Consider the following 72,089-nt stretch of genomic DNA (forward strand, 5'->3'; position numbering starts at 1 on the left):
AACCATTTCCTTTTGTATGAAATGCAACATCTGTCTCCACATCTGTAACTTCAGACTGAGTGGAGAGGCATACACTTCTTTAGCATGTCTCTGACTGTTTCTGACATCTATTTTACGTTTAATGCAATGTTGTCTGCACTCTATATGTTTATAAAAAAAGAAAACAATAGATAATCTGTTAATATTTTGACCATTGTCTCCTGACAAAATCAATCATTATCCTCTTGTATGTAAATGTTGCAACATCATCCCCTATTGTCCTATTATAGCAGCTGCTGTGTAATGATGATCCCATTCCAGTCTAATGATGATCACAGTATTAGTGCTTCAATATGCTTTTTAATAATCCCTGGCATCCATTCAGGAATGAAACACCATCTTTAAAACATGCTTGTGTCAATACAACATGGAACAGTTCTTCTCAATATTATTTTCTTACTACATTGTTAGTATTTTTTAGAGTTTTATAAATGTTTTCAGTTGAAGCAAATATGTTTGTTAGATCCTCCTTGAAATCATGTGGATGTTCATGTGGATCTTGTTGGGTTCTTTCTTCTTTTTTACTATGGACTTTATATTTTGTTCAGCATTTTGAGATGACTTTGTTGTATTTTGCTCTATATGAATAAAGTTGAATTGAATTGAAGTTGAATGTTTAATATCAAAATGCCAAATATAAAAATAGAGGTTATTTTGTACACATGTGTAAAATGTCTTGTGTGATTGCAGAGATCAGATGGTCCCAGATGTTTGTCACCACAGCAGAGAATGAGACAGCAGTAGTCTAGTCTACATGGACTGCTTTGATTTAAACTATATTAAATAAAATCATAAAAACTTGAACTTGGTGAAATGCTTTGTGTGCTTAATAAACTAACTTTCCATTAGAACCTGAGCTCATCTTCATCACAGGATGTTTCTTCATCAGTTCTTCTAACAGACTGAGTTAGCTCACACATAGACATTATTTATGTAATATGACATTTAGAATCATTTTTCTGACACAGAAAGATTAGCTTAATCTAAGGTTTTAATAATGAAAACAAAGTGATCTAACATTATTATGCATACATTCCAAATCTGTTTTTTTGCCTAACTTGAAGCAATTATTATTTCTAGAACGTCAGAGGTATGTATTCAATAAACATCTCATGAATAAACTTTAAAAAAAAAGGGAACTAAATCTTGCACAATTACAACTTGATTTATCTTTCTACAAAGACATCTGCATAAAATAAGAGTCAAAATGAAATAAAATAAAACCAATGAATACAAGTTTAAAGAATAAAAATGTATCAGGCTCTAAGTATAGCTACAATTATGAACTGTAAAACAGTGTCATACCAAATGTGCCATGTGGGTAACAACATAAAACAACAATAGGTAGAAACTTTAACTTGCACTGAAGAAAGTGGCTGGTCGTAACAGTTGGGTGTAGAAATGTAATGAATAGCTTTACTTCTTTGAAAATGTACTTATAAACAGATTTAGAAACATAATCACAAAAGTATAAATACCCATAAAAGCAACTCAATTACAGTAACATGAGTAATTGTAATCCATTACTTTCACCTCTGCTTACTGTATATTAATTCCAGTAGAACGTGCACCAGTAGAGGTGCAGGTGTTGAAAACTCTGACTCTTTTTAACCCAGCACATAGAGCTTCTTGTTGTGAGGCACAAGCCATAACCACTCTATCATAAAATGTTAAAAATGCTCTAAAATGCTGTGGAATTTCCAATTTTCATTTCAATATTCAAACACCACAGCAGCAGGACAAAGAATTCACTATTTTCCACAAACTAAAGTCAATGCAGTGTTTCCCTGATGTTAGGCTGATCATATTTTGATTTCCAGAGAACACTTGGTACTCAAGGTTTTCTTCAATATGCTTTGTAATACAAATATGTATTACAGTAGGTAAGTAGTGATCTTCTGTAAAGTTTTTTTTTTTTTTTTTTCAAATTAAATAAAGAAAAAAAACCAAATTACATTCTCTTCATAACTAAAAAAATAAATAGATACATAGAGTTGCTGGTCATAGAATTAGAATATCATGAAAAAGTTGATTTATTTCAGTAATTCCATTCAAAAAGTGAACCTTGTATAATGTATACTTTCATTTCACACAGACTGACACATTTCAAGTATTTATTTTTTTTAATGTTGATGATTATAACTGACAACAAATGAAAACCCAAAATTGAGTATCTCAGACAATTAGAATATTGTGGAGAGGTTTAATATTGAAGGCAAGGCAAATTTAATTGTATAATGCATTTCATACACAAGACAACTCAATGTGCTTTACATGATAAAACATTCAATTGTTTAAAATCAATAAGAACATTTAAAATCATCAGTAAAATCAATTAAAATCATCAGTAAAAATCAATTAAAATCATCAGTAAAATCAATTAAAATCATCAGTAAAATCAATTAAAATCATCAACAAACACATTACATCAACAACATGACCAAAATCTTTCTCTCAATCATACACAGTAGAGAAAAAACTTTAACTTTGATTTAAAAATGTTCACATTAGATACTGACTTCAGCTCTGCAGGCAGTTTGTTCCACTTCTTTGCAGCATAACAACTAAAAGCAGCATCACCATGTTTACTGTGAGCTCTGGGCTCCACTATCTGACCTGTGTCCATAGATCTGAGAGACCTGCTGGGTTCATACCTGACTAACATGTCACTGATGTATTCTGGACCAAACCCATTCACAGATTTATACACCAGCAGCAGAACTTTAAAGTCTATTCTGAGGCTGACTGGGAGCCAGTGGAAAGACTTTAAAACTGGAGTAATGTGTTCTGACCTCTTTGTTCTGGTTAAGACCTGAGCTGAAGACACCTGGTGCCCCACTCTAATCAGCTAATGAACTAAAAACACCTGCAAAGGCCTTTAAATGGTCTCCAGTCTAGTTCTGTAAGCTACACCAGAGCCGTATAGAGAGAGAGTTGTGACAACTCCGTTCACGCCAATGGTTCGGTTTTTTCCAGCAATGGAGGCTCATGGAGCCTCACAATAGTTCCTGGAAGTGATCAGTTTATTATTGTAGCCAATGGAGATAGAGCTGATTAGACGGTTTGTGATGCACTTTTGAACAGGAAGATGTTATATTATCAGCATTTCTAAACACATTAATGTGTGAATTAAAGCAGTGATTCTCAACTGGTGGGTCGGGACCCAAAAGTGGGTCACAGACCTGTACTGGTTGGGTCACAGACAGCTGGTCAAAAATAAATTCATACTTAATATCTCACATGTTGGACTTGTCTTTTATTTTGAAATAAACTTTACTTTTGACAGGCATGCTGTGAAATGCATGTTACACAGGAAAATACAGAGATTTATGTTTTAAAAAAGATTATATACGTGTGTTTTCAACAGCCTAGTTGAAAAAAAATTAATTTTTGGTTGAATTCTAAAAAAAACTGGGTCACAATTTAATGAGCGTGGTAATATGTGGGTCCCAGGATGAGACCAGTTGAGAACCCCTGCATTAAAGCATGTTAGTGGATTATCTCCTGCTAAACTACTACATTTTTATTTTTTTTGTATTTTCATTTTTTATTACTATTATTATCACTTTTTTAAATTGTGAGATACACTGCTGTTGTTTTCATGTTAAAAAAAAAAAATCAAGAGATTAGAAAATTAAGAGATCATTAGCAGATACACAGCATTTACTTAGCACAGTTTTATACCCACATAGGCTACATATCTTTTTATCAAATAAGCTTAATAAGCTAAGTGTTTAAATATGATCGCTTACAGATTTTTTATTATAATACTTTTTTTCTTTTAATTTGCTCTTGCTGACTCTGCATAACTATTTTTCTCCTCTCTGGTTCGGTTGGGAAGCCAAACATTTTCACTCCTTTTTCGGAACAAGTGGAGCATTATCATACAGCACAGCAAACTGTATGAGTTATTAATGTTTCTGACTTTGTCAGGCATTTATTTAATGAATTTATCTTGGTACATAAGCGCATAGTAAAAAATCAAATGTCTATTTTTATATATGTATGAACACAATAAATATGTTTTCAATGTGTCCTGTCTGGATGTGATAGCAATACATCCTGTATACAAAACATATTAACACATTTTTTAACCAAATTAATGTTGGCCTTAACTCCGTCAAAAAAAGCAGATAAGCTGTTTACACTATTATTAATACAAATTTATGTTTGGAAAAAAAAATTGTGAAACTACCTAAACATATTGTATATACACATACATATGACTACGTACTGTATAATGATCGTCAATCAATGCAGTTATTGATGACAAATTACCAAAAATCCAAGTTATGTCACAAGGAATCAATGGATTTGAATGGCCCACCACTAACTTCCGGGAACAAATTCAGTCTTACATGAATCACGTGACAGTCAAGCATTTTGGACTTTGTTGTCGCAACTCTCTCTCTATACGACTCTGGGCTACACAATCATGGAGAAGACTGCTGACCTGACAGTTTGTCCAAAAGACCACCATTGACACCTTGTTCAAGGAGGGCAAGACACAAAAGGTCATGGCTAAAGAGGCTGTCTGTTCACAGAGCTCTGTGTCCAAGCACATTAATAGAGAGGCCAAGGGAAGGAAAAGATGTGGTAGAAAAAAGTGTACAAACAATAGAGATAACCAGGCCCTGGAGAGGATTGTGAAACAAAACCCATCACAAATGTGGGGGAGATTCACTAAGAGTGGACTGCAGCTGGAGTCAGTGCTTCAAGAACCACCACACACAGACGTATGCAAGACATGAGTTTCAGCTGTTACATTCCATGTGTCAAACCACTCTTGAACAAGAGACAGCGTCAGAAGCGTCTCACCTGGGCTAAAGACAAAAAGGTCTGGACTGCATTTTGCATGTCCTTTGGAAATCAAGGTCCCAGAGTCTGGAGGAAGAGAGGAGAGGCACAGAATCCATGTTGCTGGAGGTCGAGTGTAAGGTTTCCACAGTCAGTGATGGTTTGGGGTGACATGCCATGTGCTGGTGTTGTTCCACTGTGTTTCCTTAGGTCCAAGGTCAACGCAGCTGTTTACCAGGAAGATTTAGAGCACTTTATGCTTCCTGCTGCTGACCAACTTTATGGAGATGCAGATTTCATTTTCCAACTGGACTTGGCACCTGCACACAGTGCCAAAGCTACCAGTACCTGGTTTAAGGACCATGGTATTCCTGTTTTTGATTGGTCAGCAAACTCACCTGAATTTTACCCAATAGAAAATCTATGGGGGATTGTGAAGAGGAAGATGTGAGACGTCAGACCAACAATGCAGAAGAGCTGAAGGCCACTACTATTCATGTTCATACTTTTCAGTATCGGTCTTAAGTGATATTCTAATTTTCTGAGAATCTGAATTTGGGATTTTTGTTAGTTGTCAATTATAATCATCAAAATTAAAAGAAATAAACATTTGAAATATATTAGTCTGTATGTAATGAATGAATATAATATACAAGTTATTCAGTCATTTCATAGTTTTCTAATGAACTGAATGTGTTCCAGTCTTGTGGATGGACTTGTACATTGTCCATGTACTTGAAGAAAACATGTCATTTCATAAAACAAAAGGTCCTTGGTGTTTACAAGTTCTTAGATCAGTGATCCCCACACTGTGAGAAAAAAATTGTCAAATTTACGGTAAAATACTGGCAGCTGTGGTTGCCAGTATTTTACCGTTAAAAAATACAGTATAATACATGAGGAACATAAATGGATTTAGCGTACATTTTACAATAGCAACCACTAAATCTAGAACAATCTAAAGATTCTCATATATAACCAAGGTAGTGAATATTACTAATAAACAATAAGAAAATTGACATTTCATCTATAAAACAGACTGAACAGGTCATGTGTTGTGTTTCTATACTCGCAAAGCAGCATAGATCTTGAGTATACAGCATGTGTCCATATTTATATGGCTGGTAATCCATGAAGGAATGAATAAGCATAAAACAAAAAGTCACTTGCCCCTGACCGATCAAGAGTAATGAGTCACTGGGTCCTGCCTTGGTTAAGGAAAACACTCAAACGTGTAGTGGAGTTTCTAATGCACATGATGTTGAAGATAGAAGCTCTGCTGGAGTACTGAGATGTCCATCAGGAGTTCACTATGGACTGGCAGGATCTCCTCTGTAGAAAAACATGGACACAAAGTTTCAAAAGTTTGATCAGTGCTTGAGCAAAATGTACAGTAATGAACAAAACCTGTTGTCAAAAACAGGTCCAATGATAAATTATTTAAGTAGTAAGTTTGCAGTTCTTAAATCTATTTATGTAAAAGTGATACACAGCACAGCCCTAATTATAATCATTATTTGTGTTACAGTGTATTTAAGTTTCCCATTGATTTATTATAGAACTTGAAGTTAATGACTCAATGTGACGGTGACTTATTTTATAGTGTCAGTTTCCTTCATTGTATGAAACTACTCACCTGGACAATGAACCTGACCTAGACTGATTAAGATTTGTGTTTTCTGTCCATCTTTCTTTAGTTAAATTGATCAATACCCTTGCGTACCTCTTATTGAATCTTTAGGTGCAGACTTAATTGAAGATGGTGAGAGCCTCGTACAGACAGGCTGTGATGTTTAGGGAAACCAAAGAATTCATACAGGTGTCATCATTTCTGCCAGAAGACTCACAGCAACGTTGGCAATGAAGCTTTGATTGTGGACTGGTTAGATCCCTTCTGCATTCAGAAAGAAAACAACAAAAAGGGCATACACCATAAATAATAACAATGACAAGAAATTAAAATAAAATAAGTGCAAAACAAGTTTCCCAATATTGACACTGTGCAAGTTTGTGCTGCTTTCCATATGAGTGATGACCAATACATCGGCCAGCTGATATTATTGGCCGATGTGGGCTGGTGCGTTCGCCGATCCGCATTATATACAAAGAGCAGAAATATTTTTTACTTCATCTTGTTCTACGTCACCTGTTTTTAATATTTGTTAAATATTTTTTACTTGTCGTTCTACCTGACCTTTATTAATTTCAATAAACGTTTGTTCTTTTAAAATTGAGACTCGTACCATTTGTGATCATCATTGTGTAATTTTCATGATGTAAATCCCTATTCCATACTAGGGATAGACCGATATCGGTTTTTAGGGCCGATACAGATTTTTTTTCCATCAGCCTTAGCCGATGACCGATACAGACGGCTGATTTTCTTGAGCCGATATTTGAAGCCGATACTACTTTTGCTCCCTCAATTTACATCATAAAAACTACACAACGATGATAACAAATGGTATGAGTCTCAATTAAAAAAAAGAAAATTTATTGAAATTAATGTCACGGCAAATTTACGGTTGACCTCATTTGGAGACATGATTTATTGCTCTGGTTGAGTGATGGAGTCCAGGCGAGGCATTGATGATTTTATAAAAAAGGTTTATTATAAAACTAAGTAAAAAAGAGTACAAAGATGGACAAAAATTGGTGACCGCCCGGCCAGGCGATCCGAAGACAGAGACCCGCTCTGTCAAACAGTTTCACAGCTTAAGCTTTTATACAGATAACATAAGAAGTTCCACCCTGAGGTAAGGAGAAGGGGGAGTCAGATTCCCAACAGTGGAAACATTTGAGGATGATGAAGATGTGTATATTATGAGGAAGATTGGGCGCCACTCTTCTCTATCCCTGATAGTGTGTGTGTTCGTGTATATCTGCATGTGAGTTTGAGTTTTGGCCTTCAGCAGAGACTCTGTGTTGCACTGAGTACAATACGATCTGTACTGTTTAATCTAACATGATTCAGCTGTTCAAAAGTGCAAAGAGTAATGGAGTCATCATGTATTAAAACCTGACAAATTGTACACATGAACATACATTTGACGATATGATGATGAATATAAAAATTGCCATAACATTAACAAAGGTGAGTTAGAACGACACCAAGTAAAAAATATTTAACAAATAATAAAAACAGACGATGTAGAACAAGAAGTAAAAATAATTTCTGCTCTCTGTAAATAATACGGATCGGCGAACGCAGCAGCCAACATCGGCCAATGTCGATACACGTAAAAAACGCAAAAATCGGCCGATGTATCGGTTCAGTAATAGGCTAAATTACTTCTCAAGTATCATTATTTAGACGTTAAGTTTTATACAATGACATAAGTAGTTGTTTGCTTTGGGCTGAGGTTTATCCAAACTACTTAAATGTTTTTGTTTTTTTTACTTCCTGGTATAAGTTAATTTAAAAAATGTGCTTAAATGTATTATAATAAAACATTGAACCAAAGATACATTAGTTGGTTGTGGTAATTTTAGCTGAATGTTTTTCAACAATTTGATTTAAACTACGGTGTAACAGTTAGGCAAGTGTCAAAAGGGTAAAACTAAAAATCTACCTAATGCTACAAATAAAGTAACCTCGAACCTTGTATGTATGAAATGAATAGTTGAATTTTTTTTCTCAACTTTACTTTGGCAGTGACCCAATTCTAGATTTTTGGGGGCACACAACCAAGCTAGAAAATGGTGAAGATTTCTAATGTATACTTAATTTGGATTTTAGATAAATGAGCAAAAATCCTTGCAGCCTGTGAATCTATTGAAAAATACAGCAGTTTAAAGGGGACATATCATGGTTTTAAATCCTTCCTTTTTAGATATAAATCATACAGTTGTGGTCGATATAAAGCGGAACTGCACTGCTTGGGTCTGAATTCCTCATTATTATAGCTCCCCAGACCCCTTTTCTGATGTGCTTCTAAGAGCAACTCATTTTGGTGCGGTCTCTTTAAATGCAAATGAGACACTTCATACCCCGCCCCCTCTCCAGGTTTAACTCCACCCTGCTCGACCATTTTTGTAGTTTGATAGAAGAGATATGGCCATGTAGCGGCGCAGAAAAAGTTTATTCACACGTTATTTACACAATGTCAACAACGGAATACTTGTCCATCCAGCCTTACATGTTTGAGCCAGAGTCTGACCCGGCGGAGCGAGATGAAAATGAAGATAAGGAACCTGCAGAACCCTAACAAGTGAGCTAACACAAGCACCGAGCTAACGCTAGCGCCAAGCTAACGTCACAAAATGCATTTTAATAGTCTTTTCGGAGAGAAAAACGGCAAAATGAAATGACTAATGAAAACTTCAGACTTAAATTAAACCACGTAGGCCATATCATCAAGGATCTAAAACGAGCACACAGCGCTAACAAAACAATGACAGGGACGTCTTATAACACTTTTTAGCGTTATTTACAGCTTACCGAAGTGCTCTGTTCGTCGTCTCCAAAGATAGAAGGAATTGAACCCTCAATCAGACAAAGTCTTTCGGCAAATCCTTCTTTATACTGGCGGAGGTTGCAGAAGCAGTCATCCTTGAAGTGCTGCGCGCGCACAAAAATGACCTTACCCACAGATGTGGGTACATTTCCGTGAAAAATAAAACTCAACCAGGCACTTTGAAAAGGTTCTGATGCTGGGAGACAGTGTAATGAAGCGTGTGGGTTACTACATCCAACAACCAAACATTTTGATTTTTCCTCTCATAACTTCCGCATCCTGGAGCTTGGACTACAAAATAAAAGCGAGAAATAAAAATGGCGGATTGCTCGAAGTGTTGGGCCTGGAGTCGATGTCCTAATTTGGCAGTTCCGCTGACATTATTGTTCAAAAAACGTAATAGCTAATCGAAAAATCGAAACAGATTGAAAAATATGACCAAAACAGAATAAAAAGATATCAACGGAGCACCTGAAGAGACTAATTTGAACTTTTCTGTACTTCTAAACAATCTAAATATACATCAAAATGCATTTAAGGGCTAAAAAAGTGGATTTAGCATGATATGTCCCCTTTAAGACATAACCACAGAGCCTAAAATGCACAGACTACATATTACAATCAAATGACTAAATACACAGTCAGTAACATTAAGAGTTAGACCATCCAAGTAGTCAAAATGGTAAAATACTGTACATACCAAATATTTCCAACCAAGGTTTTATTATATCTTCAGCATGTTTTTCTCGCTGTTGTCTTGACACTGTTTCACCTGTCACTCTCTTCTGATGCTCTTCACAAAAACAAAACAGTAATATTGTAAAAAGAAAGGAAAAAATAATTAGAAAATTTGCCTTAAACGTGCCATACTTGGTACATGTCTGCTAGCAGTCGGCTTCATTACACCTAAATAAATGTGGTTCATTCCGATGCAGTTTACAATGAACAATTACAATGATGACTAAACTACTTTACCACATAAATTACAGGTTAACATGTCTTCAGGTACTTTGGTAATTCATCCCTAACAAATTAAGCATATCAAACACAGAAATTAATCACGGGCAATGCTTTCCTCACCACAGTAATGCTAACTTAATAAACACATCTATCATAGCTGTGCTGGTGGGTTTTTATGACAGATATAACTTGAAGTCACATGTACTCACCTCACGAGTTCATTTAAAGCTGCCAGGATGTCTAAAAAGTCCAAAGATGCTGTGGTCCAAGCACCTAAAATGGCGCTGGTACGAATTCAAAACTGCGTCCATTAACGAGGTCACCAGGTGTCCAGGTAAAAAGAGCGGTCTGTACACATCTCAGCAGCGAGCCACGCTATTGGTCTTTCTCAGATGACGTGTTCTTCTTCTTCTTCGTTTTGTTTTTTGGCGAGTGACACCTGGTGTTGCAGGTGCACTACCGCCACCTACTGTATTGGAGAGTACCTTTAACTGAGAGGACCCATTTAACTTTAAATTAAAACACTTAAGGTGGTCTGATAATATGGCGTGAGACATAACAGAACATGAAGTTGTTTTTAAATATATAATTAAAAAGATTATTTAAATCAATTTTATTCAGCAACCTTAAACTTTATTTTATACATATGTTTTTGCTGTTGATTTTTTTTTTATGAAAAGGTTAACAATGTTATACTGCAGACCAAACTATTAATGTGCATATCAGTATCTGAATTAAAAAATAAATAAATAAAAAAAGATAAAATTTTATTGTCTTTTGCTGCTGATATTTGCCTTTTTTAATAGTATTTACTGGTTGTATTTTTACAGTGGACCCTATTTTTAACATTTTGCTTCTGTAAAAATGAAGGTTTTTGTTTGCTTAGCAATCAACAGATTTATATTGTAAATTCTAATGTGCACAACCCCATAAGATGTAGTTTTGGCCGAATAATGCCGTAAAATCTAAGGTTTTCAAACATTTTTTTTCATTACGATATTTACTTTTAAAATGTATGTATGTTTATTTGTTTCTACAGAAAGTCTTTATCATTTCAACATTTTATTACAGTAAAAGTTGAAGTTTTGTCCAGTTTCACAATTAACTGTTATTCGATGTATTTATTACAGTAAAAGGACGTTTTGGGTTTTACGCTACTTTACTGTTGGAATTTGACAGTCTTTTGCTGTGTATTTTACGGACTTTTTTTTACAGTGCAGCCACCGGCCTGTGCAACAAATAAATAATAATGGTTAACACTTTACTTGAAGTTTTAAACTTAACGCAGACATTTTATGCTGTAATTATTATAACATGAGACCTGTCATTATGAATGTGGTGTTATGAAGGCTGTCATTAGGTTTTGTTTGTTACCCATAACTCTACTAAACCACATTAGATCCTCCACTTAACCCAAAAAATGACAACATAGCTCCAAAGATGTCATCATTTAGCAAATTGTCATAATTTAGCAAACATACTTAATAACAGCCTTCATGACACTTTATTTATGTTAATGACAGATAATGACAGCGTAAAAAGATTTGTATTTTATTTCCGTGGTTGGTTTTGAAAAATTCCTACTTACGCTTTAACGCTTATCACTCTGATGTAGCATGCCTCAATAGCCTTAATGCACTTAGCCACACACACACACACACACACACACACACACACACACACACACACACACACACACACACACACACACACACACACACACACACACACACACACACACACACACACACACACACACTTTAAACTAACAAACTTTATACACTGTTCTAAAACTCTGACCACACACTACAAGCATATTTTACAGTACACATTAATAATGTACACAAAGTAAAAATGAGCTGCTGAAAGACATTTATTCATCCAGACATTGAACTCATCTTACATTAACTTCCTATAAATCACCTGCTTCAATTTCTCCACACTTGTCACCAGACTGGCTTAACTGATTACACAACATAAGCACAATATGCACAACTATAACATCACATTTCACTCTCACCTTAAAACAATCGACTCTTCACCACCCCTTCCATGTTCCTACCCTGACTCCCTCTTCCCTGTTCCCTTCCCCCTCAGATAGGTGTAACACTGCCCTCTCTTTTTATATTCTCCCTTTAATAAAGTGTTTCTTACCCTTCCTTAGGGAGGGCTGGTGATGGTCACAATTATGCAATAAAATAATATCATTTATTTAATTGCAATAACAAAACATGCATTGTTGTCAATAAGAGATTGCACTACATGGCTCCTTTATTCTCAAATCCCTCAGTAAACAATGAACATCAATGAGAATTTATTGTACAACAGGGTCTTTTTGCTGACATTATTTAATTAAAATCAGGAGTTATTTGGTGCTTTTCATCCTACTTGCTCTCTCTCTATCTGCCCCTCTGATCATTGGCCTCTTTAATAGACTTCGTCACACGTGTCAATAAAAATCAGGTGTCAAGTCATGACACATTGGCTGTAAAGATCAATTTATTAGCTTTCAGACAATGTTAGAATTTATTCAATAGATCAATTATTGGCGGAGTTATGACAGTTTAAAGCAGCCTAATGTGATTTCGGTGCTACGTTCAGGGTCCGTGGGACACCAGGAATACCCAGAATATTACGCACCGGACAGGACTTTATAAGTGGTAATGAGCTGGTAAAACAAACGTATAGTCACCCCATGTAAATATTTTATTTTTATAGGTCATAAAATGTTTAAATATCCCACAATAATGCTCACAAATAAAAAATAAAAAAAATGGGCCGTGTAACTTGTTCAGTTTTGTACGCGTGTCCGTGAACTGACGTCAGAGCCATGGCAACGAGGAGGTTGCGACTTTTAAAGTCACCTGTTAACGTCCAACGTTCACTGTGAGCAGCGAGACGAGAGAGGAGAGCTGTGAGCAACTTTGAGCTGAGAAACATTTACAAAACACACAGAAAGTCTTTACGAGACTTGTACCAGACCAGAGGAAGACTTGAGACCAGGACCAGAGAAATACTTTATACCAGGACCAGAAGAAGACGTTAGACCAGGAGGAGAAGAAGACGTTAGACCAGTAGGTGACCATGGCCCCGCGCATGGCCCAAGGTAAGACATGTTTTTATTATTATCTGATATTCATACTTTAATTATTTAAGCATCAAACGTGTTATGATTTAAAATAGTCATTATTCTAGGTCTGAATCAGGTTTAAGGCGTTTATATTTATATTAAAGACCTACAGAAAATGGTTGATAGTTTCCATTTTTCATGTGTTTAACGTTTGTTTCTGTGATAATTTGACTCTGATGTGATACTTGTAGTGAGCGTTTGGGCTGCTGAGACTGTTTTACAGAGTTTTATTTACTATTTACTTAAGTCCTGTTCTGAGGTAGCTTTGATGGAAATGTGTATTTTATTTCCTGCATTATTTTCGGTCCATTTTTAACATTTTCTAGCAAAAATCAAAACATCCAATAATTTTTTTTCTTACTATTGTGAACCATAGTGCAGCCCCGTACCCGTGAGACCAGCCAGGCAGGTGGCCACCAATCACAAATCTTGAAATATCACTGTTTATTAACCAATTTTTTCTCTTTTCTTTATTTCAGATTTAGTCCATGAGTGGTCCTCACCTGGGGGTTCGGTTCCAGCCTGGGTCGAGGCTTCGGCTTCGGCCCTGGACTGGGCCGACCCCCTGAGTTTGGACCCAGTGTGGACCGACCCCCCGGGTTTGGACCCAGAGTGGGCCGACCTTCTGGGTTTAGACTCAGAGTTGGCCGACCCCCTGAGTTTGGACCCAGTGTGGACCGACCCCCCGGGTTCGGACCCAGAGTGGGCCGACCCCCTGGGTTTAGACTCAGAGTGGGCCGACCCCCCGGGTTCGGACCCAGAGTGGGCCGACCCCCTGGGTTTAGACTCAGAGTTGGCCGACCTTCTGGGTTTAGACCCAGAGTTGGCCGACCCCCTGAGTTTGGACCCAGTGTGGACCGACCCCCCGGGTTTGGACCCAGAGTGGGCTGACCCTCTGGGTTTAGACCCAGAGTGGGCCGACCTTCTGGGTTTAGACTCAGAGTTGGCCGACCCCCTGAGTTTGGACCCAGTGTGGTCCGACCCCCCGGGTTCGGACCCATAGTGGGCCGACCTTCTGGGTTTAGACTCAGAGTTGGCCGACCTTCTGGGTTTAGACTCAGAGTTGGCCGACCCCCTGAGTTTGGACCCAGTGTGGACCGACCCCCCGGGTTCGGACCCAGAGTGGGCCGACCTTCTGGGTTTAGACTCAGAGTTGGCCGACCTTCTGGGTTTAGACTCAGAGTTGGCCGACCTTCTGGGTTTAGACTCAGAGTTGGCCGACCCCCTGAGTTTGGACCCAGTGTGGACCGACCCCCCGGGTTCGGACCCAGAGTGGGCCGACCTTCTGGGTTTAGACTCAGAGTTGGCCGACCCCCTGAGTTTGGACCCAGTGTGGACCGACCCCCCGGGTTCGGACCCAGAGTGGGCCGACCCCCTGGGTTTAGACTCAGAGTGGGCCGACCCCCCGGGTTTAGACTCAGAGTGGGCCGACCCCCCGGGTTCGGACCCAGAGTGGGACGACCTCCTGGGTTTAGACTCAGAGTTGGCCGACCTTCTGGGTTTAGACCCAGAGTTGGCCGACCCCCTGAGTTTGGACCCAGTGTGGACCGACCCCCTGGGTTCGGACCCATAGTGGGCCGACCTTCTGGGTTTAGACTCAGAGTTGGCCGACCTTCTGGGTTTAGACTCAGAGTTGGCCGACCCCCTGAGTTTGGACCCAGTGTGGACCGACCCCCCGGGTTCGGACCCAGAGTGGGCCGACCTTCTGGGTTTAGACTCAGAGTTGGCCGACCCCCTGAGTTTGGACCCAGTGTGGACCGACCCCCCGGGTTCGGACCCAGAGTGGGCCGACCCCCTGGGTTTAGACTCAGAGTGGGCCGACCCCCCGGGTTCGGACCCAGAGTGGGACGACCTCCTGGGTTTAGACTCAGAGTTGGCCGACCTTCTGGGTTTAGACCCAGAGTTGGCCGACCCCCTGAGTTTGGACCCAGTGTGGACCGACCCCCTGGGTTCGGACCCATAGTGGGCCGACCTTCTGGGTTTAGACTCAGAGTTGGCCGACCTTCTGGGTTTAGACTCAGAGTTGGCCGACCCCCTGAGTTTGGACCCAGTGTGGACCGACCCCCCGGGTTCGGACCCACAGTGGGCCTAACTTCCTGTCCTAATAGAGGCAGCTGAGTTTGACATGTTTGCTTGTAATATTTCTGAGTTCTTTGTTTACAGTGACCCTGACAGTGAAGGTGTGGATCTGCACTTGGACGTGGAACGCTGATGAGTTGGGTTAAGGTTATGAGTATGTTAGGTTAAGTTAGGTTGTTAAGAGTTAGAGATAAACTTTTTATTCCCAGCATGTGAGATGAACGAGGGAAGAAAAGATGGAGGACAGGAGGAGACATCAACAGAGGACGGAGATGAAGAAAGACTTCTATCAATGTAAGCAAAGCCTCCCATTTACACAGAAAGACACTGAACACGTTTATTGTAAAAATGGACGTTACTTTAAAATAATGCCTGTAAAGTGTCAGACAGGAGTGCCAGCATCTACTGATGGAGGTGTAGAAGAAGAACGATGGAGGATGAGAGCACCAGCATCCACAACAGCCCACTGAAGTGTCCCACACTCAGCCTCAGGAGGAGACATCAGAGGACAGAAAGACTTTTATTAACTAAAACAATGTAAGCAAAGCCTCTTATTTACACAGAAAGACACTGAACACGTTTATTGTAAAAATGGACGTTACTGTAAAATAATGCCTGTAAAGTGTCAGACAGGAGTGCCAGCATCTACTGATGGAGGTGTAGAAGAAGAACGATGGAGGATGAGAGCACCAGCATCCACAACAGCCCACTGAAGTGTCCCACACTCAGCCTCAGGAGGAGACATCAGAGGACAGAAAGACTTCTATTCACTAAAACAATGTAAGCAAAACCTCCCATTTACACAGAAAGACAATAAACACATGGATTTTTTTTTAATATATATACATATATTATTTTTTATTTTTTATTTTTTTTCCTGCAGTCTGTGCCTTCTCCTCACCCTCCACTCTCTTTTCTGTTTCAGGTGTCTTGATGCTGGAGATGGCGGTTCCTGATCGATGGCTCACGGCTCAACTAGTCTAGGACACATGGATGGACTATTCTTCTATCCTATTCTGTTTGTCCCTCTGTTCACTAACCCCAACCAGTTGAAGCGGATGGCTGCCACCTCTGAACCTGGTTCCGCTGGAGATTTCTTCCTATAAAAAAGAGGGAGTTTTTTCTTCCCACTGTCGCTAAATGCTTGTTCATGTGGATCTTGTTGGGTTCTTTCTTCTTTTTTACTATCGCTTTTATATTTTTTATAGCGCTTTGAGATGACTTCGTTATATTTTGCTCTGTATAAATAAAGTTGAATTGAATTGAAGTTGAATGTTTAATATCAAAATGCCAAATATAAAAATAGAGGTTATTTTGTACACGTGTAAAATGTCTTGTGTGATTGCAGAGATCAGACGGTCCCAGATGTTTGTCACCACAGCAGAGAATGAGACAGCAGTAGTCTAGTCTACATGGACTGCTTTGATATAAACTATATTAAATAAAATCATAAAAACTTGAACTTGGTGAAATGCTTTGTGTGCTTAATAAACTAACTTTCCATTAGAACCTGAGCTCATCTTCATCACAGGATGTTTCTTCATCAGTTCTTCTTACAGACTGAGTTAGCTCACACATAGACATTATTTATGTAATATGGCATTTAGAATCATTTTTCTGACACAGAAAGATTAGCTTAATCTAAGGTTTTAATAATGAAAACAGAGTGATCTAACATTATTATGCATACATTCCAAATCTGTTTTTTTGGAGAGTGTTGATGTCTGAATGCAGATTAAAAAAAAATAAATAAAAATATTAATTCATTTATGTTTTGCTTAAATTGAGCCAATTTTTTTTTTTTTTTTTTTTTTTTTACACCAAGTGGTTTAATAGGAACAAATTATCACTGAATTTAAGTAGGTCTTACTAAAAACTAAATTAATTTTGTTTGGTATTTGCAAAAACAATGCTCCTGCACAGTTATTGATAGATGGTGTAAATATTGACATAGATCATGAAAATAAGTTTCTGCGCATAATATTTGATGAAATGGAAAAGGACAACGTGACTAAACCAGGTTCCATCAAAGTAAACACACAAAAAGGCTCCAAAAACAGCTAAAATGACAGATGACTACAAAAATACACTAACAGAAAAACACACAAAATGAGAGAAGATTATACTATATATGAAACAAAAACACAAATACACAAACTGACTCCAAAAACAAATGTACACATTGTTCTATAACACATTGTTGGCGATGTAAACATGTTTGTCATACAAATAAAGCTGTTTTTAATTGAAATGAGAGAGAGAGAGAGAGAGCAGGTATCCTGAACACATTGTAAAAACCACTGAAATGATGGCAGTTTTTATTTTTTAGGAACTTTAGTATTTCATGCTGTATTCTATGTTGAATGTTCAGTTGTCCCCAGTAGAGGGAACCATTTCCTTTTGTATGAAATGCAACATCTGTCTCCACATCTGTAACTTCAGACTGAGTGGAGAGGCATACACTTCTTTAGCATGTCTCTGACTGTTTCTGACATCTATTTTACGTTTAATGCAATGTTGTCTGCACTCTATATGTTCATAAAAAAAGAAAACAATAGATAATCTGTTAATATTTTGACCATTGTCTCCTGACAAAATCAATCATTATCCTCTTGTATGTAAATGTTGCAACATCATCCCCTATTGTCCTATTATAGCAGCTGCTGTGTAATGATGATCCCATTCCAGTCTAATGATGATCACAGTATTAGTGCTTCAATATGCTTTTTAATAATCCCTGGCATCCATTCAGGAATGAAACACCATCTTTAAAACATGCTTGTGTCAATACAACATGGAACAGTTCTTCTCAATATTATTTTCTTACTACATTGTTAGTATTTTTTAGAGTTTTATAAATGTTTTCAGTTGAAGCAAATATGTTTGTTAGATCCTCCTTGAAATCATGTGGATGTTCATGTGGATCTTGTTGGGTTCTTTCTTCTTTTTTACTATGGACTTTATATTTTGTTCAGCATTTTGAGATGACTTTGTTGTATTTTGCTCTATATGAATAAAGTTGAATTGAATTGAAGTTGAATGTTTAATATCAAAATGCCAAATATAAAAATAGAGGTTATTTTGTACACATGTGTAAAATGTCTTGTGTGATTGCAGAGATCAGATGGTCCCAGATGTTTGTCACCACAGCAGAGAATGAGACAGCAGTAGTCTAGTCTACATGGACTGCTTTGATTTAAACTATATTAAATAAAATCATAAAAACTTGAACTTGGTGAAATGCTTTGTGTGCTTAATAAACTAACTTTCCATTAGAACCTGAGCTCATCTTCATCACAGGATGTTTCTTCATCAGTTCTTCTTACAGACTGAGTTAGCTCACACATAGACATTATTTATGTAATATGACATTTAGAATCATTTTTCTGACACAGAAAGATTAGCTTAATCTAAGGTTTTAATAATGAAAACAAAGTGATCTAACATTATTATGCATACATTCCAAATCTGTTTTTTTGCCTAACTTGAAGCAATTATTATTATTTCTAGAACGTCAGAGGTATGTATTCAATAAACATCTCATGAATAAACTTTAAAAAAAAAGGGAACTAAATCTTGCACAATTACAACTTGATTTATCTTTCTACAAAGACATCTGCATAAAATAAGAGTCAAAATGAAATAAAATAAAACCAATGAATACAAGTTTAAAGAATAAAAATGTATCAGGCTCTAAGTATAGCTACAATTATGAACTGTAAACAGTGTCATACCAAATGTGCCATGTGGGTAACAACATAAAACAACAATAGGTAGAAACTTTAACTTGCACTGAAGAAAGTGGCTGGTCGTAACAGTTGGGTGTAGAAATGTAATGAATAGCTTTACTTCTTTGAAAATGTACTTATAAACAGATTTAGAAACATAATCACAAAAGTATAAATACCCATAAAAGCAACTCAATTACAGTAACATGAGTAATTGTAATCCATTACTTTCACCTCTGCTTACTGTATATTAATTCCAGTAGAACGTGCACCAGTAGAGGTGCAGGTGTTGAAAACTCTGACTCTTTTTAACCCAGCACATAGAGCTTCTTGTTGTGAGGCACAAGCCATAACCACTCTATCATAAAATGTTAAAAATGCTCTAAAATGCTGTGGAATTTCCAATTTTCATTTCAATATTCAAACACCACAGCAGCAGGACAAAGAATTCACTATTTTCCACAAACTAAAGTCAATGCAGTGTTTTCCCTGATGTTAGGCTGATCATATTTTGATTTCCAGAGAACACTTGGTACTCAAGGTTTTCTTCAATATGCTTTGTAATACAAATATGTATTACAGTAGGTAAGTAGTGATCTTCTGTAAAGTTTTTTTTTTTTTTTTTTCAAATTAAATAAAGAAAAAAAACCAAATTACATTCTCTTCATAACTAAAAAAATAAATAGATACATAGAGTTGCTGGTCATAGAATTAGAATATCATGAAAAAGTTGATTTATTTCAGTAATTCCATTCAAAAAGTGAACCTTGTATAATGTATACTTTCATTTCACACAGACTGACACATTTCAAGTATTTATTTTTTTTAATGTTGATGATTATAACTGACAACAAATGAAAACCCAAAATTGAGTATCTCAGACAATTAGAATATTGTGGAGAGGTTTAATATTGAAGGCAAGGCAAATTTAATTGTATAATGCATTTCATACACAAGACAACTCAATGTGCTTTACATGATAAAACATTCAATTGTTTAAAATCAATAAGAACATTTAAAATCATCAGTAAAATCAATTAAAATCATCAGTAAAAATCAATTAAAATCATCAGTAAAATCAATTAAAATCATCAGTAAAATCAATTAAAATCATCAACAAACACATTACATCAACAACATGACCAAAATCTTTCTCTCAATCATACACAGTAGAGAAAAAACTTTAACTTTGATTTAAAAATGTTCACATTAGATACTGACTTCAGCTCTGCAGGCAGTTTGTTCCACTTCTTTGCAGCATAACAACTAAAAGCAGCATCACCATGTTTACTGTGAGCTCTGGGCTCCACTATCTGACCTGTGTCCATAGATCTGAGAGACCTGCTGGGTTCATACCTGACTAACATGTCACTGATGTATTCTGGACCAAACCCATTCACAGATTTATACACCAGCAGCAGAACTTTAAAGTCTATTCTGAGGCTGACTGGGAGCCAGTGGAAAGACTTTAAAACTGGAGTAATGTGTTCTGACCTCTTTGTTCTGGTTAAGACCTGAGCTGAAGACACCTGGTGCCCCACTCTAATCAGCTAATGAACTAAAAACACCTGCAAAGGCCTTTAAATGGTCTCCAGTCTAGTTCTGTAAGCTACACCAGAGCCGTATAGAGAGAGAGTTGTGACAACTCCGTTCACGCCAATGGTTCGGTTTTTTCCAGCAATGGAGGCTCATGGAGCCTCACAATAGTTCCTGGAAGTGATCAGTTTATTATTGTAGCCAATGGAGATAGAGCTGATTAGACGGTTTGTGATGCACTTTTGAACAGGAAGATGTTATATTATCAGCATTTCTAAACACATTAATGTGTGAATTAAAGCAGTGATTCTCAACTGGTGGGTCGGGACCCAAAAGTGGGTCACAGACCTGTACTGGTTGGGTCACAGACAGCTGGTCAAAAATAAATTCATACTTAATATCTCACATGTTGGACTTGTCTTTTATTTTGAAATAAACTTTACTTTTGACAGGCATGCTGTGAAATGCATGTTACACAGGAAAATACAGAGATTTATGTTTTAAAAAAGATTATATACGTGTGTTTTCAACAGCCTAGTTGAAAAAAAATTAATTTTTGGTTGAATTCTAAAAAAAACTGGGTCACAATTTAATGAGCGTGGTAATATGTGGGTCCCAGGATGAGACCAGTTGAGAACCCCTGCATTAAAGCATGTTAGTGGATTATCTCCTGCTAAACTACTACATTTTTATTTTTTTTGTATTTTCATTTTTTATTACTATTATTATCACTTTTTTAAATTGTGAGATACACTGCTGTTGTTTTCATGTTAAAAAAAAAAAAATCAAGAGATTAGAAAATTAAGAGATCATTAGCAGATACACAGCATTTACTTAGCACAGTTTTATACCCACATAGGCTACATATCTTTTTATCAAATAAGCTTAATAAGCTAAGTGTTTAAATATGATCGCTTACAGATTTTTTATTATAATACTTTTTTTCTTTTAATTTGCTCTTGCTGACTCTGCATAACTATTTTTCTCCTCTCTGGTTCGGTTGGGAAGCCAAACATTTCACTCCTTTTTCGGAACAAGTGGAGCATTATCATACAGCACAGCAAACTGTATGAGTTATTAATGTTTCTGACTTTGTCAGGCATTTATTTAATGAATTTATCTTGGTACATAAGCGCATAGTAAAAAATCAAATGTCTATTTTTATATATGTATGAACACAATAAATATGTTTTCAATGTGTCCTGTCTGGATGTGATAGCAATACATCCTGTATACAAAACATATTAACACATTTTTTAACCAATTAATGTTGGCCTTAACTCCGTCAAAAAAAGCAGATAAGCTGTTTACACTATTATTAATACAAATTTATGTTTGGAAAAAAAAATTGTGAAACTACCTAAACATATTGTATATACACATACATATGACTACGTACTGTATAATGATCGTCAATCAATGCAGTTATTGATGACAAATTACCAAAAATCCAAGTTATGTCACAAGGAATCAATGGATTGAATGGCCCACCACTAACTTCCGGGAACAAATTCAGTCTTACATGAATCACGTGACAGTCAAGCATTTTGGACTTTGTTGTCGCAACTCTCTCTCTATACGACTCTGGGCTACACAATCATGGAGAAGACTGCTGACCTGACAGTTTGTCCAAAAGACCACCATTGACACCTTGTTCAAGGAGGGCAAGACACAAAAGGTCATGGCTAAAGAGGCTGTCTGTTCACAGAGCTCTGTGTCCAAGCACATTAATAGAGAGGCCAAGGGAAGGAAAAGATGTGGTAGAAAAAAGTGTACAAACAATAGAGATAACCAGGCCCTGGAGAGGATTGTGAAACAAAACCCATCACAAATGTGGGGGAGATTCACTAAGAGTGGACTGCAGCTGGAGTCAGTGCTTCAAGAACCACCACACACAGACGTATGCAAGACATGAGTTTCAGCTGTTACATTCCATGTGTCAAACCACTCTTGAACAAGAGACAGCGTCAGAAGCGTCTCACCTGGGCTAAAGACAAAAAGGTCTGGACTGCATTTTGCATGTCCTTTGGAAATCAAGGTCCCAGAGTCTGGAGGAAGAGAGGAGAGGCACAGAATCCATGTTGCTGGAGGTCGAGTGTAAGGTTTCCACAGTCAGTGATGGTTTGGGGTGACATGCCATGTGCTGGTGTTGTTCCACTGTGTTTCCTTAGGTCCAAGGTCAACGCAGCTGTTTACCAGGAAGATTTAGAGCACTTTATGCTTCCTGCTGCTGACCAACTTTATGGAGATGCAGATTTCATTTTCCAACTGGACTTGGCACCTGCACACAGTGCCAAAGCTACCAGTACCTGGTTTAAGGACCATGGTATTCCTGTTTTTGATTGGTCAGCAAACTCACCTGAATTTTACCCAATAGAAAATCTATGGGGGATTGTGAAGAGGAAGATGTGAGACGTCAGACCAACAATGCAGAAGAGCTGAAGGCCACTACTATTCATGTTCATACTTTTCAGTATCGGTCTTAAGTGATATTCTAATTTTCTGAGAATCTGAATTTGGGATTTTTGTTAGTTGTCAATTATAATCATCAAAATTAAAAGAAATAAACATTTGAAATATATTAGTCTGTATGTAATGAATGAATATAATATACAAGTTATTCAGTCATTTCATAGTTTTCTAATGAACTGAATGTGTTCCAGTCTTGTGGATGGACTTGTACATTGTCCATGTACTTGAAGAAAACATGTCATTTCATAAAACAAAAGGTCCTTGGTGTTTACAAGTTCTTAGATCAGTGATCCCCACACTGTGAGAAAAAAATTGTCAAATTTACGGTAAAATACTGGCAGCTGTGGTTGCCAGTATTTTACCGTTAAAAAATACAGTATAATACATGAGGAACATAAATGGATTTAGCGTACATTTTACAATAGCAACCACTAAATCTAGAACAATCTAAAGATTCTCATATATAACCAAGGTAGTGAATATTACTAATAAACAATAAGAAAATTGACATTTCATCTATAAAACAGACTGAACAGGTCATGTGTTGTGTTTCTATACTCGCAAAGCAGCATAGATCTTGAGTATACAGCATGTGTCCATATTTATATGGCTGGTAATCCATGAAGGAATGAATAAGCATAAAACAAAAAGTCACTTGCCCCTGACCGATCAAGAGTAATGAGTCACTGGGTCCTGCCTTGGTTAAGGAAAACACTCAAACGTGTAGTGGAGTTTCTAATGCACATGATGTTGAAGATAGAAGCTCTGCTGGAGTACTGAGATGTCCATCAGGAGTTCACTATGGACTGGCAGGATCTCCTCTGTAGAAAAACATGGACACAAAGTTTCAAAAGTTTGATCAGTGCTTGAGCAAAATGTACAGTAATGAACAAAACCTGTTGTCAAAAACAGGTCCAATGATAAATTATTTAAGTAGTAAGTTTGCAGTTCTTAAATCTATTTATGTAAAAGTGATACACAGCACAGCCCTAATTATAATCATTATTTGTGTTACAGTGTATTTAAGTTTCCCATTGATTTATTATAGAACTTGAAGTTAATGACTCAATGTGACGGTGACTTATTTTATAGTGTCAGTTTCCTTCATTGTATGAAACTACTCACCTGGACAATGAACCTGACCTAGACTGATTAAGATTTGTGTTTTCTGTCCATCTTTCTTTAGTTAAATTGATCAATACCCTTGCGTACCTCTTATTGAATCTTTAGGTGCAGACTTAATTGAAGATGGTGAGAGCCTCGTACAGACAGGCTGTGATGTTTAGGGAAACCAAAGAATTCATACAGGTGTCATCATTTCTGCCAGAAGACTCACAGCAACGTTGGCAATGAAGCTTTGATTGTGGACTGGTTAGATCCCTTCTGCATTCAGAAAGAAAACAACAAAAAGGGCATACACCATAAATAATAACAATGACAAGAAATTAAAATAAAATAAGTGCAAACAAGTTTCCCAATATTGACACTGTGCAAGTTTGTGCTGCTTTCCATATGAGTGATGACCAATACATCGGCCAGCTGATATTATTGGCCGATGTGGGCTGGTGCGTTCGCCGATCCGCATTATATACAAAGAGCAGAAATATTTTTTACTTCATCTTGTTCTACGTCACCTGTTTTTAATATTTGTTAAATATTTTTTACTTGTCGTTCTACCTGACCTTTATTAATTTCAATAAATTTTCTTTTTTTTAATTGAGACTCGTACCATTTGTGATCATCATTGTGTAATTTTCATGATGTAAATCCCTATTCCATACTAGGGATAGACCGATATCGGTTTTTAGGGCCGATACAGATTTTTTTTCCATCAGCCTTAGCCGATGACCGATACAGACGGCTGATTTTCTTGAGCCGATATTTGAAGCCGATACTACTTTTGCTCCCTCAATTTACATCATAAAAACTACACAACGATGATAACAAATGGTATGAGTCTCAATTAAAAAAAAGAAAATTTATTGAAATTAATGTCACGGCAAATTTACGGTTGACCTCATTTGGAGACATGATTTATTGCTCTGGTTGAGTGATGGAGTCCAGGCGAGGCATTGATGATTTTATAAAAAAGGTTTATTATAAAACTAAGTAAAAAGAGTACAAAGATGGACAAAAATTGGTGACCGCCCGCCAGGCGATCCGAAGACAGAGACCCGCTCTGTCAAACAGTTTTCACAGCTTAAGCTTTTATACAGATAACATAAGAAGTTCCACCCTGAGGTAAGGAGAAGGGGGAGTCAGATTCCCAACAGTGGAAACATTTGAGGATGATGAAGATGTGTATATTATGAGGAAGATTGGGCGCCACTCTTCTCTATCCCTGATAGTGTGTGTGTTCGTGTATATCTGCATGTGAGTTTGAGTTTTGGCCTTCAGCAGAGACTCTGTGTTGCACTGAGTACAATACGATCTGTACTGTTTAATCTAACATGATTCAGCTGTTCAAAAGTGCAAAGAGTAATGGAGTCATCATGTATTAAAACCTGACAAATTGTACACATGAACATACATTTGACGATATGATGATGAATATAAAAATTGCCATAACATTAACAAAGGTGAGTTAGAACGACACCAAGTAAAAAATATTTAACAAATAATAAAAACAGACGATGTAGAACAAGAAGTAAAAATAATTTCTGCTCTCTGTAAATAATACGGATCGGCGAACGCAGCAGCCAACATCGGCCAATGTCGATACACGTAAAAAACGCAAAAATCGGCCGATGTATCGGTTCAGTAATAGGCTAAATTACTTCTCAAGTATCATTATTTAGACGTTAAGTTTTATACAATGACATAAGTAGTTGTTTGCTTTGGGCTGAGGTTTATCCAAACTACTTAAATGTTTTTGTTTTTTTTACTTCCTGGTATAAGTTAATTTAAAAAATGTGCTTAAATGTATTATAATAAAACATTGAACCAAAGATACATTAGTTGGTTGTGGTAATTTTAGCTGAATGTTTTTCAACAATTTGATTTAAACTACGGTGTAACAGTTAGGCAAGTGTCAAAAGGGTAAAACTAAAAATCTACCTAATGCTACAAATAAAGTAACCTCGAACCTTGTATGTATGAAATGAATAGTTGAATTTTTTTCTCAACTTTACTTTGGCAGTGACCCAATTCTAGATTTTTGGGGGCACACAACCAAGCTAGAAAATGGTGAAGATTTCTAATGTATACTTAATTTGGATTTTAGATAAATGAGCAAAAATCCTTGCAGCCTGTGAATCTATTGAAAAATACAGCAGTTTAAAGGGGACATATCATGGTTTTAAATCCTTCCTTTTTAGATATAAATCATACAGTTGTGGTCGATATAAAGCGGAACTGCACTGCTTGGGTCTGAATTCCTCATTATTATAGCTCCCCAGACCCCTTTTCTGATGTGTTTCTAAGAGCAACTCATTTTGGTGCGGTCTCTTTAAATGCAAATGAGACACTTCATACCCCGCCCCCTCTCCAGGTTTAACTCCACCCTGCTCGACCATTTTTGTAGTTTGATAGAAGAGATATGGCCATGTAGCGGCGCAGAAAAAGTTTATTCACACGTTATTTACACAATGTCAACAACGGAATACTTGTCCATCCAGCCTTACATGTTTGAGCCAGAGTCTGACCCGGCGGAGCGAGATGAAAATGAAGATAAGGAACCTGCAGAAACCCTAACAAGTGAGCTAACACAAGCACCGAGCTAACGCTAGCGCCAAGCTAACGTCACAAAATGCATTTTAATAGTCTTTTCGGAGAGAAAAACGGCAAAATGAAATGACTAATGAAAACTTCAGACTTAAATTAAACCACGTAGGCCATATCATCAAGGATCTAAAACGAGCACACAGCGCTAACAAAACAATGACAGGGACGTCTTATAACACTTTTTAGCGTTATTTACAGCTTACCGAAGTGCTCTGTTCGTCGTCTCCAAAGATAGAAGGAATTGAACCCTCAATCAGACAAAGTCTTTCGGCAAATCCTTCTTTATACTGGCGGAGGTTGCAGAAGCAGTCATCCTTGAAGTGCTGCGCGCGCACAAAAATGACCTTACCCACAGATGTGGGTACATTTCCGTGAAAAATAAAACTCAACCAGGCACTTTGAAAAGGTTCTGATGCTGGGAGACAGTGTAATGAAGCGTGTGGGTTACTACATCCAACAACCAAACATTTTGATTTTTCCTCTCATAACTTCCGCATCCTGGAGCTTGGACTACAAAATAAAAGCGAGAAATAAAAATGGCGGATTGCTCGAAGTGTTGGGCCTGGAGTCGATGTCCTAATTTGGCAGTTCCGCTGACATTATTGTTCAAAAAACGTAATAGCTAATCGAAAAAATCGAAACAGATTGAAAAATATGACCAAAACAGAATAAAAAGATATCAACGGAGCACCTGAAGAGACTAATTTGAACTTTTCTGTACTTCTAAACAATCTAAATATACATCAAAATGCATTTAAGGGCTAAAAAAGTGGATTTAGCATGATATGTCCCCTTTAAGACATAACCACAGAGCCTAAAATGCACAGACTACATATTACAATCAAATGACTAAATACACAGTCAGTAACATTAAGAGTTAGACCATCCAAGTAGTCAAAATGGTAAAATACTGTACATACCAAATATTTCCAACCAAGGTTTTATTATATCTTCAGCATGTTTTTCTCGCTGTTGTCTTGACACTGTTTCACCTGTCACTCTCTTCTGATGCTCTTCACAAAAACAAAACAGTAATATTGTAAAAAGAAAGGAAAAAATAATTAGAAAATTTGCCTTAAACGTGCCATACTTGGTACATGTCTGCTAGCAGTCGGCTTCATTACACCTAAATAAATGTGGTTCATTCCGATGCAGTTTACAATGAACAATTACAATGATGACTAAACTACTTTACCACATAAATTACAGGTTAACATGTCTTCAGGTACTTTGGTAATTCATCCCTAACAAATTAAGCATATCAAACACAGAAATTAATCACGGGCAATGCTTTCCTCACCACAGTAATGCTAACTTAATAAACACATCTATCATAGCTGTGCTGGTGGGTTTTTATGACAGATATAACTTGAAGTCACATGTACTCACCTCACGAGTTCATTTAAAGCTGCCAGGATGTCTAAAAAGTCCAAAGATGCTGTGGTCCAAGCACCTAAAATGGCGCTGGTACGAATTCAAAACTGCGTCCATTAACGAGGTCACCAGGTGTCCAGGTAAAAAGAGCGGTCTGTACACATCTCAGCAGCGAGCCACGCTATTGGTCTTTCTCAGATGACGTGTTCTTCTTCTTCTTCGTTTTGTTTTTTGGCGAGTGACACCTGGTGTTGCAGGTGCACTACCGCCACCTACTGTATTGGAGAGTACCTTTAACTGAGAGGACCCATTTAACTTTAAATTAAAACACTTAAGGTGGTCTGATAATATGGCGTGAGACATAACAGAACATAAAGTTGTTTTTAAATATATAATTAAAAAAGATTATTTAAATCAATTTTATTCAGCAACCTTAAACTTTATTTTATACATATGTTTTTGCTGTTGATTTTTTTTTTATGAAAAGGTTAACAATGTTATACTGCAGACCAAACTATTAATGTGCATATCAGTATCTGAATTAAAAAATAAATAAATAAAAAAAGATAAAATTTTATTGTCTTTTGCTGCTGATATTTGCCTTTTTTAATAGTATTTACTGGTTGTATTTTTACAGTGGACCCTATTTTTAACATTTTGCTTCTGTAAAAATGAAGGTTTTTGTTTGCTTAGCAATCAACAGATTTATATTGTAAATTCTAATGTGCACAACCCCATAAGATGTAGTTTTGGCCGAATAATGCCGTAAAATCTAAGGTTTTCAAACATTTTTTTTCATTACGATATTTACTTTTAAAATGTATGTATGTTTATTTGTTTCTACAGAAAGTCTTTATCATTTCAACATTTTATTACAGTAAAAGTTGAAGTTTTGTCCAGTTTCACAATTAACTGTTATTCGATGTATTTATTACAGTAAAAGGACGTTTTGGGTTTTACGCTACTTTACTGTTGGAATTGACAGTCTTTTGCTGTGTATTTTACGGACTTTTTTTTACAGTGCAGCCACCGGCCTGTGCAACAAATAAATAATAATGGTTAACACTTTACTTGAAGTTTTAAACTTAACGCAGACATTTTATGCTGTAATTATTATAACATGAGACCTGTCATTATGAATGTGGTGTTATGAAGGCTGTCATTAGGTTTTGTTTGTTACCCATAACTCTACTAAACCACATTAGATCCTCCACTTAACCCAAAAAATGACAACATAGCTCCAAAGATGTCATCATTTAGCAAATTGTCATAATTTAGCAAACATACTTAATAACAGCCTTCATGACACTTTATTTATGTTAATGACAGATAATGACAGCGTAAAAAGATTTGTATTTTATTTCCGTGGTTGGTTTTGAAAAATTCCTACTTACGCTTTAACGCTTATCACTCTGATGTAGCATGCCTCAATAGCCTTAATGCACTTAGCCACACACACACACACACACACACACACACACACACACACACACACACACACACACACACACACACACACACACACACACACACACACACACACACACACACACACACACACACACTTTAAAACTAACAAACCTTATACACTGTTCTAAAACTCTGACCACACACTACAAGCATATTTTACAGTACACATTAATAATGTACACAAAGTAAAAATGAGCTGCTGAAAGACATTTATTCATCCAGACATTGAACTCATCTTACATTAACTTCCTATAAATCACCTGCTTCAATTTCTCCACACTTGTCACCAGACTGGCTTAACTGATTACACAACATAAGCACAATATGCACAACTATAACATCACATTTCACTCTCACCTTAAAACAATCGACTCTTCACCACCCCTTCCATGTTCCTACCCTGACTCCCTCTTCCCTGTTCCCTTCCCCCTCAGATAGGTGTAACACTGCCCTCTCTTTTTATATTCTCCCTTTAATAAAGTGTTTCTTACCCTTCCTTAGGGAGGGCTGGTGATGGTCACAATTATGCAATAAAATAATATCATTTATTTAATTGCAATAACAAAACATGCATTGTTGTCAATAAGAGATTGCACTACATGGCTCCTTTATTCTCAAATCCCTCAGTAAACAATGAACATCAATGAGAATTTATTGTACAACAGGGTCTTTTTGCTGACATTATTTAATTAAAATCAGGAGTTATTTGGTGCTTTTCATCCTACTTGCTCTCTCTCTATCTGCCCCTCTGATCATTGGCCTCTTTAATAGACTTCGTCACACGTGTCAATAAAAATCAGGTGTCAAGTCATGACACATTGGCTGTAAAGATCAATTTATTAGCTTTCAGACAATGTTAGAATTTATTCAATAGATCAATTATTGGCGGAGTTATGACAGTTTAAAGCAGCCTAATGTGATTTCGGTGCTACGTTCAGGGTCCGTGGGACACCAGGAATACCCAGAATATTACGCACCGGACAGGACTTTATAAGTGGTAATGAGCTGGTAAAACAAACGTATAGTCACCCCATGTAAATATTTTATTTTTATAGGTCATAAAATGTTTAAATATCCCACAATAATGCTCACAAATAAAAAATAAAAAAAATGGGCCGTGTAACTTGTTCAGTTTTGTACGCGTGTCCGTGAACTGACGTCAGAGCCATGGCAACGAGGAGGTTGCGACTTTTAAAGTCACCTGTTAACGTCCAACGTTCACTGTGAGCAGCGAGACGAGAGAGGAGAGCTGTGAGCAACTTTGAGCTGAGAAACATTTACAAAACACACAGAAAGTCTTTACGAGACTTGTACCAGACCAGAGGAAGACTTGAGACCAGGACCAGAGAAATACTTTATACCAGGACCAGAAGAAGACGTTAGACCAGGAGGAGAAGAAGACGTTAGACCAGTAGGTGACCATGGCCCCGCGCATGGCCCAAGGTAAGACATGTTTTTATTATTATCTGATATTCATACTTTAATTATTTAAGCATCAAACGTGTTATGATTTAAAATAGTCATTATTCTAGGTCTGAATCAGGTTTAAGGCGTTTATATTTATATTAAAGACCTACAGAAAATGGTTGATAGTTTCCATTTTTCATGTGTTTAACGTTTGTTTCTGTGATAATTTGACTCTGATGTGATACTTGTAGTGAGCGTTTGGGCTGCTGAGACTGTTTTACAGAGTTTTATTTACTATTTACTTAAGTCCTGTTCTGAGGTAGCTTTGATGGAAATGTGTATTTTATTTCCTGCATTATTTTCGGTCCATTTTTAACATTTTCTAGCAAAAATCAAAACATCCAATAATTTTTTTTCTTACTATTGTGAACCATAGTGCAGCCCCGTACCCGTGAGACCAGCCAGGCAGGTGGCCACCAATCACAAATCTTGAAATATCACTGTTTATTAACCAATTTTTTCTCTTTTCTTTATTTCAGATTTAGTCCATGAGTGGTCCTCACCTGGGGGTTCGGTTCCAGCCTGGGTCGAGGCTTCGGCTTCGGCCCTGGACTGGGCCGACCCCCTGAGTTTGGACCCAGTGTGGACCGACCCCCCGGGTTTGGACCCAGAGTGGGCCGACCTTCTGGGTTTAGACTCAGAGTTGGCCGACCCCCTGAGTTTGGACCCAGTGTGGACCGACCCCCCGGGTTCGGACCCAGAGTGGGCCGACCCCCTGGGTTTAGACTCAGAGTGGGCCGACCCCCCGGGTTCGGACCCAGAGTGGGCCGACCCCCTGGGTTTAGACTCAGAGTTGGCCGACCTTCTGGGTTTAGACCCAGAGTTGGCCGACCCCCTGAGTTTGGACCCAGTGTGGACCGACCCCCCGGGTTTGGACCCAGAGTGGGCTGACCCTCTGGGTTTAGACCCAGAGTGGGCCGACCTTCTGGGTTTAGACTCAGAGTTGGCCGACCCCCTGAGTTTGGACCCAGTGTGGTCCGACCCCCCGGGTTCGGACCCATAGTGGGCCGACCTTCTGGGTTTAGACTCAGAGTTGGCCGACCTTCTGGGTTTAGACTCAGAGTTGGCCGACCCCCTGAGTTTGGACCCAGTGTGGACCGACCCCCCGGGTTCGGACCCAGAGTGGGCCGACCTTCTGGGTTTAGACTCAGAGTTGGCCGACCTTCTGGGTTTAGACTCAGAGTTGGCCGACCTTCTGGGTTTAGACTCAGAGTTGGCCGACCCCCTGAGTTTGGACCCAGTGTGGACCGACCCCCCGGGTTCGGACCCAGAGTGGGCCGACCTTCTGGGTTTAGACTCAGAGTTGGCCGACCCCCTGAGTTTGGACCCAGTGTGGACCGACCCCCCGGGTTCGGACCCAGAGTGGGCCGACCCCCTGGGTTTAGACTCAGAGTGGGCCGACCCCCCGGGTTTAGACTCAGAGTGGGCCGACCCCCCGGGTTCGGACCCAGAGTGGGACGACCTCCTGGGTTTAGACTCAGAGTTGGCCGACCTTCTGGGTTTAGACCCAGAGTTGGCCGACCCCCTGAGTTTGGACCCAGTGTGGACCGACCCCCTGGGTTCGGACCCATAGTGGGCCGACCTTCTGGGTTTAGACTCAGAGTTGGCCGACCTTCTGGGTTTAGACTCAGAGTTGGCCGACCCCCTGAGTTTGGACCCAGTGTGGACCGACCCCCCGGGTTCGGACCCAGAGTGGGCCGACCTTCTGGGTTTAGACTCAGAGTTGGCCGACCCCCTGAGTTTGGACCCAGTGTGGACCGACCCCCCGGGTTCGGACCCAGAGTGGGCCGACCCCCTGGGTTTAGACTCAGAGTGGGCCGACCCCCCGGGTTCGGACCCAGAGTGGGACGACCTCCTGGGTTTAGACTCAGAGTTGGCCGACCTTCTGGGTTTAGACCCAGAGTTGGCCGACCCCCTGAGTTTGGACCCAGTGTGGACCGACCCCCTGGGTTCGGACCCATAGTGGGCCGACCTTCTGGGTTTAGACTCAGAGTTGGCCGACCTTCTGGGTTTAGACTCAGAGTTGGCCGACCCCCTGAGTTTGGACCCAGTGTGGACCGACCCCCCGGGTTCGGACCCACAGTGGGCCTAACTTCCTGTCCTAATAGAGGCAGCTGAGTTTGACATGTTTGCTTGTAATATTTCTGAGTTCTTTGTTTACAGTGACCCTGACAGTGAAGGTGTGGATCTGCACTTGGACGTGGAACGCTGATGAGTTGGGTTAAGGTTATGAGTATGTTAGGTTAAGTTAGGTTGTTAAGAGTTAGAGATAAACTTTTTATTCCCAGCATGTGAGATGAACGAGGGAAGAAAAGATGGAGGACAGGAGGAGACATCAACAGAGGACGGAGATGAAGAAAGACTTCTATCAATGTAAGCAAAGCCTCCCATTTACACAGAAAGACACTGAACACGTTTATTGTAAAAATGGACGTTACTTTAAAATAATGCCTGTAAAGTGTCAGACAGGAGTGCCAGCATCTACTGATGGAGGTGTAGAAGAAGAACGATGGAGGATGAGAGCACCAGCATCCACAACAGCCCACTGAAGTGTCCCACACTCAGCCTCAGGAGGAGACATCAGAGGACAGAAAGACTTTTATTAACTAAAACAATGTAAGCAAAGCCTCTTATTTACACAGAAAGACACTGAACACGTTTATTGTAAAAATGGACGTTACTGTAAAATAATGCCTGTAAAGTGTCAGACAGGAGTGCCAGCATCTACTGATGGAGGTGTAGAAGAAGAACGATGGAGGATGAGAGCACCAGCATCCACAACAGCCCACTGAAGTGTCCCACACTCAGCCTCAGGAGGAGACATCAGAGGACAGAAAGACTTCTATTCACTAAAACAATGTAAGCAAAACCTCCCATTTACACAGAAAGACAATAAACACATGGATTTTTTTTTAATATATATACATATATTATTTTTTATTTTTTATTTTTTTTCCTGCAGTCTGTGCCTTCTCCTCACCCTCCACTCTCTTTTCTGTTTCAGGTGTCTTGATGCTGGAGATGGCGGTTCCTGATCGATGGCTCACGGCTCAACTAGTCTAGGACACATGGATGGACTATTCTTCTATCCTATTCTGTTTGTCCCTCTGTTCACTAACCCCAACCAGTTGAAGCGGATGGCTGCCACCTCTGAACCTGGTTCCGCTGGAGATTTCTTCCTATAAAAAAGAGGGAGTTTTTTCTTCCCACTGTCGCTAAATGCTTGTTCATGTGGATCTTGTTGGGTTCTTTCTTCTTTTTTACTATCGCTTTTATATTTTTTATAGCGCTTTGAGATGACTTCGTTATATTTTGCTCTGTATAAATAAAGTTGAATTGAATTGAAGTTGAATGTTTAATATCAAAATGCCAAATATAAAAATAGAGGTTATTTTGTACACGTGTAAAATGTCTTGTGTGATTGCAGAGATCAGACGGTCCCAGATGTTTGTCACCACAGCAGAGAATGAGACAGCAGTAGTCTAGTCTACATGGACTGCTTTGATATAAACTATATTAAATAAAATCATAAAAACTTGAACTTGGTGAAATGCTTTGTGTGCTTAATAAACTAACTTTCCATTAGAACCTGAGCTCATCTTCATCACAGGATGTTTCTTCATCAGTTCTTCTTACAGACTGAGTTAGCTCACACATAGACATTATTTATGTAATATGGCATTTAGAATCATTTTTCTGACACAGAAAGATTAGCTTAATCTAAGGTTTTAATAATGAAAACAGAGTGATCTAACATTATTATGCATACATTCCAAATCTGTTTTTTTGGAGAGTGTTGATGTCTGAATGCAGATTAAAAAAAAATAAATAAAAATATTAATTCATTTATGTTTTGCTTAAATTGAGCCAATTTTTTTTTTTTTTTTTTTTTTTACACCAAGTGGTTTAATAGGAACAAATTATCACTGAATTTAAGTAGGTCTTACTAAAAACTAAATTAATTTTGTTTGGTATTTGCAAAAACAATGCTCCTGCACAGTTATTGATAGATGGTGTAAATATTGACATAGATCATGAAAATAAGTTTCTGCGCATAATATTTGATGAAATGGAAAAGGACAACGTGACTAAACCAGGTTCCATCAAAGTAAACACACAAAAAGGCTCCAAAAACAGCTAAAATGACAGATGACTACAAAAATACACTAACAGAAAAACACACAAAATGAGAGAAGATTATACTATATATGAAACAAAAACACAAATACACAAACTGACTCCAAAAACAAATGTACACATTGTTCTATAACACATTGTTGGCGATGTAAACATGTTTGTCATACAAATAAAGCTGTTTTTAATTGAAATGAGAGAGAGAGAGAGAGAGCAGGTATCCTGAACACATTGTAAAAACCACTGAAATGATGGCAGTTTTTATTTTTTAGGAACTTTAGTATTTCATGCTGTATTCTATGTTGAATGTTCAGTTGTCCCCAGTAGAGGGAACCATTTCCTTTTGTATGAAATGCAACATCTGTCTCCACATCTGTAACTTCAGACTGAGTGGAGAGGCATACACTTCTTTAGCATGTCTCTGACTGTTTCTGACATCTATTTTACGTTTAATGCAATGTTGTCTGCACTCTATATGTTCATAAAAAAAGAAAACAATAGATAATCTGTTAATATTTTGACCATTGTCTCCTGACAAAATCAATCATTATCCTCTTGTATGTAAATGTTGCAACATCATCCCCTATTGTCCTATTATAGCAGCTGCTGTGTAATGATGATCCCATTCCAGTCTAATGATGATCACAGTATTAGTGCTTCAATATGCTTTTTAATAATCCCTGGCATCCATTCAGGAATGAAACACCATCTTTAAAACATGCTTGTGTCAATACAACATGGAACAGTTCTTCTCAATATTATTTTCTTACTACATTGTTAGTATTTTTTAGAGTTTTATAAATGTTTTCAGTTGAAGCAAATATGTTTGTTAGATCCTCCTTGAAATCATGTGGATGTTCATGTGGATCTTGTTGGGTTCTTTCTTCTTTTTTACTATGGACTTTATATTTTGTTCAGCATTTTGAGATGACTTTGTTGTATTTTGCTCTATATGAATAAAGTTGAATTGAATTGAAGTTGAATGTTTAATATCAAAATGCCAAATATAAAAATAGAGGTTATTTTGTACACATGTGTAAAATGTCTTGTGTGATTGCAGAGATCAGATGGTCCCAGATGTTTGTCACCACAGCAGAGAATGAGACAGCAGTAGTCTAGTCTACATGGACTGCTTTGATTTAAACTATATTAAATAAAATCATAAAAACTTGAACTTGGTGAAATGCTTTGTGTGCTTAATAAACTAACTTTCCATTAGAACCTGAGCTCATCTTCATCACAGGATGTTTCTTCATCAGTTCTTCTTACAGACTGAGTTAGCTCACACATAGACATTATTTATGTAATATGACATTTAGAATCATTTTTCTGACACAGAAAGATTAGCTTAATCTAAGGTTTTAATAATGAAAACAAAGTGATCTAACATTATTATGCATACATTCCAAATCTGTTTTTTTTGCCTAACTTGAAGCAATTATTATTATTTCTAGAACGTCAGAGGTATGTATTCAATAAACATCTCATGAATAAACTTTAAAAAAAAAGGGAACTAAATCTTGCACAATTACAACTTGATTTATCTTTCTACAAAGACATCTGCATAAAATAAGAGTCAAAATGAAATAAAATAAAACCAATGAATACAAGTTTAAAGAATAAAAATGTATCAGGCTCTAAGTATAGCTACAATTATGAACTGTAAAACAGTGTCATACCAAATGTGCCATGTGGGTAACAACATAAAACAACAATAGGTAGAAACTTTAACTTGCACTGAAGAAAGTGGCTGGTCGTAACAGTTGGGTGTAGAAATGTAATGAATAGCTTTACTTCTTTGAAAATGTACTTATAAACAGATTTAGAAACATAATCACAAAAGTATAAATACCCATAAAAGCAACTCAATTACAGTAACATGAGTAATTGTAATCCATTACTTTCACCTCTGCTTACTGTATATTAATTCCAGTAGAACGTGCACCAGTAGAGGTGCAGGTGTTGAAAACTCTGACTCTTTTTAACCCAGCACATAGAGCTTCTTGTTGTGAGGCACAAGCCATAACCACTCTATCATAAAATGTTAAAAATGCTCTAAAATGCTGTGGAATTTCCAATTTTCATTTCAATATTCAAACACCACAGCAGCAGGACAAAGAATTCACTATTTTCCACAAACTAAAGTCAATGCAGTGTTTCCCTGATGTTAGGCTGATCATATTTTGATTTCCAGAGAACACTTGGTACTCAAGGTTTTCTTCAATATGCTTTGTAATACAAATATGTATTACAGTAGGTAAGTAGTGATCTTCTGTAAATTTTTTTTTTTTTTTTTTCAAATTAAATAAAGAAAAAAAACCAAATTACATTCTCTTCATAACTAAAAAAATAAATAGATACATAGAGTTGCTGGTCATAGAATTAGAATATCATGAAAAGTTGATTTATTTCAGTAATTCCATTCAAAAAGTGAACCTTGTATAATGTATACTTTCATTTCACACAGACTGACACATTTCAAGTATTTATTTTTTTTAATGTTGATGATTATAACTGACAACAAATGAAAACCCAAAATTGAGTATCTCAGACAATTAGAATATTGTGGAGAGGTTTAATATTGAAGGCAAGGCAAATTTAATTGTATAATGCATTTCATACACAAGACAACTCAATGTGCTTTACATGATAAAACATTCAATTGTTTAAAATCAATAAGAACATTTAAAATCATCAGTAAAATCAATTAAAATCATCAGTAAAAATCAATTAAAATCATCAGTAAAATCAATTAAAATCATCAGTAAAATCAATTAAAATCATCAACAAACACATTACATCAACAACATGACCAAAATCTTTCTCTCAATCATACACAGTAGAGAAAAAACTTTAACTTTGATTTAAAAATGTTCACATTAGATACTGACTTCAGCTCTGCAGGCAGTTTGTTCCACTTCTTTGCAGCATAACAACTAAAAGCAGCATCACCATGTTTACTGTGAGCTCTGGGCTCCACTATCTGACCTGTGTCCATAGATCTGAGAGACCTGCTGGGTTCATACCTGACTAACATGTCACTGATGTATTCTGGACCAAACCCATTCACAGATTTATACACCAGCAGCAGAACTTTAAAGTCTATTCTGAGGCTGACTGGGAGCCAGTGGAAAGACTTTAAAACTGGAGTAATGTGTTCTGACCTCTTTGTTCTGGTTAAGACCTGAGCTGAAGACACCTGGTGCCCCACTCTAATCAGCTAATGAACTAAAAACACCTGCAAAGGCCTTTAAATGGTCTCCAGTCTAGTTCTGTAAGCTACACCAGAGCCGTATAGAGAGAGAGTTGTGACAACTCCGTTCACGCCAATGGTTCGGTTTTTTCCAGCAATGGAGGCTCATGGAGCCTCACAATAGTTCCTGGAAGTGATCAGTTTATTATTGTAGCCAATGGAGATAGAGCTGATTAGACGGTTTGTGATGCACTTTTGAACAGGAAGATGTTATATTATCAGCATTTCTAAACACATTAATGTGTGAATTAAAGCAGTGATTCTCAACTGGTGGGTCGGGACCCAAAAGTGGGTCACAGACCTGTACTGGTTGGGTCACAGACAGCTGGTCAAAAATAAATTCATACTTAATATCTCACATGTTGGACTTGTCTTTTATTTTGAAATAAACTTTACTTTTGACAGGCATGCTGTGAAATGCATGTTACACAGGAAAATACAGAGATTTATGTTTTAAAAAAGATTATATACGTGTGTTTTCAACAGCCTAGTTGAAAAAAAATTAATTTTTGGTTGAATTCTAAAAAAAACTGGGTCACAATTTAATGAGCGTGGTAATATGTGGGTCCCAGGATGAGACCAGTTGAGAACCCCTGCATTAAAGCATGTTAGTGGATTATCTCCTGCTAAACTACTACATTTTTATTTTTTTTGTATTTTCATTTTTTATTACTATTATTATCACTTTTTTAAATTGTGAGATACACTGCTGTTGTTTTCATGTTAAAAAAAAAAAATCAAGAGATTAGAAAATTAAGAGATCATTAGCAGATACACAGCATTTACTTAGCACAGTTTTATACCCACATAGGCTACATATCTTTTTATCAAATAAGCTTAATAAGCTAAGTGTTTAAATATGATCGCTTACAGATTTTTTATTATAATACTTTTTTTCTTTTAATTTGCTCTTGCTGACTCTGCATAACTATTTTTCTCCTCTCTGGTTCGGTTGGGAAGCCAAACATTTTCACTCCTTTTTCGGAACAAGTGGAGCATTATCATACAGCACAGCAAACTGTATGAGTTATTAATGTTTCTGACTTTGTCAGGCATTTATTTAATGAATTTATCTTGGTACATAAGCGCATAGTAAAAAATCAAATGTCTATTTTTATATATGTATGAACACAATAAATATGTTTTCAATGTGTCCTGTCTGGATGTGATAGCAATACATCCTGTATACAAAACATATTAACACATTTTTTAACCAAATTAATGTTGGCCTTAACTCCGTCAAAAAAAGCAGATAAGCTGTTTACACTATTATTAATACAAATTTATGTTTGGAAAAAAAAATTGTGAAACTACCTAAACATATTGTATATACACATACATATGACTACGTACTGTATAATGATCGTCAATCAATGCAGTTATTGATGACAAATTACCAAAAATCCAAGTTATGTCACAAGGAATCAATGGATTTGAATGGCCCACCACTAACTTCCGGGAACAAATTCAGTCTTACATGAATCACGTGACAGTCAAGCATTTTGGACTTTGTTGTCGCAACTCTCTCTCTATACGACTCTGGGCTACACAATCATGGAGAAGACTGCTGACCTGACAGTTTGTCCAAAAGACCACCATTGACACCTTGTTCAAGGAGGGCAAGACACAAAAGGTCATGGCTAAAGAGGCTGTCTGTTCACAGAGCTCTGTGTCCAAGCACATTAATAGAGAGGCCAAGGGAAGGAAAAGATGTGGTAGAAAAAAGTGTACAAACAATAGAGATAACCAGGCCCTGGAGAGGATTGTGAAACAAAACCCATCACAAATGTGGGGGAGATTCACTAAGAGTGGACTGCAGCTGGAGTCAGTGCTTCAAGAACCACCACACACAGACGTATGCAAGACATGAGTTTCAGCTGTTACATTCCATGTGTCAAACCACTCTTGAACAAGAGACAGCGTCAGAAGCGTCTCACCTGGGCTAAAGACAAAAAGGTCTGGACTGCATTTTGCATGTCCTTTGGAAATCAAGGTCCCAGAGTCTGGAGGAAGAGAGGAGAGGCACAGAATCCATGTTGCTGGAGGTCGAGTGTAAGGTTTCCACAGTCAGTGATGGTTTGGGGTGACATGCCATGTGCTGGTGTTGTTCCACTGTGTTTCCTTAGGTCCAAGGTCAACGCAGCTGTTTACCAGGAAGATTTAGAGCACTTTATGCTTCCTGCTGCTGACCAACTTTATGGAGATGCAGATTTCATTTTCCAACTGGACTTGGCACCTGCACACAGTGCCAAAGCTACCAGTACCTGGTTTAAGGACCATGGTATTCCTGTTTTTGATTGGTCAGCAAACTCACCTGAATTTTACCCAATAGAAAATCTATGGGGGATTGTGAAGAGGAAGATGTGAGACGTCAGACCAACAATGCAGAAGAGCTGAAGGCCACTACTATTCATGTTCATACTTTTCAGTATCGGTCTTAAGTGATATTCTAATTTTCTGAGAATCTGAATTTGGGATTTTTGTTAGTTGTCAATTATAATCATCAAAATTAAAAGAAATAAACATTTGAAATATATTAGTCTGTATGTAATGAATGAATATAATATACAAGTTATTCAGTCATTTCATAGTTTTCTAATGAACTGAATGTGTTCCAGTCTTGTGGATGGACTTGTACATTGTCCATGTACTTGAAGAAAACATGTCATTTCATAAAACAAAAGGTCCTTGGTGTTTACAAGTTCTTAGATCAGTGATCCCCACACTGTGAGAAAAAAATTGTCAAATTTACGGTAAAATACTGGCAGCTGTGGTTGCCAGTATTTTACCGTTAAAAAATACAGTATAATACATGAGGAACATAAATGGATTTAGCGTACATTTTACAATAGCAACCACTAAATCTAGAACAATCTAAAGATTCTCATATATAACCAAGGTAGTGAATATTACTAATAAACAATAAGAAAATTGACATTTCATCTATAAAACAGACTGAACAGGTCATGTGTTGTGTTTCTATACTCGCAAAGCAGCATAGATCTTGAGTATACAGCATGTGTCCATATTTATATGGCTGGTAATCCATGAAGGAATGAATAAGCATAAAACAAAAAGTCACTTGCCCCTGACCGATCAAGAGTAATGAGTCACTGGGTCCTGCCTTGGTTAAGGAAAACACTCAAACGTGTAGTGGAGTTTCTAATGCACATGATGTTGAAGATAGAAGCTCTGCTGGAGTACTGAGATGTCCATCAGGAGTTCACTATGGACTGGCAGGATCTCCTCTGTAGAAAAACATGGACACAAAGTTTCAAAAGTTTGATCAGTGCTTGAGCAAAATGTACAGTAATGAACAAAACCTGTTGTCAAAAACAGGTCCAATGATAAATTATTTAAGTAGTAAGTTTGCAGTTCTTAAATCTATTTATGTAAAAGTGATACACAGCACAGCCCTAATTATAATCATTATTTGTGTTACAGTGTATTTAAGTTTCCCATTGATTTATTATAGAACTTGAAGTTAATGACTCAATGTGACGGTGACTTATTTTATAGTGTCAGTTTCCTTCATTGTATGAAACTACTCACCTGGACAATGAACCTGACCTAGACTGATTAAGATTTGTGTTTTCTGTCCATCTTTCTTTAGTTAAATTGATCAATACCCTTGCGTACCTCTTATTGAATCTTTAGGTGCAGACTTAATTGAAGATGGTGAGAGCCTCGTACAGACAGGCTGTGATGTTTAGGGAAACCAAAGAATTCATACAGGTGTCATCATTTCTGCCAGAAGACTCACAGCAACGTTGGCAATGAAGCTTTGATTGTGGACTGGTTAGATCCCTTCTGCATTCAGAAAGAAAACAACAAAAAGGGCATACACCATAAATAATAACAATGACAAGAAATTAAAATAAAATAAGTGCAAAACAAGTTTCCCAATATTGACACTGTGCAAGTTTGTGCTGCTTTCCATATGAGTGATGACCAATACATCGGCCAGCTGATATTATTGGCCGATGTGGGCTGGTGCGTTCGCCGATCCGCATTATATACAAAGAGCAGAAATATTTTTTACTTCATCTTGTTCTACGTCACCTGTTTTTAATATTTGTTAAATATTTTTTACTTGTCGTTCTACCTGACCTTTATTAATTTCAATAAACGTTTGTTCTTTTAAAATTGAGACTCGTACCATTTGTGATCATCATTGTGTAATTTTCATGATGTAAATCCCTATTCCATACTAGGGATAGACCGATATCGGTTTTTAGGGCCGATACAGATTTTTTTTCCATCAGCCTTAGCCGATGACCGATACAGACGGCTGATTTTCTTGAGCCGATATTTGAAGCCGATACTACTTTTGCTCCCTCAATTTACATCATAAAAACTACACAACGATGATAACAAATGGTATGAGTCTCAATTAAAAAAAAGAAAATTTATTGAAATTAATGTCACGGCAAATTTACGGTTGACCTCATTTGGAGACATGATTTATTGCTCTGGTTGAGTGATGGAGTCCAGGCGAGGCATTGATGATTTTATAAAAAAGGTTTATTATAAAACTAAGTAAAAAAGAGTACAAAGATGGACAAAAATTGGTGACCGCCCGGCCAGGCGATCCGAAGACAGAGACCCGCTCTGTCAAACAGTTTCACAGCTTAAGCTTTTATACAGATAACATAAGAAGTTCCACCCTGAGGTAAGGAGAAGGGGGAGTCAGATTCCCAACAGTGGAAACATTTGAGGATGATGAAGATGTGTATATTATGAGGAAGATTGGGCGCCACTCTTCTCTATCCCTGATAGTGTGTGTGTTCGTGTATATCTGCATGTGAGTTTGAGTTTTGGCCTTCAGCAGAGACTCTGTGTTGCACTGAGTACAATACGATCTGTACTGTTTAATCTAACATGATTCAGCTGTTCAAAAGTGCAAAGAGTAATGGAGTCATCATGTATTAAAACCTGACAAATTGTACACATGAACATACATTTGACGATATGATGATGAATATAAAAATTGCCATAACATTAACAAAGGTGAGTTAGAACGACACCAAGTAAAAAATATTTAACAAATAATAAAAACAGACGATGTAGAACAAGAAGTAAAAATAATTTCTGCTCTCTGTAAATAATACGGATCGGCGAACGCAGCAGCCAACATCGGCCAATGTCGATACACGTAAAAAACGCAAAAATCGGCCGATGTATCGGTTCAGTAATAGGCTAAATTACTTCTCAAGTATCATTATTTAGACGTTAAGTTTTATACAATGACATAAGTAGTTGTTTGCTTTGGGCTGAGGTTTATCCAAACTACTTAAATGTTTTTGTTTTTTTTACTTCCTGGTATAAGTTAATTTAAAAAATGTGCTTAAATGTATTATAATAAAACATTGAACCAAAGATACATTAGTTGGTTGTGGTAATTTTAGCTGAATGTTTTTCAACAATTTGATTTAAACTACGGTGTAACAGTTAGGCAAGTGTCAAAAGGGTAAAACTAAAAATCTACCTAATGCTACAAATAAAGTAACCTCGAACCTTGTATGTATGAAATGAATAGTTGAATTTTTTTTCTCAACTTTACTTTGGCAGTGACCCAATTCTAGATTTTTGGGGGCACACAACCAAGCTAGAAAATGGTGAAGATTTCTAATGTATACTTAATTTGGATTTTAGATAAATGAGCAAAAATCCTTGCAGCCTGTGAATCTATTGAAAAATACAGCAGTTTAAAGGGGACATATCATGGTTTTAAATCCTTCCTTTTTAGATATAAATCATACAGTTGTGGTCGATATAAAGCGGAACTGCACTGCTTGGGTCTGAATTCCTCATTATTATAGCTCCCCAGACCCCTTTTCTGATGTGCTTCTAAGAGCAACTCATTTTGGTGCGGTCTCTTTAAATGCAAATGAGACACTTCATACCCCGCCCCCTCTCCAGGTTTAACTCCACCCTGCTCGACCATTTTTGTAGTTTGATAGAAGAGATATGGCCATGTAGCGGCGCAGAAAAAGTTTATTCACACGTTATTTACACAATGTCAACAACGGAATACTTGTCCATCCAGCCTTACATGTTTGAGCCAGAGTCTGACCCGGCGGAGCGAGATGAAAATGAAGATAAGGAACCTGCAGAACCCTAACAAGTGAGCTAACACAAGCACCGAGCTAACGCTAGCGCCAAGCTAACGTCACAAAATGCATTTTAATAGTCTTTTCGGAGAGAAAAACGGCAAAATGAAATGACTAATGAAAACTTCAGACTTAAATTAAACCACGTAGGCCATATCATCAAGGATCTAAAACGAGCACACAGCGCTAACAAAACAATGACAGGGACGTCTTATAACACTTTTTAGCGTTATTTACAGCTTACCGAAGTGCTCTGTTCGTCGTCTCCAAAGATAGAAGGAATTGAACCCTCAATCAGACAAAGTCTTTCGGCAAATCCTTCTTTATACTGGCGGAGGTTGCAGAAGCAGTCATCCTTGAAGTGCTGCGCGCGCACAAAAATGACCTTACCCACAGATGTGGGTACATTTCCGTGAAAAATAAAACTCAACCAGGCACTTTGAAAAGGTTCTGATGCTGGGAGACAGTGTAATGAAGCGTGTGGGTTACTACATCCAACAACCAAACATTTTGATTTTTCCTCTCATAACTTCCGCATCCTGGAGCTTGGACTACAAAATAAAAGCGAGAAATAAAAATGGCGGATTGCTCGAAGTGTTGGGCCTGGAGTCGATGTCCTAATTTGGCAGTTCCGCTGACATTATTGTTCAAAAAACGTAATAGCTAATCGAAAAATCGAAACAGATTGAAAAATATGACCAAAACAGAATAAAAAGATATCAACGGAGCACCTGAAGAGACTAATTTGAACTTTTCTGTACTTCTAAACAATCTAAATATACATCAAAATGCATTTAAGGGCTAAAAAAGTGGATTTAGCATGATATGTCCCCTTTAAGACATAACCACAGAGCCTAAAATGCACAGACTACATATTACAATCAAATGACTAAATACACAGTCAGTAACATTAAGAGTTAGACCATCCAAGTAGTCAAAATGGTAAAATACTGTACATACCAAATATTTCCAACCAAGGTTTTATTATATCTTCAGCATGTTTTTCTCGCTGTTGTCTTGACACTGTTTCACCTGTCACTCTCTTCTGATGCTCTTCACAAAAACAAAACAGTAATATTGTAAAAAGAAAGGAAAAAATAATTAGAAAATTTGCCTTAAACGTGCCATACTTGGTACATGTCTGCTAGCAGTCGGCTTCATTACACCTAAATAAATGTGGTTCATTCCGATGCAGTTTACAATGAACAATTACAATGATGACTAAACTACTTTACCACATAAATTACAGGTTAACATGTCTTCAGGTACTTTGGTAATTCATCCCTAACAAATTAAGCATATCAAACACAGAAATTAATCACGGGCAATGCTTTCCTCACCACAGTAATGCTAACTTAATAAACACATCTATCATAGCTGTGCTGGTGGGTTTTTATGACAGATATAACTTGAAGTCACATGTACTCACCTCACGAGTTCATTTAAAGCTGCCAGGATGTCTAAAAAGTCCAAAGATGCTGTGGTCCAAGCACCTAAAATGGCGCTGGTACGAATTCAAAACTGCGTCCATTAACGAGGTCACCAGGTGTCCAGGTAAAAAGAGCGGTCTGTACACGTCTCAGCAGCGAGCCACGCTATTGGTCTTTCTCAGATGACGTGTTCTTCTTCTTCTTCGTTTTGTTTTTTGGCGACTGACACCTGGTGTTGCAGGTGCACTACCGCCACCTACTGTATTGGAGAGTACCTTTAACTGAGAGGACCCTTTTAACTTTAAATTAAATAAATTAAAACACTTAAGGTGGTCTGATAATATGGCGTGAGACATAACAGAACATAAAGTTGTTTTTAAATATATAATTAAAAAAGATTATTTAAATCACTTTTATTCAGCAACCTTAAACTTTATTTTATACATATGTTTTTGCTGTTGATTTTTTTTTTATGAAAAGGTTAACAATGTTATACTGCAGACCAAACTATTAATGTGCATATCAGTATCTGAATTAAAAAATAAATAAATAAAAAAAGATAAAATTTTATTGTCTTTTGCTGCTGATATTTGCCTTTTTTAATAGTATTTACTGGTTGTATTTTTACAGTGGACCCTATTTTTAACATTTTGCTTCTGTAAAAATGAAGGTTTTTGTTTGCTTAGCAATCAACAGATTTATATTGTAAATTCTAATGTGCACAACCCCATAAGATGTAGTTTTGGCCGAATAATGCCGTAAAATCTAAGGTTTTCAAACATTTTTTTTCATTACGATATTTACTTTTAAAATGTATGTATATTTATTTGTTTCTACAGAAAGTCTTTATCATTTCAATTTATTACAGTAAAAGTTGAAGTTTTGTCCAGTTTCACAATTAACTGTTATTCGATGTATTTATTACAGTAAAAGGACGTTTTGGGTTTTACGCTACTTTACTGTTGGAATTTGACAGTCTTTTGCTGTATATTTTACGGACTTTTTTTTACAGTGCAGCCACCGGCCTGTGCAACAAATAAATAATAATGGTTAACACTTTACTTGAAGTTTTAAACATAACGCTGACATTTTATGCTGTAATTATTATAACATGAGACCTGTCATTATGAATGAGGTGTTATGAAGGCTGTCATTAGGTTTTGTTTGTTACCCATAACTCTACTAAACCACATTAGATCCTCCACTTAACCCAAAAAATGACAACATAGCTCCAAAGATGTCATCATTTAGCAAATTGTCATAATTTAGCAAACATACTCAATAACAGCCTTCATGACACTTTATTTATGTTAATGACAGATAATGACAGCGTAAAAAGATTTGTATTTTATTTCCGTGGTTGGTTTTGAAAAATTCCTACTTACGCTTTAACGCTTATCACTCTGATGTAGCATGCCTCAATAGCCTTAATGCACTTAGCCATACACACACACACACACACACACACACACACACACACACACACACACACACACACACACACACACACACACACACACACACACACACACACACACACACACACACACACACACACACACACACACACACACACACACACACACACACACACACTTTAAACTAACAAACTTTACACACTGTTCTAAAACTCTGACCACACACTACAAGCATACTTTACAGTACACATTAATAATGTACACAAAGTAAAAATGAGCTGCTGAAAGACATTTATTCATCAGACATTGAACTCATCTTACATTAACTTCCTATAAATCACCTGCTTCAATTTCTCCACACTTGTCACCAGACTGGCTTAACTGATTACACAACATAAGCACAATATGCACAACTATAACATCACATTTCACTCTCACCTTAAAACAATCGACTCTTCACCACCCCTTCCATGTTCCTACCCTGACTCCCTCTTCCCTGTTCCCTTCCCCCTCAGATAGGTGTAACACTGCCCTCTCTTTTTATATTCTCCCTTTAATAAAGTGTTTCTTACCCTTCCTTAGGGAGGGCTGGTGATGGTCACAATTATGCAATAAAATAATATCATTTATTTAATTGCAATAAAAAAACATGCATTGTTGTCAATAAGAGATTGCACTACATGGCTCCTTTATTCTCAAATCCCTCAGTAAACAATGAACATCAATGGAGAATTTATTGTACAACAGGGTCTTTTTGCTGACATTATTTAATTAAAATCAGGAGTTATTTGGTGCTTTTCATCCTACTTGCTCTCTCTCTATCTGCCCCTCTGATCATTGGCCTCTTTAATAGACTTCGTCACACGTGTCATTAAAAATCAGGTGTCAAGTCATGACACATTGGCTGTAAAGATCAATTTATTAGCTTTCAGACAATGTTAGAATTTATTCAATAGATCAATTATTGGCGGAGTTATGACAGTTTAAAGCAGCCTAATGTGATTTCGGTGCTACGTTCAGGGTCCGTGGGACACCAGGGATACCTAGAATATTACGCACCGGACAGGACTTTATAAGTGGTAATGAGCTGGTAAAACAAACGTATAGTCACCCCGTGTAAATATTTTATTTTTATAGGTCATAAAATGTTTAAATATCCCACAATAATGCTCACAAATAAAAATAAAAAAATAGGCCGTGTAACATGTTCAGTTTTGTACGCGTGTCCGTGAACTGACGTCAGAGCCATGGCAACGAGGAGGTTGCGACTTTTAAAGTCACCTGTTAACGTCCAACGTTCACTGTGAGCAGCGAGACGAGAGAGGAGAGCTGTGAGCAACTTTGAGCTGAGAAACATTTACAAAACACACAGAAAGTCTTTACGAGACTTGTACCAGACCAGAGGAAGACTTGAGACCAGGACCAGAAGAAGAATTTATACCAGGACCAGAAGAAGACTTTATACCAGGACGAGAAGAAGACGTTAGAGCAGTAGGTGACCATGGCCCCGCGCATGGCCCAAGGTAAGACATGTTTTTATTATTATCTGATATTCATACTTTAATTATTTAAGCATCAAACGTGTTATGATTTAAAATAGTCATTATTCTAGGTCTGAATCAGGTTTAAGGCGTTTATATTTATATTAAAGACCTACAGAAAATGGTTGATAGTTTTCATTTTTCATGTGTTTAACGTTTGTTTTTGTGATAATTTGACTCTGATGTGATACTTGTAGTGAGCGTTTGGGCTGCTGAGACTGTTTTACAGAGTTTTATTTACTATTTACTTAAGTCCTGTTCTGAGGTAGTTTTGATGGAAATGTGTATTTTATTTCCTGCATTATTTTCGGTCCATTTTTAACATTTTCTAGCAAAAATCAAAACATCCAATAATTATTTTTCTTACTATTGTGAACCATAGTGCAGCCCCGTACCCGTGAGACCAGCCAGGCAGGTGGCCCCCAATCACAAATCTTGAAATATCACTGTTTATTAACCAATTTTTTCTCTTTTCTTTATTTCAGATTTAGTCCATGAGTGGTCCTCACCTGGGGGTTCGGTTCCAGCCTGGGTCGAGGCTTCGGCTTCGGCCCTGGACTGGGCCGAACCCCTGAGTTTGGACCCAGTGTGGACCGACCCCCCGGGTTCGGACCCAGAGTGGGCCGACCTTCTGGGTTTAGACTCAGAGTTGGTCGACCCCCTGAGTTTGGACCCAGTGTGGACCGACCCCCCGGGTTCGGACCCAGAGTGGGCCGACCTTCTGGGTTTAGACTCAGAGTTGGTCGACCCCCTGAGTTTGGACCCAGTGTGGACCGACCCCCCGGGTTCGGACCCAGAGTGGGCCGACCTTCTGGGTTTAGACCCAGAGTGGGCCGACCTTCTGGGTTTAGACTCAGAGTTGGCCGACCCCCTGAGTTTGGACCCAGTGTGGACCGACCCCCCGGGTTCGGACCCAGTGTGGACCGACCCCCCGGGTTCGGACCCAGAGTGGGCCGACCCCCTGGGTTTAGACTCAGAGTTGGCCGACCCCCTGAGTTTGAACCCAGTGTGGACCGACCCCCCGGGTTCGGACCCAGAGTGGGCCGATCCCCTGGGTTTGGACCCAGAGTGGGCTGACCCTCTGGGTTTAGACCCAGAGTGGGCCGACCCCCTGAGTTTGGACCCAGTGTGGACCGACCCCTCGGGTTCTGACTCAGAGTAGGCCGACCTTCTGGGTTTAGACTCAGAGTTGGCCGACCTTCTGGGTTTAGACTCAGAGTGGGCCGACCTTCTTGGTTTAGACTCAGAGTTGGCCGACCTTCTGGGTTTAGACTCAGAGTTGGCCGACCCCCTGAGTTTGGACCCAGTGTGGACCGACCCCCCGGGTTCGGACCCATAGTGGGCCGACCCCCTGGGTTCAGACTCAGAGTTGGCCGACCTTCTGGGTTTAGACTCAGAGTTGGCCGACCCCCTGAGTTTGGACCCAGTGTGGACCGACCCCCCGGGTTCGGACCCAGAGTGGGCCGACCCCCTGGGTTTGGACCCAGAGTGGGCCGACCCTCTGGGTTTAGACCCAGAGTGGGCCGACCCCCTGAGTTTGGACCCAGTGTGGACCGACCCCTCGGGTTCTGACTCAGAGTAGGCCGACCTTCTGGGTTTAGACTCAGAGTGGGCCGACCTTCTGGGTTTAGACTCAGAGTGGGCCGACCTTCTGGGTTTAGACTCAGAGTTGGCCGACCTTCTGGGTTTAGACTCAGAGTTGGCCGACCTTCTGGGTTTAGACTCAGAGTGGGCCGACCTTCTGGGTTTAGACTCAGAGTAGGCCAACCCAGACTGGGCCGACCCCCTGACTTGGGACCCAGTGTGGACCGAACCCCCTGGTTCGGACCCAGAGTGGGCCTAACTTCCTGTCCTAATAGAGGCAGCTGAGTTTGACATGTTTGCTTGTAATATTTCTGAGTTCTTTGTTTACAGTGACCCTGACAGTGAAGGTGTGGATCTGCACTTGGACGTGGAACGCTGAGGAGTTGGGTTAAGGTTATGAGTATGTTAGGTTAAGTTAGGTTGTTAAGAGTTAGAGATAAACTTTTTATTCCCAGCATGTGAGATGAACGAGGGAAGAAAAGATGGAGGACAGGAGGAGACATCAACAGAAGACGGAGATGAAGAAAGACTTCAATGTAAGCAAAGCCTCCCATTTACACAGAAAGACACTGAACATGTTTATTGTAAAAATGGACGTTACTGTAAATTAATGCCTGTAAAGTGTCAGACAGGAGTGCCAGCATCTACTGATGGAGGTGTAGAAGAAGAACGATGGAGGATGGGAGCACCAGCATCCACAACAGCCCACTGAAGTGTCCCACACTCAGCCTCAGGAGGAGACATCAGAGGACAGAAAGACTTCTATTCACTAAAACAATGTAAGCAAAACCTCCCATTTACACAGAAAGACACTGAACACGTTTATTGTAAAAATGGACGTTATTTTAAAATAATGCCTGTAAAGTGTCAGACAGGAGTGCCAGCATCTACTGATGGAGGTGTAGAAGAAGAACGATGGAGGATGGGAGCACCAGCATCCACAACAGCCCACTGAAGTGTCCCACACTCAGCCTCAGGAGGAGACATCAGAGGACAGAAAGACTTCTATTCACTAAAACAATGTAAGCAAAACCTCCCATTTACACAGAAAGACAATAAACACATGGATTTTTTTTAAAAATCCTCTTGTTAGCATATATATATATATATATATATATATATATATATATATATATATAAATTATTTTTTTTCCTGCAGTCTGTGCCTTCTCCTCACCCTCCACTCTCTTTTCTGTTTCAGGTGTCTTGATGCTGGAGATGGCGGTTCCTGATCGATGGCTCACAGCTCAACTAGTCTAGGACACATGGATGGACTATTCTTCTATCCTATTCTGTTTGTCCCTCTGTTCACTAACCCCAACCAGTTGAAGCGGATGGCTGCCACCTCTGAACCTGGTTCCGCTGGAGATTTCTTCCTATAAAAAAGAGGGAGTTTTTTCTTCCCACTGTCGCTAAATGCTTGTTCATGTGGATCTTGTTGGGTTCTTTCTTCTTTTTTTACTATCGCTTTTATATTTTGTTTAGCGTTTTGAGATGACTTTGTTATATTTTGCTCTGTATAAATAAAGTTGAATTGAATTGAAGTTGAATGTTTAATATCAAAATGCCAAATATAAAAATAGAGGTTATTTTGTACACATGTGTAAAATGTCTTGTGTGATTGCAGAGATCAGACGGTCCCAGATGTTTGTCACCACAGCAGAGAATGAGACAGCAGTAGTCTAGTCTACATGGACTGCTTTGATTTAAACTATATTAAATAAAATCATAAAAACTTGAACTTGGTGAAATGCTTTGTGTGGTTAATAAACTAACTTTCCATTAGAACCTGAGCTCATCTTCATCACAGGATGTTTCTTCATCAGTTCTTCTTACAGACTGAGTTAGCTCACACATAGACATTATTTATGTAATATGACATTTAGAATCATTTTTCTGACACAGAAAGATTAGCTTAATCTAAGGTTTTAATAATGAAAACAGAGTGATCTAACATTATAATGCATACATTCCAAATCTGTTTTTTTGGAGAGTGTTGATGTCTGAATGCAGATTAAAAAAATAAAAATAAAAACATTATTTCATTTATGTTTTGCTTAAATTGAGCCAATTTTTTTTTTTTTTTTTTACACCAAGTGGTTTAATAGGAACAAATTATCACTGAATTTAAGTAGGTCTTACTAAAAACTAAATTAATGTTGTTTGGTATTTGCAAAAACAATGCTCCTGCACAGTTATTGATAGATGGTGTAAATATTGACATAGATCATGAAAATAAGTTTCTGCGCATAATATTTGATGAAATGGAAAAGGACAACGTGACTAAACCAGGTTCCATCAAAGTAAACACACAAAAAGGCTCCAAAAACAGCTAAAATGACAGATGACTACAAAAATACACTAACAGAAAAACACACAAAATGAGAGAAGATTATACTATATATGAAAAAATACACAAATACACAAACTGACTCCAAAAACAAATGTACACATTGTTCTATAACACATTGTTGGCGATGTAAACATGTTTGTCATACAAATAAAGCTGTTTTTAATTGAAATGAGAGAGAGAGAGAGAGCAGGTATCCTGAACACATTGTAAAAACCACTGAAATGATGGCAGTTTTTATTTTTTAGGAACTTTAGTATTTCATGCTGTATTCTATGTTGAATGTTCAGTTGTCCCCAGTAGAGGGAACCATTTCCTTTTGTATGAAATGCAACATCTGTCTCCACATCTGTAACTTCAGACTGAGTGGAGAGGCATACACTTCTTTAGCATGTCTCTGACTGTTTCTGACATCTATTTTACGTTTAATGCAATGTTGTCTGCACTTTATATGTTTATAAAAAAAGAAAACAATAGATAATCTGTTAATATTTTGACCATTGTCTCCTGACAAAATCAATCATTATCCTCTTGTATGTAAATGTTGCAACATCATCCCCTATTGTCCTATTATAGCAGCTGCTGTGTAATGATGATCCCATTCCAGTCTAATGATGATCACAGTATTAGTGCTTCAATATGCTTTTTAATAATCCCTGGCATCCATTCAGGAATGAAACACCATCTTTAAAACATGCTTGTGTCAATACAACATGGAACAGTTCTTCTCAATATTATTTTCTTACTACATTGTTAGTATTTTTTAGAGTTTTATAAATGTTTTCAGTTGAAGTAAATACGTTTGTTAGGCCTGATTTGTGTTGTTGTTGTTGTCATTACTAATGCATTAACACTCTCAGCAGCTTTCAATGACATTGGGCCTTGTGATTGTGTGTGTACATGCATTTCCTCTGATGTTATGTTCTCATACACTATTTGCACATTTAGAATGATGGCAGATGCAATTACACTAGCATGTTGAATCCCAGGTGAGGGTGGAGGGTTGATCTAGGACTGCCGTGACCACCCATGTATAGGACGAACATGCAAACCACACTCTATAGTAATCATTCACAACATGCTGGAGAATCAAGGACTCTTGCTGTGAAGCCAAAGCAGTGTCCACAGTATACATGCTGCATGACACGCTGTGTGAACTTTAGTCCTTGCTCACACAATTTGTAGCTGATGGTTTCTGATCTGAGGTGGGATATTTTCATCATTTCTCTGTGGTAATATGTTACCTCCCCCCTTTCCACTATACCTGAGGTTTTTTCTCATGCTTGCTCATGTGGAAATTAGTGGGTTTTCCCCCCTTCTTTGAAATGTTAACTCTGTAGATCTGTGTATTATATATACTTTATTACATTAAATTTTACTCAAAATGTGAAGATTTAGTTTTTTTCATGAGTTTGGAAACTTTCATCAGAGATGTACATTATTGCACACCCTTTCAACTTCAAAAGGCAGTATAATAATAATAATAATAATAATAATAATAATAATAATAATAATAATAATAATAATAATAATCCCATATTCATGATTAATGCACATCAGGCACCTATTGTCCACATTGTTAGATCATTTTATTTGTTAATATTTTGTCATCACTTTTGATATTGAGTTTTTCCTAATGACAAACAATTGTGTGCCTCAGTCCAGTGTTTAAATCCACACAGATGCCATCTGCATTTGCCATTTAGCATTATAAAGTTAGGCTGACTTAGTGAACACAAACCTTCATGCACTCCTCAAATTAAAACAAAGGCAAGTTTTTATGTCTTACAAGAAAATGCTTTTTGGCATAGCTCCCTCTTTAATTCATCATTTCTCTGACCTCTGTGCTCATATAGCGTTCATGCCATTTCATTATATAAAAGTCTCTAAATATATCCACCACCCATGAAAGTTTGCCTTAACAGCCACTGGAAATATACATTTTGGATCAAATTCAAAAGGAAACCAGAGTCCACACTTTCAGTCTTGTTCAGAAGCAAATGGTTATCTGTCAGGTTTGGAAATTTAGAGGAGCATTCTTTCTTGTCAAGCAGGAAGTGCTTCTTCTTCTCCTTCAATTTATGTCAGACTGATAGATACCATTCCCTTGCTGGGCAGAATGATGGTCCTCTGGGTGCAAACTAGCAACAGTGTGGAGAGCTGTGGTTAATTATGTCCTTCTCTGCTGACAGTTGGCTGCTGAGGTGAGACAAGACTGAAAGGAAAATGGTTTTTATGACCTTGTTTTTTCATATAGTCAGACACATCAATTAGTCTAGTCTTTTTTTTTCTTCAACTGAAGGCCAATTTACAATTTACTTTTCGGCATAATTTGGCCAGCTCAGAACAAAAAACGCAAGGCAAATTTATTTGTTTAGCGCATTTCATACACAAGGCAAAAGTGCAACAGAAAACATTCAACAGCTTAAAAATCAATAGGAACATTAAAATCAGCAGTAAAAACCTCCTCCACAAACACATTACATCAACATGTCCAAAAATATCCCTCTCAATCTTACGCAGTAGAGAAAAAAAGTGCCTTTAACTTTAATTTAAAAATGTGCACATGTGATGCTGACTTCAGCTCTGCAGGCAGTTTGTTCCACTTCTTTGCAGCATAGCAACTAAAAGCAGCATCACCATGTTTACTGTGAGCTCTGGGGCCTCATTTATAAAAGTGTGCTTATTTCACACTTCAGCTGGCGTACGCTAAAAACCAGGAAGTGTGTACAAATCTTTTTTTTTACGATTTATAAACGAGGGCGCACGTATGTCCCACGGCTGTTTCCGTTTATAAATCACAATCAACTCGAAGGTTGGCGCACGTGACGAAACACCTTGCTCCACCCATTTGGCGCCCATAAAAGGTCAGGTGAACGCCCTGAATGAATATTCACTCATCCAAATTTCAAGGTGGACCGAGGGGGAAAACGAGCAAATAAAACAAATTTCACTCAATGTGAGGTGGAGGTATTAATTGTTGAGGTGGATACATGCAGGAGAGCATAATGTGGTGCCACAGAGCGCATTATAAATGACAGAAAGGGAGATCGCGTTGCGATCGGAAAAAAGCGGAGGAGAAAATGTGGATCACTATCCATAGGAAGAACGTCTGTTCAACAGGTGGGGGAAAGAGCACTGGAGTTCAGCCTCACAAAAAGCTGGAGGATCGGTGGGGATTAGGGATCTCCTTTGTGTAACGGAGGTGGGACACACACACAGATGCACTATATACTGTATATGCGCCAAAAGCATCCTCCCACTACAGCCTCTTCCTCTCTCCTGCAGCACCTGCGGGCATCAGTATAATTTTTTTTACAAATGCATCCTTCAGATAATGTGTTCAATGTTCAGTGTGTTTGAAATAATAGAATTCATGTGAAATAATCACAGAGCTGTCTTTAATTTCATCCCGTTTCTCAGATGGTTTTGTGCGTACGGCAGGGTCAGAGCTGCCGTAGAGGGCCACACATTATCTAAAATCCCAAACTTTGCTTATATGAGATGTACGCTTTCTTTTGTATGTACGCAGCGTTTATAAATGAGGCCCCTGGGCTCCACTATCTGACCTGTGTCCATAGATCTGAGAAACCTGCTTTTTTGTGGCCATACCAGCCTGTCATTGCCCGATCTCGTTAGGTCTCGGAGGCTAATCAGTATTTGGATGGGAGACCACTGAGAATTCCAGGTGCCACAGTGGGGAACAGTCGCTCCAGTGGGTTCTGTCATTGTGTCATTGTGTCCTTGGGCAAGGTACTTCACCCACATTGCCTCGTATGAATGTAGTGTGTGAGTGAGTGTTGGTGGTGGTCGGAGGGGCCGATGGCGCACCATGGCAGCCTCGTAGCTTACCACCACTAAGTTTGGAGTGAAAGAATAATGCCTTAATTCTGTAAAGTGCTTTGAGTGTCTATGATAAAGCACTATATAAAATCCAAGCCTAGCATACGTGGCTCCGTGTACCTCGGATGCAAAAACTCACGTATGTCCACCAACAGGTGGCACTATAAACAAGGCCAACGCGTTTTGGACTATTACTCCCACATGTCACACATTCAAAAACTTATTATCCCCCAATTCCCTGAATAGCACTGAATCACCTGGGCGTGACGCAAAATCGCCTCATGTTTTGAGGACCAGGTCAGTCAGAGTGATGGACCTCCTGTGACATAACCAAAAAGGGACTGTTAGGGGGAGCGCTAAGCGAAAGTTACTTAGTTCTGCTTTAATGACCTCATTCATGTTAATGACAAAATAATTAGTGTAGTATGTCTTATGTATGCAATTTTAAGTAAAGTTTTACCAGCATTTCTCTGACATGCTAACTCGGTGGCCACTATAAAACCTGTCCATGCAATGTAAAAAACATTAAGCTTCAAATGTGTTGCACGAAGATGACACATCAACAACAGGGCCATTGATCTTTGTTTTTCATAACTTTATTTATGAACTACATTTCATACAGAGTGTAGCTCAAAGTGCTTCACATAGTTTAAAATAGCCCCTACAAACCCCATTAACCACACACAGACGTGCACAAAAACACAGACACAGAGGTTAAAATAAAGACAATGACAAGGGAAGAACTTCTTGTTCTTGCTACATTCTACATTTTCTAAGCAGAACTCGTCACATAATAGATGTTCGGGATGTCTGCCCAACATTCTCCTTTCATAATTCAAAGGCATCCCCTCGTCCATCTCACTTGGACCAGGAAAGTGCTGGAATTTGATTGGCTTGCGAGGCCATGCTATTTGATGCCATTTGTCCTTGACAGGTGATAACGTTGTCTTGTCCCTATTGTCTGAAAGTGCTGCTGTAACAGAGGTTGAAAGGCCTAGAAGTATTTTACAGCTGTCATCTGCACTGTGCTTTATTGTGTTGTGCCTGAACAAGCAGTTTAGATTGAGGTCAACACTGCAAGCTGCCGCATTAAAGCCGCACCACACCATAATGTACAGTATCAGCAGTTATAATGGTGACCAGTTCTGCTTATACCCCAACACATACACTGTTCTTAGTCCAACCAATTTTTCCCTCTCCAAGGCATTGCACAGGGATTCAATGAATAAGTTAACATATCGTTTTCCACCATGGAATTCAAAACTGCACTGTTTCCATCTGACATTTTATGCACCTTGTTCTTGTGAAGAAAACACTTTTTGACCACCTTTAATACTCTAATACGGCGCAGTCCCCTCCCTTTACTGCCCCATTAAGCAAGAAACTGCAATGCACCGATTGTACTTTTTTCCCCTCTATGACTGTTGTTGGTTCTTTCTCTTCTTTGGATCGATTTGAAAACATACAAACCCTTATAAAAAAATACTCAAGGAGATTAGTACAATTGATGATGCTGTAAATTAGACTAGATTTTCTAAATCATGACAAATGGAACTCAATAATCTTACTCATTATACCAATAACAAGTTCCAACTCATTCACGCTTCATGTAATAGGTGTCATCTTTATAAAACTGCCTGTTACAAACTTTTAATAGTTGAACTTGCAAAACAGTGACCATTGCTCCTTGTGGTAAAAGGGCATCATAATATTAATTTCATTCCTCAGTTTTTCTAGTACACCACAGCAAGAGAAAAACATGTCTAGAGCAGGGGGTAATCAACGGTGCGAGGCATTTTCTAAAAGTAGCACTGATATCAGGGAGCTCCTTCTTCAATTTATTGCTGTTATTTTCAAGACAAAACACTTACATTACAGGGTAACTGTAGTGCATTCTAATTACAAGCTCTATCAAAAGATGGTGTATAGTAAATTAGGGTTAGCCAGGTAAAGTTTGCCAAAGATGCCTGTGGAGCAGACAAGATCACTAAGAATGTGACCCTCAAAGGACTGTGCTCAGCGCCATTAATGATTGGTTTAGTTACAGTGGGACGCAGTCCTGTCCCGTCTGAGCCCGGCCCGCCGGAGGTCTCCCCGCCTGTCCCGCCTGAGCCCGCCGGAGGTCTCCCCGTCTGTCCCGCCTGAGCCCGGCCCGCCGGAGGTCTCCCCGTCTGTCCCGCCTGAGCCCGGCCCGCCGGAGGTCTCCCCGTCTGTCCCGCCTGAGCCCGGCCCGCCGGAGGTCTCCCCGTCTATCCCATCTGAGCCCGGCCCGCCGGAGGTCTCCCCGTCTGTCCCGTCTTCGCCGGCTCCGCCTCAGGGGAGGCCGCCGGACTCCTGGTCCCCTGCTTCGCCGGCTCCGCCTCAGGGGAGACCGCCAGACTCCTGGTCCCCAGCTTCGCCGGCTCTGCCTCAGGGGAGGCCGCCAGACTCCTGGTCCCCAGCTTCGCCGGCTCCGCCTCATGGGAGGCCACCAGAGCCCTGGTCTCCGGCTTCACCTGCCCTGCCTCATGGGAGGCTACCTTAACTTTGTTTCGACGCTCCTCCGGGCCCCCGTCCACCCACCCTGGTTTGGTGTTTAGGTGGTTAGATTTTTTGTTTTGGGAGCGTTTGGAACCCGCTCCTTGAAGGGGGGGGTTAAGTCATGTTCTGTTGGTTAGTTTAGTTATTCTGTGTCTTTGTTTATTTTGAGTCTAGTCATGTGTTTAACTCTTGTCTATGTTTCAGGTGTTCCTGCTTGTGGCTCCACCCCCCAGTGATGTCTGTGTGCTTGGTTGGTGATTGATTAGCTCCCTCATGTTTTCACCCAGGTGTGGCCCATTCCTAATCAGGCCTCCTCCACTATTTAACTGAGTGCTTGGTCACAGTGTGGTTGCTGGTTCGTTGATGTTGTCAGGTTCGTTGTCTCCCTCTTCGTGTGCAGTTGTGTCTGATCTTGCTTCCTGTTCTTGCTCCCCTGTTTTGGATTTTGGAATTTTATTTTGAGGAATAAACATGAACTGGTTCCAAGAACGTTATACCTCTATCCTGCCTCCATCTCTCCTTGCATTTGGGGTCCACACCCACACCGGACCATGACAGAACGAACCAGACATCAGTGGACCCAGCAGAGAAGGATTTAGCGGAGATGGACCTGGCAGAAAGGACTGCCTACTGGCAGAGCTACCTTCTGGAGGCCAGGGAGGCGCTTTTATATGGATGGGAGGACGATCCTGTTAGGGATCCCTACTTGGGAACTCGACTGGCTTTTGGAGGACCCCGGAGCCTAAAACAAAGTAGAGGTCGGTCGAAAAGGAAAGGTCAGCCCCGCCAGTCTCCTGGCTCCCAGGCTAGCGTTCCTGTGTCTCCTAGCTCCCAGGCTAGCGTTCCTGTGTCTCCTAGCTCCCAGGCTAGCGTTCCTGTGTCTCCTGGCTCCCAGGCTAGCGTTCCTGTGTCTCCTGGCTCCCAGGCTAGCGTTCCTGTGTCTCCTGGCTCCCAGGCTAGCGTTCCTGTGTCTCCTGGCTCCCAGGCTAGCGTTCCAGAGTCTCCCCGCACCCGGCGGCCGCCTGCCCAGCCGCCAGTCCCGGCTCCACGCACCCGGCGGCCGCCTGCCCAGCCGCCAGTCCCGGCTCCACGCACCCGGAGGCCGCCTGCCCAGCCGCCAGTCCCGGCTCCACGCACCCGGAGGCCGCCTGCCCAGCCGCCAGTCCCGGCTCCACGCACCCGGAGGCCGCCATCTCCAGCTTTCCTGAGCCCTCTTTGCCCGGCCCGTCTGAGCCCGGCCCGCCGGAGGTCTCCCCGTCTGAGCCCGGCCCGCCGGAGGTCTCCCCGTCTGAGCCCGGCCCGCCGGAGGTCTCCCCGTCTGTCCCGTCTTCGCCGGCTCCGCCTCAGGGGAGGCCGCCGGACTCCTGGTCCCCTGCTTCGCCGGCTCCGCCTCAGGGGAGGCCGCCGGACTCCTGGTCCCCAGCTTCGCCGGCTCCACCTCAGGGGAGGCCGCCGGACTCCTGGTCCCCAGCTTCGCCGGCTCCGCCTCATGGGAGGCCGCCAGAGCCCTGGTCTCCAGCTTCACCTGCCCTGCCTCATGGGGAGGCTGCCTTAACTTGGTTTCGACCCTCCTCCGGGCCCCCGTCCACCCACCCTGGTTTGGTGTTTGGGTGGTTAGATTTTTTTGTTTTGGGAGCGTTTGGAACCCGCTCCTTAAAGGGGGGGTTAAGTCATGTTCTGTTGGTTAGTTTAGTTATTCTGTCTTTGTTTATTTTGAGTCTAGTCATGTGTTTAACTCTTGTCTATGTTTCAGGTGTTCCTTCTTGTGGCTCCACCCCCCAGTGATGTCTGTGTGCTTGGTTGGTGATTGATTAGCTCCCTCATGTTTTCACCCAGGTGTGGCCCATTCCTAATCAGGCCTCCTCCACTATTTAACTGAGTGCTTGGTCACAGTGTGGTTGCTGGTTCGTTGATGTTGTCAGGTTCGTTGTCTCCCTCTTCGTGTGCAGTTGTGTCTGGTCTTGCTCACTGTTCTTGCTCCCCTGTTTTGGATTTGAGTTTGGATTTTGGAATTTTCTTTTGAGGAATAAACATGGACTGGTTCCAAGAACGTTATGCCTCTATCCTGCCTCCATCTCTCCTTGCATTTGGGTCCACACCCACACTGGACCGTGACAGAACAACTGTTTCCACGGGTGTGAGTGTTTGATGGTGTAAGACAGTTGTTTGTTTGATTTTGGCGTGTTACTACGACCTCCATTAAAGCCTGTAAAAACTGTGATAACGGCTCGAGTCACGTCATTACAATATATTTTGGGCTGCTGTGAGTGTGTGCGCACCCCCTACATTTATGAACTCTAAAACAGTGCCATGTGGGTAACAACATAATAGCTAGAAACCACAACCTGAACCCAAGAAAGTGGCTGGGCCTTGATCAGAAATGGCACAACTAAGAACCTATGGATTATGTTCAGTGTGCATGAAAGGTAAAGAAATAAAATAATCACTAAATAATACTTTACTCAGTAATGGTTGGGTGTAGAAATATAAGTAATTTTTTTAAAACATACTTAAGTACAAGTAAAATTACTTTTTTAGAAATGTACAAGTACCCATAAAACCAACTAAATTACAGTAACATGAGTACTAGTAATCCATCACTTTAACCAAAAATGCCTCGCAGTTTGACAACAAATAGATACTCGACCTTGCGTTTTTAAAAGACATTTAGAAACTTTACCATTTGAACTGTGAACTGCAAAGTAAAGGTAAAACTGTGGCTTACATGATAAGTGCAATAAATATTTAAAGCTAAGATGAACATTTTCTATGTGCATTCACAGAGAAAAAGTGTGGTGCACTTTCCCTCTGCAGAGTCGGTGTTGATCGCTAATGCCACTGCGTTTGGGGCTTTTGACAAAGCACTCCCAAGTCATTACCAGACCTCGGCAAGAGTGACTTTGATAAACTTGAGCCGTGTGTCATTTGTTTTGAATAGTTTCATGCACGGAGGCTTGACAAGCATTGCTTTATTCAGCTTGGATGCTAGACAGGTGGAGATGGAAATCCTCTAAAATTACCTCCACTTCAAAAAATCAGTCTGCGCCAAACTTTTGGTCCATGTGGACACAAAAGAACAATGGTGTGCATAGCAGCATTGAAAGTAGACTGCCTTTTTGGATCAACAACTCTGAATCAGCTTTTTTCCATATGAACCTCACTAAAAATAAACAATGCACCTGATGGATGAATATCTATAAGGCTCCATTAAAGTTGCAGTGTCAAATTATACTCCCACTAACAGATATTAACAGACAAAGAAAGATTTCATTCAAAACACCATGATCTTACAAAAATAAAGTTTAAAAAGTGTATTTATTTATTTTTTTTGAATTTTTTTAAACTACCACTAGTGATAACTAGAATTGTGGTTCAATTTATGTTATAATGTGAAATACATTTTACCTTGCATGACTGATCATTTGTACAAACAAAGAGACAGAGTTTATGAATTGTTCAAAATTGTTAGATAGAAAATAATTATTTGTTAATTTCCTGTTGTTGGAGTTTATACACAACATTGTGAAAAACAGGTGTGACTGAAAAAAAAAAGTAATCACTGCGCTTAATAAAACAAACCCATTTGAAAAACATTGCTCCACATGTTTACAATCATTGTTGTGAAAATTATTATTGTCAGTAATTACAAACAGTCTCTGGTGATCCCTGGTCTAGAGGATAAACAAGTGTGCATGCTTGGACTATTTCTTTTTGTTTTTCAAGCATTTAAATTACAGCCAATAAGTTGATGATTGTTTCAAAACTTGACAATCTGTAAAAGTTACAGGCATTATTTAGCCTCACAGTGTAGTCGCTCTAATTGCAGTATAAGTGTGTTCTTATTGTCCATCTGCTCCTCCGATTTGGCCAGAAAATGGTGTCTGTTGCATCAAATTCCAACTATGCACTTCTTGCTTTCTGGGTGAATGTGATAACAGTTTGAAAACAAATGGCTCAACAAAATCCTTCAGTAATTTGTTAGCTGGGCTCTTCTGGTGTCCACATTTTGTCTTTTGTAGTACAGAGACAAGCTAGTCAAAGAAATAAACGGCATCATTGCTCAAACGCTGAAAAGCCATGGAATCGTGTGTCATTGTCAGTGGGTGCACAATGCAAGATTATTACGTCCCTACTGAGTCTATTTCTGGCATTATAAGACCAGTAAAGCGATATCTGAATAACTGGTTAACCAAGTCACACAGAGGAGAAATATTTCATTGGAATGCTGGAATGTTAAAAAAAAAAACAAAAAAATGTTAAAGTGTATATTGCAGATAGATGTCTTTTTGAAATTCTGCTTTCGTTCAGAAGTGTTGTAAGAAAAATATATACTGTACCCTAAATATAATGGATGAGCGCTTTGACCACAGAAACAGATCTCTGCAATGGAACACTGAATGTGTGTGCCTGGGATTGTTCATCTCAGCGTTAGTGTCCGTAAACATTAATTTGGAAAAGCAGATATGAAACATTAAAAGATAACTTTATGAGGGCAGAGGGAAGCTGGCCAACATGGGGGGTGGGGGGGCAATGGCCCTCATTTATCAATAGGTCATGTCATTTGATATTTATGTCAGATCTTTTTAAATCTTGATAAAACAGTCCACACAACACTGTTAAAGGATTACCTTTGAGGTTGTTCTAAGTGCACAGCGATTGTTAATCCCAAATGTTTCTGCAGATGACATGTGACCAGTCTTGTGGCCTCATGGCCAGGGTCCGTCCATGACTCATGGATCCTCAGGGAATCAGAACTGTCGCCGACACTTCAGCAGGGTAGTAGAACATTGAGTTTATGGTATTAGTCAAGGCTAGTCCTTTTTATCTTTAGGGCAATAGAGGGGTGCTGGGAGGGGACAGGGGCTATGGCTACCAGCCCTTCTTAATTTAATTTTTAATTTTTAACTGTTTTCTTTAATCACTCTACTTGTTTTTAAGCTGTAAAGTGTCTTTAACTGTCTTGAAAAGTGCTTTTAAATAAAATGTGTTATTATTCTGATCCTGGTGCAGGGCCACAAACAAGATTCAATGTGGCATTTGTAAAAAAAAAAAAAACCAGGGTCAGAATCAAGATGACATTTGGCATGCTAAAAGCCAGGGTGGCCCCCGAAAGGACATCATAACAGTATGTGTTCTGCTACACAACATAGCAACATCAGGAAGGAAATGACCCCTTCTGTTGAGCCCCCTCCATCTGATGTGGTTGACCCCCTCATGAGGAGAAGAGCACATATTTAAGTTTCAGTCAGGTGCTTGGAATCATTGATAATACTTCACTTCAAATCATGTGTGTATGGTTAGAAAAGTGCTTGGTTTACACCCTGTAAAATATACAGCATATACTAACCCGTCTCATCATGCCTCCAAATAAATAAGGAGTACATTACCCTTTTTTTCATGTAACTTTTCCAGCCCCAGCTTGGACATTTTTATTTTCAAATTTCTATATTGAATTTCGTAACGTAATTTCCGCTTATACAGCGCCGCCACAGAGTCTGCACAGACCTGAAATGAGGCAATTATACAGTTGCTTCAACATACATTTATAGCCATTTTTCATTGTTCGCTTTAAAATAATTTTAGTGTGACACCAACTACACTCATTACATCTCTGGCTGACTTGTGTTTCCTCGTGATGTTGAGGCTACAGATCTGGATCAGAAGGTTTTTCTTCTTCCTGTAACATACATGCATATCTATTGATTACTTAAGGGTGGAGAAGACACCACCAGTGACATGCAATTGATTTTTTAATTATAATATAAGTATAAATTATTTTTCTATTTCCGATAGCCTACAGTACCTATAAGTTTGAAAGTGTCAGCATTTTGTGCTTTTTATAGCCCAAATGACTAAACGTCGCTATTTTCTGGTACGGCAGAGACGCTGCACAGTCTCACTCCGCTGTAAGGCAGGAGGAGGCCACACCCTCGTCTAAAAGCACATTGCTGCTCTGCTTCTGTTCCCAGAGCGTGTTATTATGTTTGCGCATCTTGCGCAGTCAGTTCCACAAGATGAAAACCATTTACGTAAAAAGGCAGCTCTCTACGCTGCCTTTGGACGTAACCTCGCTATGCTAAATGCATTAGTGAATTGATGCAGCGTGGCCGCTGCTACATTCTCTAGCTTGTGAGTGGGATAACACTACAGGCAGGATGACAGCGCTAGAGACAAGAAATAAACTTTCTTTTGAGGAAAAACGACAGCTTTTAAAAGATGTTAGACCAACACCCGAGCTACCAGACCTTCAGCAAAGAAAAGGTTTGAAAATTGTTCGTATTTTCCACAGTGAAAGGAAGGATTGGCTTTGTGGATGTGCCTCACTGAGGCTGTTCTGAGTTGTTGTCATTTTCTCCGTGTTTCTGTGTTTCAAACACAAACAACGGATGTGCTGCCGTGTCATGAGATATATCTTGTTGGGAGAGTATGGAGGCTATGTTAAATAATTGTTTATGTTTCTTTAATGGTGTTTTACGATTTTGATTTTGTTAAATGGCTAAATGCGCCGCAAATGGTTGCTCCGGTGTGTTGATGTGTATTCTTTCGCTGCAACTATCAAGTCAAATTCCTAGAATTGTTCTAAACTGTACCTGACAAATAAAGCATTCTGATTCTGAAATGCTTTTTTTTTAATATCATGAATTTTATATTTTGATAGGCGGGTTGAGATGACTGTTGTAAAGTCCACTATACAAATAAAGTTGAATTGAAACTTGCCAGTAGAAACATATAGAACTGTCATTGGCATTGATGGTCTCGATTAGCAACGCCCTGCCTACCCAACCTTAATGCTCACGGCACGTCACTGGACACCACAAACACCACTCGTGAGACAGTAATGCTATACCAGCATCCACCACACGGTCCTCATTTATGATAAACATGAATATTCAGTGCTTTAAATGAGAAATGTTGAGTTCACAGACAGTACATCTTCATTTGTTGCTTCATCCTGAACATATGTGGGAAAAAGTCTGGATGTCTAGCTACTGTTGAAATATGAGACATTTCACTGTTGCATTACTCTCTATATTCTCTTTACCAAACGCAGCAGCATAACAGCGTCTCACTGTCAACGGAGAACATGCATGTTTACCTCTCAGCTAATTACTCCCACAGTAACTGGTATGTTGGATATTTATGTTCTATAATAAGCCAGCAATTTCAAATGGAGTCAATGAAACACACCGTGAAAAAATTAGTCAATCCAAAGGCCGTTGCCCCCACCAGGGTCTGATGTTACCCCTCCCTCAACACCTTCCATCAAAGGGCAAGTCTTTTTTTCCTAAAAGTAGCTCAAGATTTGGATTATCTTAACAGTGACCCACTAATATCAAATATAGACAAAGTTTAAATGACCCAAAATAAAACAAAAAATATGGGAGTCACTAAATGGGAGAAAATAACATGCTTGGAACAGTCAATAGAATCCACAAACTTTTCATCCACAACATACCATAACATAACGCACAGAAAGCCAACCGGTAGCAATAAGCCTTCTGAAGACAAAACGCAACTCCTCATAGAGCACTCAACCTCCTCTCTTTATAGACTCCTGCCCAGCTGCTCCTCATCAGCTCTGATGTGAGTGTAGTCACTCACAGGTGTCTGCAATGACTCTGACGAGCCCAGTGACTCACAGTGAGGCTGCGTCCGAATAGTCCCTCCTATCTCCTTTCCTATCCACTTTTCCATAACCCCGTGGATGATGTCACGGGGTCAAGGAAAGGTGTTAGGAGAGAAGTTAGGAAACAGCCATCAGGTTTGTTTTGACAGTCAAACACACTTCCACTAGGTGACGTAATAATCTGACAGCCGCAAAGGTTAGTGACGTCTGCCGTGGTGAAAAAACTACAAATATCTGAAAATGGACTAAAAGCACATTCATAACACTGTCCCCTGATATATTCCCATAAAGCATACGGTTTGAATGTAAATCAAAAGAAAAGAGGCGACGAGGAACAAAAGTGAAACTAAAAGAACGCCACATTGAGAACTTGAACGTTCTTAAGTGATGGTCATGAAGAAGAGTGTTCAAATTCTCTTTAAGCGAAGGAAAGTTGGCCAAATGCTTCCTTTATAACTTCCTTTACCCTAGGAAACACTGATGCACCCTTTACCAAAGGAGACAAGATAATGCTGAGGCACAATTCCTTGCGGCGACAACATTTAAAGGGACATGCGCGCCTGAGCGCTTAAGGAACCTCACGATGACCGACAAGTAACGGAGATCATGTAAGTTACCATTGCAATAATATGCCTTGAACAACTTTAAATGATCTAAAACCATATCTTATAATATGTAAGCCATATTATCAGATAATAACTGGCATAAAACTGACACTTTGTGGTTCAAGAAAAAAGGATCAGATACATTTTTAGCCATTTTATGTGTTATTCAACATAGTTAATAATTCTGAGTGGAAGGTGAGTGTGAACAACCATTCTCAATGTATTTTATTTAATTTTAGTTTCACTTTTCTTCCTTATAGCCTGTTAGCCTCTCAAACCTTGTGATTTTTCAGATTATATTAGCGGAAAGTGTTATAAATGAGCTTTTAGTCCATTTTTGTAAATTTGTAGTTTTTCACCAGCAGACCTCACTAACCTTCGTGGCCGTCGGATTATTACGTCACGTAGTGGAAGTGTGTCTGATTGTCAAAACAAACGTGATCGCCTTTTCCTAATGCCTTTCCTAACACCTTTCTTTAACCCCATGACATCATCCACAGGGTTAAGGAAAAGTGGATAGCAAAGGAGATAGTAGGCACTATCCGGACACACCCTAAGACAATAATTTACCTGACCCAAAAATACAGCCAGAGACGCTTCGATTTACTCCAAGTTAAGGACGTCACCAATGCAACCCTCTCTGTTGCATTTTGGTTTAAATATGTAGGAGTGATTGCTTCTTTAGGTTAAAACTCAGCTATTACAAATGAATTTTGCTAATGGCTGAGATTAGTGGTTTGTGAAGTATTGGTGGCTTCTTACATCCACAAACCAGCACTGTATGCCCCGCCCCTCCTATAAAAACTAGCAGTTGTAGACTACAATCTGTGGCTAGTACATTGGATTGACAGGATTGTGAATATAGAGGTATAGCGAGTATTGCAGGTAGTTACCATAGTATAAATTGTTTGTTGGAGATTTTATAATATAGACTGGGCGTATCTTAACTGCTCCAGGAGCCCCGCCCATAATAAAGACACATTTTTACAATCAGCTAAAACCTTGGGGTTTATCGGTAGTTACTGTTTAAGAGAGAAAACAACCCTTAAAAGCTAGAGTTAGTGCATTTTAAGAGGATTATCATTGTAATGTTTTGCTAGAGGCGGGCAGTTTTTATGGTGTCTTTGATTGAGAATCTACCCTGAAAGTGTTGTGTCTAATGCCATGTTACAACTCGGCATCCACCATCACTCTAATGAGTCGTTGCGGCTATAGAGCAAAAAAAAATTAAAAATCTCTGTCACTATTTCACAGTAATTCAGCAATTTTTATTTAATGAACTCATGGTGTCTTTGCTAGCTGCTGTGTGACAAGTCATGTCTTGGGGTTTGTGAATCCAAGATTTGGTTTGCTAGTTTTTTTTTTTTTTTTTTATTGTTTGAGAATGATATTTATTTATTTCATTGTATTAATTTACTGTAGGTTTAATTTAATATGTCATTTTTGCTGCTTCTGCAGTTTCAGCCTACAGGCTTTATAGGAATGTGTTCAGTGCAGTGTTTGTCCTTCTTTCTGTCCTCTTTTTGACTGAGGTTCAGTGTGATTTTGTTCTTTCATAGTTTTCTGTCAACACTGCGTTCCTAAAAGATAAATATATTTAAAGGATTATATTAAAACAGACATCTAACGTCTCAGAGCAGCCCACTGTTCACTAAAGTTGACCTTGTTGAACATTTCTCGTTACTGTATTATTATTTTTTTTAAAATATTGATTTTAGTTTAATCATCCTGAAGGGTAGACATAATTCCTTAATACCAATACTGATTCATTAAAGCTATTTAAAGCTTAGTTGGGGGAAAAAAAGAAGAAAAAAAATCAATATATAATGTGAATAAACCTTGAATTGCTAATTGTTTTGGTATTTTTGCATTGTGTAATTACAGTATCTTCCTCCTGCTTTTTTCAATTAAGTAAGTCACACTTTTGTTGTCAGTAGAGGTGTATAGTACTGGACAAAACCAATGGGAATTACAGTAGCTACCCTGACAATGCTGCAGCAGATTGTCGGACTCTGACAAAAAACTGTCAAAGTCAGTAAACTCGGAAGAAAATCCGTCATGTTTTTTAAATGTATTTTTGTCTGAGTCCCAAATATTGTTCTACCTACAACTACATAACACTGAGATACATAGCATGAGAAGCTTAGGAAGGTTATCTGTTCCAAATGTACAAGCCTACATTCAATGAATTGCTGTCATGTTATTCATTTATTCATTTATTTTTTTAATTTAACAAGCAGTATCTAATAGGGTGACCTATGAGCCTTTATTACACGGTGTTACCAGTGGGTTTGAGGTTAAGCTCTTTTGGCCTTCATCAAGTGATTAGCTAAAACACAGAGGAATAGTTGAAGGGTACTTTGTCCAACTCTGATAGGGATGAATGAATAGCAGTAATTGCAAACAGGAGGAAAAAGACAGCAATAAAATGCTATTGAAAACAGGTTTTTCCTCCCATCTTCAGCGAACAATAGGCTTAAATCCCCCACTGATCCATCCCAAAGGATGGAAGTCACTCCTCACTATTTCCATTCACGCACCAAGACCCATGAGACTTACCATTTAAAGCAAAATTTTAGAAAAACTTGTTTTCATTCAACAGAATTACTTTTTTAGCTGATTTTAATATTTTTGAAAAGTACCAGTCTGGTTTTTTTTCTTTTATGGTAAGTTTGGATATGTTCTCCTCAAAGTTCCATAAAATAACATGTGGTGTGCCTCAGGGATCAATTTTAGGCCCTGTTTTATTTAATCTGGAGGCACAAAAGTGAACTCCCACACTTATGCTGATGATACACAGCTGTATATCTCCATGTCTCCTGATGACACCAGTCTAATGGATGCTAATTTTAACTGTATTTTAGATATCAAATCATGGATGGTAGAAAACTTTCTTCAGCTCAATCAGGACAAAAAGTTTCAGTTCTAGGCCTTGAGGCCCAGAGACAGAAACTTGGACCTAAACATCAAACCGCATCTTTGATTCCTTCAACGCAAGTTAAAAAGCTGGACGTTATTTTAGACTCTGAGCTCAATTTTATCCCTCACATTGAAAATATAACAAAATTAGGTTTTTATCATTTGAAGAACATAGCCAGAGTCTGCACCATTCTCTCTCAGTCCAACACAAAGACGCTAATGCATACTATTATTATTAGTTGAATTGACTACTTTAATGCCCTGCTTTCTGGTTTTCGCAAAAAGAGTATTTAAATGTAACATTTATTACAGAATTCAGCTGCACGTGTCCCGACAAAGACCAGGAGGCGGGAACACATTACACCCATTTTAAAATTTCTGCATTGGCTCCCCGTGTGTTTCAGGATTGATTTTAAGGTTCTCTAAGTGTCTTAGTGGTCTTTGGCCTTCTTATTTTTCAGAACTACTTTTACCCTATGAGCCTCCCTGGGCCCTGACGTCCTACCGCACTGGACTTTCAATAATCCCAAAAGTCATGACATCCACTCAAGGTGAGGCGTCGTTCCAGTTTTATGGCCCCCGTCTGTGGAACAGTTTGCCGGAAAACCTCAGGGCTGCAGAGAACGTTCATATTTTTAAGAACAAGCTCAAGACCCACCTTTCCATATTAGCTTTTAACTACATATTTATTCATTTTAGGATTGTTATATTTCATGTTTGTATTATTATCTTTTGTTGTTTTTATAGTTTTTATGATTATTATCTTTTATGTTTTTATAGTTTTAATTTTGTTATCTTTTGTGTTGTTCTTATAGTTTTTTGATTGTTGTCTTTTATATTGTTTAGTATTACTATCCCAGTGTTTCCTCGGATGGAACCCTCTACACTAGGGGCTGTGATGGGCTTTGGCTGCAGTGGTGCTGTCTGTCTCGTGGCCCTCAGTTAAATAGCTTTTGCTATTTCGCAGGACTGAGGGCTCTGTCTCTGCACCCCGTGCCCACGGTCTGTGTCCTGCTCCTGCTTGTGTTGTCTCCTTACCTTATAGAGTGCGCATGCGCCACCGTGCTTGCTGCCTGTTACAGCCGCTCCACCTTCGACACCAGGCTGATCCAACCACGGTGCTCCACAGAACGCCACAGGAAATCATTCCTGCCTGTGGCGATCAACCTGTATAATTCATCACTGTATCATCATAGCTTGACTGTTGTAAACATCTCAATTATATTTGTGTATTTGTATGATTTTTGTAAATATATGTATCATATTGTATATAATTTGTATATTATTATTATTATTATTATTATTATTATTATTATTATTATTATCCTACTTTATTTTCTACTACTGTAATGTGAGTGTATATGATCCCTATTTTTTAACAGTCTTTTACTTAATTATACACTTATTTAACATTTAAATTTTGTTAAATGTTTTATTCTTTTATTTGTGATTTTTTTCTGTGGCTGTAACATAAGCAATTCCTCCCTGGGATTAATAAAGGAATTCTGATTCTGATTAGA

At 38.8% G+C, this 72,089-nt stretch overlaps 1 protein-coding gene and 3 long non-coding RNA genes across 11 annotated transcripts; 1 reads left to right on the forward strand and 3 right to left on the reverse strand.

Moving 5' to 3' along the window:
- Positions 1–5,896: 5,896 nt before the first annotated feature.
- Positions 5,897–10,604, reverse strand: LOC114477514 (uncharacterized). Its single transcript, XR_003675720.1, has 4 exons — positions 10,463–10,604; positions 9,994–10,086; positions 6,560–6,730; positions 5,897–6,168 (listed from the first exon to the last, which is right to left on the reverse strand). It is a non-coding gene; the product is annotated as an uncharacterized LOC114477514 (long non-coding RNA).
- A 2,287-nt stretch (positions 10,605–12,891) lies between these two features.
- LOC114477509 (activating transcription factor 7-interacting protein 1-like) lies at positions 12,892–51,968 on the forward strand. 8 transcript variants are annotated; one of them, XR_003675716.1, is made up of 10 exons: positions 12,894–13,359; positions 15,547–15,598; positions 15,672–15,756; positions 15,843–15,999; positions 16,086–16,242; positions 33,692–33,848; positions 33,935–34,091; positions 51,328–51,484; positions 51,571–51,727; positions 51,907–51,968. XR_003675716.1 is itself a non-coding variant. In XM_028469842.1 (5 exons), the coding sequence occupies exons 1-2, from the start codon at positions 49,082–49,084 to the stop codon at positions 50,281–50,283; spliced, it is 699 nt and encodes a 232-aa protein (XP_028325643.1). In that variant the 5' UTR covers positions 49,078–49,081; the 3' UTR covers positions 50,284–51,241; positions 51,328–51,484; positions 51,571–51,727; positions 51,907–51,968. The 8 variants fall into 8 exon arrangements, 2 of the variants coding, with proteins under 2 accessions (XP_028325643.1, XP_028325644.1); XR_003675712.1 differs by having other exon boundaries at positions 12,892–13,359; positions 13,863–15,756; XR_003675713.1 differs by having other exon boundaries at positions 12,898–13,359; positions 15,547–15,756.
- Positions 23,748–28,452, reverse strand: LOC114477515 (uncharacterized). Its single transcript, XR_003675721.1, has 4 exons — positions 28,311–28,452; positions 27,842–27,934; positions 24,411–24,581; positions 23,748–24,019 (listed from the first exon to the last, which is right to left on the reverse strand). It is a non-coding gene; the product is annotated as an uncharacterized LOC114477515 (long non-coding RNA).
- LOC114477516 (uncharacterized) lies at positions 41,596–46,303 on the reverse strand. Its single transcript, XR_003675722.1, has 4 exons — positions 46,162–46,303; positions 45,693–45,785; positions 42,259–42,429; positions 41,596–41,867 (listed from the first exon to the last, which is right to left on the reverse strand). It is a non-coding gene; the product is annotated as an uncharacterized LOC114477516 (long non-coding RNA).
- Positions 51,969–72,089: the final 20,121 nt, after the last annotated feature.

The sequence above is a fragment of the Gouania willdenowi genome, chromosome 16 (genome assembly GCF_900634775.1).
Source record: "Gouania willdenowi chromosome 16, fGouWil2.1, whole genome shotgun sequence".
NCBI lineage: Eukaryota > Metazoa > Chordata > Actinopteri > Blenniiformes > Gobiesocidae > Gouania > Gouania willdenowi.

What these genes read in the sequence shown, in the direction of transcription:
- LOC114477509 (XM_028469842.1), top strand. Translation starts at nt 49,082, where the DNA reads ATGGCCCCGCGCATGGCCCAAG. An exon ending in GGCCCCGCGCATGGCCCAAG is followed by an intron (nt 49,104 to 49,606) that starts GTAAGACATGTT and finishes TCTTTATTTCAG; the next exon opens with ATTTAGTCCATGAGTGGTCC.